Source organism: Megalops cyprinoides, chromosome 1 (assembly GCF_013368585.1).
Source record: "Megalops cyprinoides isolate fMegCyp1 chromosome 1, fMegCyp1.pri, whole genome shotgun sequence".
NCBI lineage: Eukaryota > Metazoa > Chordata > Actinopteri > Elopiformes > Megalopidae > Megalops > Megalops cyprinoides.
In genome coordinates this window covers 3,580,724-3,652,812 of record NC_050583.1, presented here as the reverse complement: position 1 = coordinate 3,652,812, position 72,089 = coordinate 3,580,724, and the positions used below count along the sequence as shown (strand labels likewise).

At 42.1% G+C, this 72,089-nt stretch overlaps 3 protein-coding genes and 1 pseudogene across 5 annotated transcripts in view; 3 read left to right on the top strand and 1 right to left on the bottom strand.

Moving 5' to 3' along the window:
• LOC118773154 (tripartite motif-containing protein 16-like) overlaps window positions 1-1,362 on the top strand; it is a 7,751-nt gene extending 6,389 nt beyond the window's left edge. For 2 of the 3 annotated variants that reach the window (XM_036521948.1, XM_036521957.1), the window contains exons 6-7: window positions 562-612; window positions 830-1,362. In XM_036521948.1, coding sequence (XP_036377841.1) covers window positions 562-612; window positions 830-1,362 — 584 coding nt within the window. The remainder of the gene's footprint in view (window positions 1-561; window positions 613-829) is intronic. The other variant, XM_036521965.1, reaches the window with a different exon arrangement.
• An 18,210-nt stretch (window positions 1,363-19,572) lies between these two features.
• Window positions 19,573-31,873, top strand: LOC118783542 (annotated as a pseudogene).
• Window positions 31,874-38,102: 6,229 nt separating this feature from the next.
• On the top strand, window positions 38,103-44,951 carry LOC118783418 (CMRF35-like molecule 8). The gene is made up of 8 exons (XM_036537290.1): window positions 38,103-38,139; window positions 38,376-38,678; window positions 39,760-39,837; window positions 41,716-41,814; window positions 42,578-42,649; window positions 42,898-43,026; window positions 43,400-43,446; window positions 44,646-44,951. Exons 1-8 carry the CDS (start codon window positions 38,103-38,105, stop codon window positions 44,949-44,951), a joined length of 1,071 nt encoding a protein of 356 aa, XP_036393183.1.
• Window positions 44,952-52,745: 7,794 nt separating this feature from the next.
• LOC118783329 (adhesion G protein-coupled receptor E2-like) lies at window positions 52,746-70,348 on the bottom strand. Its single transcript, XM_036537141.1, has 18 exons — window positions 70,212-70,348; window positions 68,799-68,818; window positions 66,512-66,655; window positions 64,935-65,078; window positions 62,330-62,473; window positions 61,887-62,033; window positions 61,441-61,475; window positions 60,746-60,814; window positions 59,859-60,014; window positions 58,640-58,751; window positions 58,077-58,258; window positions 57,214-57,375; window positions 56,625-56,831; window positions 55,463-55,695; window positions 55,024-55,090; window positions 54,835-54,926; window positions 53,557-53,719; window positions 52,746-52,829 (listed from the first exon to the last, which is right to left on the bottom strand). The coding sequence occupies exons 1-18, from the start codon at window positions 70,346-70,348 to the stop codon at window positions 52,746-52,748; spliced, it is 2,298 nt and encodes a 765-aa protein (XP_036393034.1).
• Window positions 70,349-72,089: the final 1,741 nt, after the last annotated feature.

Genomic DNA, 72,089 nt, shown 5'->3' with positions numbered 1-72,089 from the left:
TGATGTTTGCCACATTTATTGTAGTCTGTTCACAATGCAGTAATTTTAAATTAACAGTGTTGTTGAAAACAGACATTTCTTGTGCAGATCATATGCAAAGGAATACAATTTCATGTTTATATTAAAATAAAATTCACTTGAATTGTCTGTGCTCTTGATAATTTGAGGGCATAAATTAGTAAACTAGGTATGGATTGGTAAATTGAGGGTAGCAGTTACGAGAGGGAATTTTTAATTTTTTTGACCATATCCTGTAAGAGGCACTGCAGAATCCCACTTTCACAGAAATAATAACACTTTGAATTCATAAAATTTTTATGTTTTATTTATCAATGGTAGATGAGGTATATATATCTTTATTTCATGTTTATTTATTACTTTCCCTGTCTCTATTGTCAATGAATATGATTATTTTGACACCCATTGCAGTAGTCATTTATATACATTTGTGCTGTTAAATTAGCTTTCTGCTCCTCTGAGAAATGTTTTAACTAAGATCTGTTAGTCAGAAGTTCATATTTTTTCTTTAATTCATCTTTCTTGTGGTCTCTCTGTCTCCAGTGAAAGATGTCCACATTCTTGAGCCCTGGACCAGAGAGGACTTCCTACAATGTGAGTCTACAATTAAAACATGATTAAAAGCTGACTCAAACCAAAATTACAATGATGGAAAATTCAATACATGGGGAAGGAAAGGAAAACTGTCAAAATGGCATGAAATTAAATAAAACTTAAGTATGAGGATGAAGGAAAACAGTGAAAAATATCTAAAAGATATAGTGTTATGATTATTGTTACTGAGCTCTCTTCTCACCTTCTCCTCCATCAGATTCCTGTCAGCTCACACTGGACCCCAACACAGCGTATATAAACCTCCGTCTGTCTGACAGGAACAGAGTGGTGACATGGGGGAGAGAGACCCAGTCATATCCCGATCATCCAGAGAGATTTGACTTCTTGGAGCAAGTGCTGTGCAGAGAGGGTCTGTCTGGACGCTGTTACTGGGAGGCTGAGTGGAGTGGGAATGAGGTTTCTATAGCAGTCTCATATAAAGAGATCAGCAGGAAAGGATGGAATAATGACAGTGTTCTAGGATATAATGACAAGTCCTGGAGTTTATGCCGTTCTTCGTCTGGTTATTCTTTCTGTCACAATAATACACACACTGCAATCGCTCCCCCCCCTCCCTCCTCCAGAATAGGAGTGTACCTGGATCACAGGGCAGGAACTCTGTCCTTCTACAGCGTCTCTGACACAATGACCCTCCTCCACAGAGTCCAGACCACATTCACTCAGCCCCTCTATGCTGGGTTTGATGTTTATTATAATGGATCATCCGTAAAATTGTGTGATCTGAGATGAGAGAGAGAAGATCAAGTACAATAAAAATAATGAAAAAAAAACTACTTTGAGAGAGAAAATGAGTTAGAAGAATCAGAAGCTGTGTAAACTTATGATTATTTTTCTTGTATTGATATAAAAAAATGAATGGAATCAAAATAGTTTTTATTTATATAAATATTTTTTTTTCATGACCCTTATATATTTTTTTTTTACTTTAATGTGTTTCATACCTGTCACATCTTGTATTTGAAATAAATTCAACTAATCTTATCATGTTGTCTTTAGGGCAAACAGGTCGGTGACAGGGAAGCAGCAGGACAAACAGGTCCGACAAAAGCAAGGTCCAGAGAACAGGTGAGGGTCAGAACAACAGCAGTCAAACCGGTAGAGCAGAGTGCAGGCTGGGTGGAGTAACAAGAAAAATACCTCACAATGAGGCAACATAAACTGAGTCCCTAAGTAGCCAGGAACTGATTGAATCTCAAGTTACAGGTGAACTTGGAGAGCAGGTGAGGTTGAGCCGTGGCTGATCTGGCTGACTGGGAGCCGGTGTGAGACCGGAGAACAGAATCCAATCCTCAGGGTCCAAGGAAGAGTCTTATACTAATGACATATGCTGCAATAAAAATCTGGAGGATCAATGAATAATTACATGTTTCCGTCTCACTAAAATTAAGTGTAAATATAGCAGACATTTTTGCATAGACTTGGACGAATTCTGTCGTTAATCAGTACTGACCTCTCCAGGAGGTCTTACAGTCAATGTCGTCTTCAAAAAGAAAGACCAGATTTACAAATATTTTAGGAGAAATTATTGCTAATATTTATTGAAAATAACTGAAGGATTGCGCTGAGGATGTGAAGGAAACTCAGTTGTTACAAACACAGGTAATGTGTGTCAGGATGTGGACCCCCTCCTTTCCTTCAGGTTTATGCAGTTCAGTAAGATTTAAATGTGATGCTGCGGCTTAGCAGGTGATAAAGACTCCACCCCCTCCCGCCCTGGCTAATGACCTACGAGACTCACAGGGTGACCAGGAGCACCCCAGAAAGAACGTTCAGGGTCCTGAAGAGCAGGATCAGGTGGCTGGATGCTGTTGTCGCCTGGAGAGGGGTGCAGGGTGCTGCACATGGCAGGGTGTACCCCAAAGTGTGGAGTTTGAGGTGATGCTGCTGGCGATCCCGTTCCTCTCTCCCTCAGCCACTGGCTCCTGCTCCAGCTGCTGTAGCTGATGGTGCTCTGTCTCAGGGGTGTCTGGGAAAGCCAGTCTGTCCCCTTCGTACCTTCTACCCGGTTTAGCATATTCACATGGAGGGGATCATCGGTGTCCTCATGGACTGGGGTTTGTCATAAATATAAAGCCCCGACTCTAATGTGTTTTAACAGGTGTGACAGCACATGGTCAGAGCTGCAGAAGCTTTATCCCCTGCGTTGTATCATGAAACTCGCTTCGACATGCTGTCACCGAGGATTCACTTATATGACCGTTTTCTGCATGCTGTGTCGTTGCACACGCAGCTACACTGAAACTGACAGCGGTTGAGCTGGACGTGTGTCCCTCGGTCTGTACCCCGCCCCCTTCTCCACGGAGACAGAGCGCGTCTCTATCTCCTCCTCTGTAGCTGGGAGGCGCAGCGGAGGTCCTGGCTGGTCTCCTCAGGACACCTCCTGCTCCTTACCTGTTTGCCGTTCACAGCTGGTGAAGGTGCTGCAGGTCAGCCTCACTCCTGTACCTGTGCTACTCATACAGGTAATGTACTCCAGATGCTCTTCAGTGCCTGAACCACATACATGCTGTGGAAACTCAGTATGTTGGTAAACAGTACCTGCACCTCCTCAGCTGAACACTTTTTGTTTGCCATTTAATTGTTAGTTATTGTTTAATGGGTAATTAAGGTGTTTTTGTTTGCCATTTGGCAGACTCCATGATAACCCCACACCCATGTTTTTCTTTTGTTTTATTTTTGATGGTTAGTTTCCCTCTCTCTAAAAAGAAGTGTGTGTGTGTGTGTGTGTGTGTGTGTGTGTGTGTGTGTGTGTGTGGGGCTTCTTAATCTTAGGTGAAGTTACCCCTGGCTACTGATTCAGGGTCAGATTTTATTTTCACCTTATTATGGTTAAGTTTATGATTAGGGATGGGAAATACTTTCCTAGATCTGACCTTACAGGCTGCTGCGCTGACTTCACCCTAAATTGACCTTGGTGCTAAAGGCAGTAAGTGACAGATGATCTTTTTTAGATCAACGACAACTAAAATGATGAAAAAACTACTTTGAGAGAGAAAATTAGTTAGAAGAATCAGAAATGGTGTAAACTTATGTTTATTTTTCTTGTATTGGTATAAAAAATGAATGGAATCAAAGCTGCTTTTGTAGGGCAATTTACAGGACCACATCTCTTGCAAAACCCCCCAAAGGAATGCAAGTGTTTACCGCTGGGCTTTTGAGCTGAGCGGGTAGCGGCAATCCAACCCTTGTTGCTAATCTCTGGTCAGCAGGTCACGCTAAGGGCAGCTGCATTGGACTCTGGACTCTGTCTGCAGCAACCTACAGCACAGCCATACTCAGGACCCTGTTCATCTCTTGTCAAAAGGTTGGAATATGATCATTCTTAGGTGCAACATAATCATGTTTGGTGTCATTTGAAAGCTAATTTCACATGCATGTCAATGATGTATATAGCAGGGAGGTACGATGGGTTTATAATAAAGATTGTGATGTGTGGCACAAAAGCAACACTACGTGAGACCAGAGGCTACAGTCCCTCGGTTGCATATACAGTATAAGCATTCTATCTCAGCGATTAGCAGAGAGGCATCTGAGCAATCCGGCGACTAAATTAAAATACATTAACAATAACAAAATTGGAGTCAGATGTATTAAAACAGTTTAACAAACAATTTAATGAATTCTGTTCCCGAACCACCAAAGGTAAGACGGCACGCCATCCTTCGACACTCGGGCGCTTCCGTCGTTGGTGTGTTCGAGCTCTACGGGCAGCTCTACAAATGTGATATATAATACAAACTAAAAAATGAAAAGTAATATCACTTTTTATAATTCTCACGTTACACTTTGCAGTGTATGTTTCAATACTACATCTCAGTAGCTGGTTAATATAGGGAATATGAGCTATGGAAGTGTTAGTGTCAATTTAAACTCTAAACTCAGTAATTTATGCCATTATGCAGAATGGTTTACAAAGTAAGAGAAAGAAAGTAAAAGTCCCTCCAATAAAGCTGCAGGAAAGAAGGATCATACTGAACAGAGCTGCAGATGCCTCAGTCCATCACACAGGGCTGTGGTAACTAGCGCTAACGTAAACACCTGCACACTACAATAAACTCACTGCATCGGTTATAACTCTCTGCACAAACTGCACAAACTGATTAGCAAGAAAAGGATTTAGAGCCTTACCTTTCTCCACTTTCAGCTGTACTTCATGGTAATTGTCAGACCTCATAGTTATATCAACTCCACACCAGCGTATCCCAGCATCCTCTTGTGTCAGTTTGTCGATTTTAACAGTGAAGTATCTCCTTACAGTGTCGTCATACAGGGAAAATCTGCCATCTTGCACCCAAGTGTTCTGTTTCTCAGTACTGATTAGATCTTCACAGAGCAACCTGCTCCCACCTTTGCAGAAGTATTTCCTGTTGTCTTCATGACCCTGTGAATAATTACACCTGATGCTGACTGCTCCTCCCTCATATCCAGTCACTGTGATGGAGCTCACACAACACAGAGCTGTCAAGCAAATAAGGAGAATATTATATGACTCAGCTACACTTGTGGAACGCAAACGCGATTTGTAAAAAGAGCTACATCACAGCATTACTAAAACACACTGTGTACTTAAAATAAATGTAGCCGGTATAGCTTTAAGACCGCGGGGAAGATGGGAGAGGAAAAGTGGGGAGTGAGAGCTGACACAGGTGCTGTGTTCAGTGGGTGTGCGGCGAGAACTCAAGTTCCCGTTTGTGTGGAAGCGTTGCAGGCAAGGCGGCGTGAGACCCCATTCACTTGTGCGTGTGACCCTGCGAGCCTGCTCGGCACCGAGCGAGCAGTGGGAGGCAGCCGGTGTGAGGGGGTTTTTTATCGTTTGCAGCTTGACCAGCGCCGCTATTGAGGTGCTGCTTCCGCACGAGAGTGAGGGGGAGATTTTTGGGAGGACCGCCGCTTCAGGTAGTAACTTTGATGTTCCAAAAAGTAATGCTTGAAACACCGTGTACAGCATATTGTCTTTGTTTTAAGACCGTGTGTGCTTTTTCTCTCTTTTTCATTGCGCAGTCAGCCAATGTGTGTGAAAATAAATAGCTACGTGATGGGGACACCATGAAAGAAAGAAGTGGTCCACTCGCTCGCCACTGCTTTTCCCATTATAGAGGTGAACTGAAAGTGCCTTTTATCCGTGCATGGCTGGTGTTTGCACGTTGAAAATTTGAGGGTTGTAATTGACGGGTAATACTTTAAACATCGGTGGATTTTGGTGCTCCGGTTGAAGGGCGCGTTTGACTCCCTTGGGAATACTTGTACTTTTTACTAGCCGTGAGGCCACCGTCTTCCAAGGCTGTTTTAGCTTTTGTAAATTTTAACTATTATTGTGAATGTTTGGGGGTTACTGGGCCACTGTCGTTGTGTGTGCCTAATGCATGAGCTTTTATACAATACACCAGTTTTTATTAGTATTGATAACAAAATTTACTGTATGTACGCTGGGCTTAGCGTGGGCATTCAGGCCTGCTTGACACTTGTGTAATGGATGTGGGGCCTGGGTTTTATCTTTGTACTTATTGGAGTGCAGTGAAATTTGTGGTGGTGTTATTCTGCCACCTGATACCTGAGTCTAGTCTGTAGCGTGAAGCACTGTTTGGTCGTGATAAGCCCCTTATGCCCCCGTTTCGCCTAGTCGGATAATATGAAAGCCTAGCTTACTGTTGCCCATGGTATAGAAATGATTTCTTCTGTTTTTAAATTTGGATTGTGAAAATAAAAGATACATATTTTTTGATACACCAGCCTCCTGTTCCAGTTATTCTGGACGCTTGCCTTTTGGGGAACCCAGCTTTGGTGATTTGGAGGGTCCACCCCCAGATTTATCTTACTATTGGGTTGTAGTTTTTGCTACATAAATATAATATTAAAATACATACATATGTGGATATAACATCCTCCCATGTAAAAAAAGAATATTTGTTTGGTACTGGACACTGCATGGAGATTTTAAGTTACATAAACAAACTTCTACCAAAAACCTCATGCCTTCTAATGGATCTGTGCCTGGCTGTTTGTGTGGATATTTGCAGTTGTAAACATGTATGAAGAATTGTGTTTATTACATGAATCTCTCATATCAAGCATACTTTGATTTTTGAAGTCTCTGGCATTACCTTATGGCATTAAGCATAATGCTGCCAGCAAATCCCTCTGAATGCTTGGGCATTGTTGCTGTCACATTGCTTCAATGAATTATTCAGTAACACAGTGTTTAGTGAATACTTGTCAGGTTTTTTTTTTTTTTTTTTTTTTTACATTTGTTAAATGTAGTTGAGTGTAATGTTATTTGATAATACAGTGCCAAGCAAAATATTTTAATGGTGTGAAATGTGTTGAGGTCAAGAAAAACTTGGACTAACCCATTAGAGAGAAGGTGACAATAAGGAGGTTCCTCATGCTGAGCTCTGGCTCCCAGTTACTCCCAGTTATTCCTAGTGCCTCCAGTCCTTTCCCTTACAGAGTATCTCTCCTTCTCTTTCTCTCTCTCTGTCTCAGTTTGTTCTCTCCTCCTCTGTTCAGTTCAGTCTTTACATCAGTCTGCAGAGTGTCAGCAGCTGTGCGTGGAGAGACATGGCCCCGCCCTCTTCCTCTTCCTCCTCCCCCTCTCCCAGCTCCCTCCCTCCTCTCTGTCTCTGCTCTCCCTCACTCACATACACACTGCGCTCCCTGCTGGCCGTTACAGTGCACTGTCTCACAGAATGGGGAGCTGCACTGTGGATTAAACACACAGATGTTCTTCCTCCATGGTAACTGTCAGCACTGCAGAGACCCACTACATTACACTGTGACACCATTGTAGGGACAGCACAGTGCATGTGGGTTCAAACAAAGCTTTGAAGGGCAGCTGCAAAGGTAATTTGTTCAGTCTCCCTTTGAGTAAATATAATCTATAGGCAAATGTTCACAGGAAAGGTCTGAAACGTGTGTTCTTTTCCACTGGCGGTACCCTCTTGGAGGATAAACTGGAAGGTAGTGAAACCCAACCAAGGGCCTTTAAACTGAGGGAATCATATGGATTACAGAGACACAAGAGCCAAAGCACATCCATGAAAAGCCTAACTGTACATTTCTGGATCTTCATTTCCAGCTAAAAAAGGTCACTGAGAGCATGGCACCATTATCATAAAGAAAGACTTTCATCATTACAGAATAGAAAAAGGAGCACACTGTGTGTTTGCTGTGGAGTGCTTTCTCCTCAAACGCTGTTCTTCTGTTCTCCTCCATCTCCCTACACAGGCTGTTTCTGGGATCCTCCCTCATTGCTGAGAGTGCCCCTAATGGCCCTCCTGGAGGAATCTCCAGCTCCAGCAGAGGGTCACTAACACCATGAAGCAGGGCCTGTGGGAGGCCGGGACTGTGAGGATCTTCCAAAGAACAGCCATGGACCTGGGCGTGATCAGCAGGAGGCTGCAGAAGCTCTTGAGGGAGGCGTTCTGCTGCACCTCCAGAAGGACTAAGACATGGTGATGGAAGAGTAGGGAGTTTAGCTGCTGGAAAGAGAAGATCGCTCAGTGAAGGACCCGATGCTCTCACCAGGCCTCGTCCACCAGTTCACCAGTCCCTCGTTTCAGCGCTGCCCCTCCCCCTCTGTATTATACATCTACATCCTCCCAAAGTTCTCTAGGACCTCATCCAACCTTACGCACCCACTCGACAACCTCCTTCTGTTACAACCAGATGCCTCGCTCCTCCCACCATCAGAACGAAAGGCCCACGCTCCTCACAACATTGCTTTTCTGTCATCGCCCTCCAATGGTGGAATGAACTCCCCACTCCCCTGAGAACAACCCCTTCACTCCAACCCTTCAGACATGGTCTGAAGACACACCTCTTCAGACTTTACCTGGACTGACACACTTGCCCTTTTGACCTTGTACATCTAAGATTCTTGGCACGTACTTGTAGCTCTATCTCTTACCTTGTATTTGTAGCACGTTTTTACCTAGGTAGCATAGCGGTACTTTATTGTCCCAATGATTGCATTTGATATATGTATCCCTAGATCAGATTAGCTCTGCCCCGCTACACTGACCTTGAGCTCAGCTTCAGCACTATCTGCTTTATATGACCTGTACACATCTTGCCCTTGTGCCTGTTTGCCCACTATATGCACTTTTGTACGTTGCTTTGGATAAAAGCGTCTGCTAAATGAATAAATGTAAATGTAAATGTTACCTCAGTGACAGGGGTAAAAAGAGGAAGAGACTGGAATGATAGCAGAGTTTTGACCAGAGTTCAAGAGGAAAGGAGAATTAGAGATAAGTGCTTTTTTTCCATCGAACTCACGCCTCCTGTTGAGTGACACAGCAGTCCATTTCCTCTGTGGGAGTGGGATGTGAGTTTCGACACATATGACCTGCGGTGCCCTGGCCTCACTCTGCATGACACACGGGTCATATTCCTGCCCTGTGCAGATGGTCATATTCCTGCTGTCTCCCACAGAACAGGGACTACAGGAGATGCTTTAAAATCAGTGAATTCAGGAAAGCAGATTCCAATTTATCTTAGTAACACTGGCCAACATCAATCCCTAAATTATTCTGACCTGAGTTTAATAATTTAATAATCAGGGGGCTGAGTGGATGAACAGATGGAACCACATATTTTGAATTAAACGATAAAATAAAACATCATAAACACATCGCTTAGACATTGGTATGAACTCTGTGACAATGCCATTTGCCATTTGCACTATACATAAAATCACATCTGGGGTCTGTTTCCCAGAGCAATCAACTGTTCTGTGGGGGTTTCCAGTGTAAACCCTGATCTGATCTAGCCCTGCTCTTGAAATATACCAAAAGAACAATAAGCAAAATAAAGTTGAAGAAATTTCTTTTTCACAATGAGTACATTTCACAATTAAAGTATTCAAAACATGTATTTTTATGTGCATTACAAAATGATTAAGCCCTACAATCAAACAGCTTTTGCCCTTAAACTTTAGCTCCAAAAGACAAGTACAGTTTGCTGAGATCAACAAGCATGAAAATGAATTTAAAATATTCTATTTGTAATGAGAAAGTAACACTTGTGTTGAGTTGTAAGTTGGATTTCTGGCCAAATGTTGATTAAATCCAGGAGCAAATTAATTTTAGTTTACAATAAATATATAATGTGCAAGGCTATTACCAAAAGGAAATGCTAAAAGGAAATGTTGCAATACTTCAGTCCTGTGTTCCTGAAACACAATAAGTGTTACATGACAAGTGGGAGGCACACAAGCGTAGTTTTGCAAAGAACTCTCATTAGCCTTTCTCTGTCCTTCAGAGGCAGAAGAGTAAGGTGGAGCCCGCCACACCCAGCGTCACAGAGCGCTCATGTATTTATAACGCACTGAAACAATAACATACTGTATGAGCAAGTCTGTTCCTGTCACCCTGCAGCACTCTCCTACTGAAGAAGAGTGAGAGGTCCCTGTGTGACTGACACGCAGGACCTGTCCAACATGCAAGCCTTTTTCTCTACCTTTTTATGTGAGTACATTGCACTTTTTTAATTTCTATGAACATTAATAAGTTTCAAGTTTCAAGTTTTATTTGTCACATACACAGTTACAATGTAATGTGTAGTGAAATGCTTAAGTACCTGAGGTCATTGTACACCAGAAGGAATTTAAAAATAAGAATAAAATAGAGAATACAAGTATATAAGACATATAAAAGTAAAAAAAAAGTATATATCCACACATGTATGTGAAGCAGCAGTATTAATGCAGTGGGGTGCAATCCAAAGTGCTGTGGTGCAAATGTTAAAGTGAATGTGCACAGTGGATGTAAAGTGAGTGTGAAGTGAAAGTTTATTGCACAGAGTTTAGCAGTCTGATGGCCTGAGGGAAGAAGCTCTTCCTCATCCTCTCGGTGTTGGCCTTCAGCAGTTCGTCAGCGAGAGATTTGTCGGCGTTCATCAGGGAAGTGCATGGTGCTTTACAGCCCGTGATTTTATGTAGCCCTTTGGTACAGGAATGATGCAGGACTTACATTAAATATGTAAATTACATGTCAAAAAGAACACATTTTGGGTTTCAAACCTAACCACACTTTGCAGTTCACGGCTGTTTCATGCTATTGGTGTTTGCAGTGTGACTGTAGAGCTGATACCAGCCAACACTTTTACTAGCGTACAGCCACCACACGTGCCAGACACAGCGGAAACTTTGAGTATCATTCGCCTGGAACAGTGACACTTTAATATGTGAGAGGTAATGTGGCATAAATTGAAAACTGAAGATGGTATGGAGCATATTGATTTAATATTTTGAGTGGCAGAGCTGTTTTTGCAACTGACATATGAAGAATGCGTGATTTGTACATCTATGCAGCTTAGTATTTTAGTATAATGACAGCATTTCTGTTACTGAAACAAATAAGTCTTCACAACAAGAGAGTTTCTGCCTGTCATTTCTTAAAATGTCCTCTGGGTGACTTGTTTTGCTGTGTAGTGTCCACAATATGCAGAGGTCAACACTGAACTTCCTAAGAAGCTTGGAAATAAATGGGCTTCTCCCAAAATACATTTACATTTACATTTAGCAGATGCTTTTATCCAAAGCGACGTACAAAAGTGCATATAGTGGGCAAACAACAGGCACAAGGGCAAGATGTGTACAGGTCATACAGTGTAGATGGTGCTGAAGCTGAGCATAAGGTCAGTGTAGCGAGACCAAGCTAATCTGATCTTAAGGTTCCATATCTGATCTAAGGTTACATAAAGTTACATATACTAAATACATCTATACAAATACAAATACAAATACAAATACAAATGTAGGAGGTAGTGATACAAGTATGAGTCAAGAAACTGCGGTTTACAGGATCAAATGGCAAGGGCGTCAGTCCAGGTGGAGTCTGAAGAGGTGTGTCTTCAGCCCACATCTGAAGGGTTGGAGGGAAGGAGTTGTTCTCAGGGGAGTGGGGAGTTCATTCCACCACTGGGGGGGCGATGATGGAAAAACAACATTGAGAGAGAGAATGAGGTCCTGGAGGTAGATCGGGGCAGTCTTTTTTGCAGCAGAAAAGGTGAGGGTCAAGGTTTTGAAGCGGATCCTGGCTGCGACTGGGAGCCAGTGGAGGGATCTCAGTACAGGGGTGACGCGGGAGAACTTTGGGAGGTTGTAGATCAGCCTAGCAGCTGCGTTTTGGATGAGCTGCAGCGGCTGAATGGTGCAGGCTGGGAGGCCTGCAAGAAGGGCGTTGCAATAGTCCAAGCGGGAGAGCACGGTGGCAAGCAGCTGGGTGGAGTAGGTGGTCAAAAAAGGGCGAATCCTCCTGATACTGAAGAGGAGGAATCGGCAGGAGCATGCTGTCTGGGAGATGTAGTCGTTGAAGTCCAGCCTGTTGTCGAGGGTGACGCCCAGCCTCTTCACCCATGTAGAGGAAGTTACTGTGGTGCCGTCAACAGTAACCGCGAGCTCTTGAAGAGGAGAGAGCTTGGCCGGGATGAACAGTAAATCGGTATTGTCCAGGTTAAGCTTTAGGTGGCTGGAGGCCATCCATCTGGAAATGTCAGCCAGGCATGCAGAGATCTTTTCACTGACCTGGGGGGGTGGTGGGAGGAAAAGAGAAGATTAGTTGAGTGTCATTAGCATAGCAGTGGTAGGAGAAACCATGTGAGTTAATAACTGAACCAAACAAGTTGATGTAGATTGAGAAAAGGAGGGGTCCCAATACAGAGCCCTGGGGGATACCAGTAGTGAGGGGAGTGGGTATGGAGGTGGAGCCTGTCCAATAGACCTGGGAAGATCTACTGGTCAGATCTACTGGATCTGAACCAAGAAAGGGCAGTCCCAGAGATGAGCAGCTGGTGGTTGACTGTATCAAATGCAGTGGAAAGGTCGAGGAGGATTAGGACTGAGGACAGGTCAGAGGCTCTAGCCGTGTGGAGGGCCTCTGCCGGGAGTGCCGTTTCAGTCAAGTGTCTGGGTCTGAACCCGGACTGGTGGGGATCCAGGAGGTTGTGCTTGTGGAGAAAGGGAGACAGCTTTTTAAGTACAGCACATTCAAGGGATTTGGATACAAATGGCAGGAGGGATACTGGATGGTAATTGTTTATGTCAGATGGGTCAGAGGTAGGTATATATATCCCAAATATCCCAAGAGTTTATTGCAAATGTTTAAAATTTGAAAAAACTCAGCTTCCATTCTGAATTTTGGCAATGCTGGTGTTTTAGTGAGAATCTTAAAAACTACAAAAACTTAGCTTCTTTCTGACTGCTGGAGTTTGTCAGCTCCCACGACACAGAGAAGCATATGCACATGTGGGTGTGTGCTTTTGTGTTTGTATCTAGATGGGTGCATGCAGGTGAATATGCACATGTAAGAGAGACTTTTTTAGAAATATGGAAATTTTTACCTCTGTCCAGCTCATAATCTATATGCCTCTCCTCCCCCAGAACCTAAGCCAAGGTCAGAGTAAATATCACCCTGCGTTAGAGCATATGCAAACACATCCTGTCTGTTCTCAACTTTCATTTCACAACCCTCCCTCCCTGCAAGATTAAAGATAATTACCAGGGCAAACGCCAAAAGGAAGGAAGAGGACATCTGCAAATTCACTGTAAATTCAAAAGTAAATGAAACATTTGCGTAAGTATGGTCCACAGAAATAATGGTAGCACTTTAAAGTTGAAGCATACTGGTAAATACTGAATAAATTCTGATGAAACTACTGAGTGATTACAATACTTGGTAATGCTAATACAGTTGCTAATATATTTACTACATCTGGTAACAACTAGTACTTATCTACTGAGTAATTACATAGAAATACTGTTACTCGTAATTGTTGACTTTCTATATGAATTGGCAATAATTGATTTGTGATGGTGTGACCAAAAAATTACTTATAATTCAGCAAGTTTTATGAAACTAACGTTTACCTAAATGGTGACATTATTTTGGTCACCGGTTATGAATTATCATTTCCATAAGATTCCATATAATTATCCCAACAAACCGCGCGGATTTAACTGACCGAAGCACCTTCTAAATGCGCTCTCTTTTATACCCTTCTCTTACCCCCTCCTGTTGTGGAGTTCAGACAGTTCCTTCAGTTTCACACCCCGTCTCCCTGTACACCCTTATCTCCCACTCTGACTTCATATTTTGCTTTTTCTGTATACCATTGTTGCCAAGATCGCACCTGTCCAATTACAAAAAAAAATAACTATCCCGCCTTGGCCGTACACCACTATCTCCAAGGCAGCACAGATCAAATATATTTACATTTATTCATTTGGTCAGACACTTTTATCTAAAGCGACTTACAAATGAGGTACAATACAGCACACAAGTGAAAAACCATACAGAGTCAACAATATTAGAAGCGCTGCATGACAAAGTTCCAAAGGTTAGCCAGGCAAGGTACAAACTAGCAGGTAAAGCTAATGGGTGCGTTAAGCCATAGCAACCAAACCATTACAAACAAACCTTTACATTTAAACCATTACAACCAAACCATTACACCAAATCTTTACGTTAAACTAGTACAGCCAAACCATTACACCAAATCAATATGTTAGACTGTTACAGCCAAACCTATGCTTTTTTGTTTTTAAATATAGTTTAATAGGAGATTGGGGGACAACAGCTGTGTCCCAGCCTGGGTTCAGCCTCCCAGGTAGCCCCACTCCGTATTTAAAGCATGAGAATCCCACTAACTGTAGGGGAAAGCAAGGGGTTAATGCTCAGAAACTTGCTCCAACCAAACTACTGTCTCTCTCCTGCAGGGGGTGCTCTGGTGCTGTGGAAGGGGGCAGAGCAGATCGGTGAGTATGTCAGTTGTGGAACTGCACACTCTTCAACACACAGGCATAATGACTAAATGTGAACAATTTCATACTAGACATGCTGCCCGCACCTTTGTAACTAACAATTATATGAAATATTAAACTTGTTGAATTCTAGCCATTCTCTGTTATTGTTTCAATAACCCAGAAAAAAAAACCTATAACCATACAACCAACATCCACCCATAACAACAGTAAGGAGAGATTCAAAGGTGGTGGCGAGACTAAAAAGGAAGGAAAGTATGGGAAAATGAAAATGAGGAACAAACTGCAGACAGTAAGAGTGGAAGGCAGCCACTACTGGTGTACAACCACTGCTGCTGCAGTGACAATGATTAAGAAATTTTCTGCTAATATGTTTGCGCATGTGAGACACTGCAAACACATTCCTCAGTTTCTTTCCAAACACCTGCTTGGACGTGGTTGTCCCTCACTTTGAACACACAGCTAAGCAAGCTCACTCTATTTGTCTGTCTGTCTGTCTGGATTTGAGTGCATCAGCAGATTTGATGCTTCAGTGCTCCTGTGAGAGTTTAAAGGATGCTAAAGGAGCCTAATGTGCAGTTCCAATGGGGGAACAATGCATAGAAAACAATACATGAATTATATTACAGATTTATGAAACGAAATGTAACAACATTATACTCATGTGTTTCTTAGGTAGCAGGATACCCCAGTGCTGAATACATACACCAGCTTATGAATAAATACATTTTTGCCACAATAAATGTTTACTTTTAGATTAAGCTGTGTGTACTTGAAAGTGGACAATCAGATGAATGATATGATCCCCTCTCATAGCAGAGAAGATTCTACACCTGAAGCTGTGGAAGGTCTCAGTCCTTATCAGTCTCTTTGTCTCTGTCAGCACCAGGTGATTTCCAGGTCAGACTGGTCGATGGGAAAGATTCCTGCTCTGGGAGAGTGGAGGTCTTCCACGAAAAAAAATGGGGCACGGTGTGTGATGATGGCTGGGATATGAATGATGCCAGAGTGGTCTGTAGAGAGGTCGACTGTGGGAGTGCTAAGTCTGCTCCAGGTAATGCCCACTTTGGACCGGGGAAAGGGAAAGTCTGGATGAGTCATATTCAATGTTCAGGCCATGAGGACTCTCTCAAGGATTGCTCAAACGCCTCGTTTGGAGCTTTTTCCGTGTCCTCACTCTAGAGATGCTGGGGTTGTCTGCTCAGGTGAGAACCTCCCCTTATTCTGTCATTCATATAACGTAGTACATAGACCCATCAGACAGTGATTGATTATATACATAAGCAGTCCACTTATAAGAGTATTTTTGGCTTACTCTCATGTAATATGATTCTCAGTTGATCTCAGCTGCACATATGCATAGAGCTACAAGAAACATACAGCAATGCAGGGGCACCACTACTCAAAACTATGTAGCACATCAGCTCAAGCTCCAAAACTGTATTTAAGGGCCCAAAATGTAGAGGAGGAGCCTAACCAGAGGGGTTAGGTAGGATATATGGGGACACATGCTGTCGAGAAGCTGGCCAATGCCCCTCACAAAAAAAGCAATGGCTGGGGCAAAGCATACAAAAAACTGATCACTTATTTTAACCCTTTCATACATAAGTTTTAAAATATTTCCAACTGCACCCCAGTGTGACTTAGTTTCTGCTGTGTAGCGTGCATGTTACGTTACACGGTTTGCTATGTTTTCATTAGCGTTATTAAGCTTCTCATGGTTTTCACTGCCGCATTTGCCATACTTTGTAATCCAGTGGTAAGCCAGTGGTTGCCCCTCAATCTGAACACACAGCTGAGCAGGCCCCCTCTGTCTATCTGTCTGTCTGTCTGTTGGATTTGAGTGCATCAGCAGATTTGATGCTTCATGCTTCAGTGCTCCTGTGAGAATTTAAAGGATGCTAAAGGAGCCTAATGTGCAGTTCCAATGGGGGAACAATGCATAGAAAAAAATACAGATTTATGTAATGAAGTGGAATAATGTTATACTAATGTTTTAGTAGGTTACACCAATGCTGAATACATACATCAGCTTATGAATGAATGCATTTTTGCCACCATGACTATTTACTTTTAGATTAAGCTGTGTGCACTTGAAAGTGGACAATCAGCTGAATGATATGACCTCCCTGTCATAGCAGAGGAGAATCTAAACCTGAAGCTGTGGAAGGTCTCAGTCCTTATCAGTCTCTCGGTCAGACTGTTCAATGGGACTGATTCCTGCTCTGGGAGAGTGGAGGTCTTCCACGATAATAAATGGGGCACGGTGTGTGATGATGGCTGGGATATGAATGATGCCAGAGTGGTCTGTAGAGAGGTGGACTGTGGGAGTGCTGAAGAAGCTAAAGGCGATGGCTACTTTGGACCGGCGACCGGGGATATCTGGGACATTCAGTGTTCAGGCAGTGAGGGCTCTATTGAGGAGTGCTCACAGAATAGGACTGTAGATGATAGGTGTCCTCACTCTCAAGATGCTGGGGTTGTCTGCTCAGGTGAGAAATTTTTTTATTCTGTCATTCATAAAACGTAATTCATGAACAGCGATACATATATGCGATGAATAACAATATGATATTGTGCTGGGGGATGCTACAGTTACATTTAGCCCATAACTAGCCACAGGGAATTTTTACATTACATTTAAATTTTTGTCATTTAGCAGGCGCTCTTAAACATAAACATAAACATAAACATAAACATAAACATAAACATAAACATAAACATACAAGATGTGAGTACATTTGCATATAGCAGATGTTAGATATACATAAGTGACAGTTAAACATCTGATACTAAGTGACTTGTGACTAACAGAAAGTAAGAGCACACTCTTAGAAGAAGTTCTTCTTGGGTAAAAGGCTCTACCTAGATCCATAAAGTGTTCTTGACAATGACAAGCCAAAGAACCCAATATGGTTCAAGTTAGAACCCTTTTTACTAATAGTGCATACAGGTACCTCAGAAAGGGTCCCTCTGTCATCAGAGCATCCTCTGGTGGCCACAGAGGCCCTATGCAGCCACGTAATTCACCCATGCCAAGAGTCGGCACTGGGAAGAGCTGCACTGTCAGACCTGTGCATATTGTTTAATTAGTCTTCATGCAATATACTATCTTTTAGGATTTTTATTTCATGGATATGTAGATTTCAGACACAAAAATCGAATGGGTACTCCTCTTCCACAGCAATACAAAGTTATAACGCACTAAAAAAGAGTCTACATCAAAACAAGATTCTACCATACCGGAAATATTCTATGAAATATAAAATATAAATGTAAAGGTTTAATTAAATTGATCTAAATCTATTTATTGAACACATGATAGCTGAATGCTATGGAATATCTTGGTTGTTTTGATTGTATATTTTATATTAAGTTTTTTTAAAATAATGAATTATAACTAATGAAATTAAAATGCCATCTTTGGTCTCAACAGAAGGGATTTTTAAATTTTGGAAAGGTTTTAATAACATGGACTACAGACGCTATTTCAAGCTGAGTGCTAGCGGGAGAACAACAGGACACAGGTTGCACTCACTCAGAAGTGTTTTTGGCCTGTTCTCCGCACATCTGTTATGCTTTTGAGTTTCAAAATACCAATATTACTAACAACGGCTTGTTGTAATGTTATGTTTGCACTGTTGAAATAGGGTCCAAACAGTTTTGTAAATGATTTTTAAATCAAAAAAGATCTGATTCACTCTACATTTTGCATAGTTCAGAAGTACAGTACATAGTTCAGTAGTACAAATATGTTGCAGGAGTTAAGAATTTAAGTACTTTATTGCTGTGGGGTTTAAATAGGACTGTATCACACAGGGCAGGTGACACACGCGCGTACACACACACACACACACACACATTTTTTTTCTTGCAAATCTAGATTTATTTGGCTTTTGTATGTTGTATTTTGTACATCAACTTCCTTGAAAGGAGTAATATTTGTAGTTATATTCCAATCCTCTGTGTCCACCTTGAAGAATTAGAAATTGAACCTACATTTACGATTCCTCTACCACAGTGGTACCTAATGGCTTGCAGTAATTCTACTTTTAAAATGTCACAACTGATAAGATACAATAAGGTTCATGATGGAAGCAGGTTATTCGGTCCAATCCGGTTTGTCATTTTCCATGTACTCCTGAGTATGTAGCACTGTGTGAAGCCTAGATTTGCAATATAGAGTGCAATACACCCGTGCCAAGGTAAAGAAGCTCTCACAAACATACACACGTACACACACACACACACACACACACACACTTTTTGATGATATTACATTTAGCACACTCATTATTCAGTAACAGTGGACTCCCTTACATATTAGCTAGCTATGATATCTTAGACAGCTATTGTTGCTACCTGAAACTGGTCTGTGTTTGAATTGAATGTATTACTTGTGTTCCAGGTGGGACAGAGGGAGAAGGAGAATGTAAGGTGAGAGCTTTCATTCTGTGGGAGGGAGGTTGGGGTCCAGACAGCAGGGAGTAAGAGTGAGAAAAAGGACTTGTAACAGCCCCCAAGCAGAGACCAAACTCCTGCTTGCATTGTCTGCATCAGTGATATTTCACATTGTTCAAGCATGAGTCTAAGCGCAACACTGTGTGCCTGCAAGAAGTTTTGTCAGGGCTGTGCGCCCTCTCTAGCTGCAGAAATCCTCCCCCACATGATCAGCTCTGCTTGGTCGTCTCTTCCAGGGTAAATCAGAGGAGCAGTGCCAGCTGGACTCTCTGGATAATCTGCTCAACAACAGCAGCTCGCTGGTACTTCCATCCGAAGTGAATTCAGTATTTCCTGCCATATTTACTGTGCTGTGTAGTTCTGCACAGATAGTGGCAGCCATGTTGCAGTGGAAGGATGCTTCCTCTCTGTCTTTTTCTTTACCATTTTCTTCTTCCACACCCTCCCTCCCTCCCTCTTCCTTTGTGTGTCTGTGGAGATTGAGGGTCTCACTGGGTAGAAAAAGAAGTGGCAGAAGCCATGTTGGTTTATGTCACTGATGTGTCACCGTGCTTTTGGTATACATAGATTTTTTTCAATGCCATTCTCATGTTATCATTACAGTTTAACTGCCACGTTAAAGTTTTATAATTGCTGCATTATTACTGTGTATTACCGGCATTGTTGCGGTTATTAGTGTGCTATAACAGTGTTATTACCTCACTGTTCAGACACCAGCAATGTTGCTGAATGTGACTCTGCGTGCCGTGGATCTGCTGTCTCAGTGGAAGGGGGAGGTGGGAGAGAAGCAGATAGATGTTGCACTGAAGATCCCAGAGAAGCTGGCGTTAGCGCTGGTGAAGCCCACGCAAACCCAGAGCAGCAGCGACCTCTCTACCAAAAAAATAGGTTTGTACCTAATGATGTCCTTGAGCCTGTGGGTGTGGTCATCTGACCTGAGCCCAATTTTTGGTTGGCCTTTTGACCCTTTGCTCCAATGGTCCAGAGATCACTGTGTGTTCAGGGCTGAATCTCAACTATGATGTCCTTTTCCAGTAATCTGCTGCTGTAGGTCATATGTGGAAGAGCTATGTTGGTTCTGGTGTGTGTTTTCTTGTAAATACAGAATTGATGTGACAGATCAGGGCAGGGTTGAGTGAGGGCTCAGCTGTTTTTATGCTGTGAAGTTCACCTCAACTCAACATCCCTTACCACTCATGCAGGAGCATCAAAGCAAAAATCATACAATCCGCCAAGACACCCGCATGTAGCCAGTACAAGAAAAGCGGAGATAACTCATTACTTTACATTAGTGTAATTTTGCAGACATTGTTATCTATATATACTCAAATACATTTACAGTGACAGTGGCTAAACTGCAAGCCAGCACATTTAAAAAAGAAGATTCATACTGAAAGTCAAGGTAACTTGATAAAATTAAATAAGAAGGTTAATAAAATGAAACAGGCAGCTCAAATTTGATAGCAAACTGCCTGACTTGTTTGTATAGCAGGAACCATTAAACCAGTCCCACAGCCCTATCACAGGAGTGCCCCAGGGATCCATTCTTGGTCCCCTCCTGTTTTCCTTGCCCTTCTTGACTCAATAATATCCTCCCATGGATTCTCCTACCACTGCTATGCTGATGATGCACAACTATTTCTCTCCTTCTCACCCACTGATGTTCATATCAACACAAGCATGGATGCACGCCTCAGTGACATTTGGACATGGATGAACACTCAGCAGGTCAAACTCAATTTAGCCAAAACTGAGCTACTGTATATGCCTGCTGTATTCTCCCTGTTCAAGGATCTCACCACAACCCTTGATAGATTAGATGCTACGTTAGTGGCGGCTAATGGGGATCCGAATAAAGAATAAAGAATTACACAGTGAAGTCCCATCCCAGACCAAGAATCTTGGTGTAGCCATGGATAACACTCCCTGTTCATTTACAACCAGCAAATTCATAATCACGTTTTTATTGCCTTTCTGTCAGAGGTGCAAACATTCGCCATCGGGCCAGAAGCCAACCTGACAGAAACACCTCAGCTAAAAGCCAGAGACAACGTTTTGAAAATTGATCTACCCGGCATTGCCAAGAACAACAATGGTGAGTCGACAGTACACTCCCTAGCCAAGCTCTTCTTTACTCAGATTTTTCGATCCTTTTATTGCTATTCTTTTTATGATCTTTTTTATCTATTTTTTTCACATCACACTTTGCAGTGTGTGTAAATGATATGATATGTCGGTTTTTTAAGGAAGCCTTTCTTCTTTAACGTGTTGTCAAAAATCATTTCTTTATCTGGTAAACATACATGACCACATATAGCTGCACAAGACAGCATTATACCACCAAACGATTATGCATGAAGGTTATGCTCTTTAGAAGTTCTGAAGTTTCTGATTTCTGTTGGTTCTGTTGGTCTGTTCTGCAGGTTCTGGAGCGGTGGTCTTCATAGCCTACGTCAACATGGAGGACGTGCTGAAGGCTGAATTCTTCCACAAGGAGAGAAAGACCAACAAGACCATGATGTCCAGTGTCATCTCTGCCTCCCTCCCCAATACCAAAAACACAGCGCTGCCTGAACCGGTCAACTTTACCCTGAGACACCTCACAGTGAGTCCTTGCTCCATCCATACCCCTCACTGGCCCAGAATAACACACCATCTTTAGCCCTTCCTCATACTCACCTAACATTAATACACAGGAAACAAAACTTGGTCTTTATATTTTCATTCCCTTTACTGACCCCTCAAAACAAACTGACTTTATACCTTCACCTAATTACATCTCTCACTAACGCACAATAATAGCCACTTCCCCCTCTCCTACTGACCGCTAATAACACACTAGCTTTAGACCTTTTCTATGCACAGCTGTCACTGACATCCAATAACATGCTGTCATCCTTCCTCCTCCACACTCCTCACTGACTCCCAATAACTCACTGAATGTGTCCTTCTCCAAGCTTCCTACTCATTAACCCTAAAGTAACTTTAGTTCTTCATTCACACCTCTGTCTATAATAACTTACTTATTTAATCATTCCCCATCCATACCCCTCACTTACCCCCGCAGTTAAATACTACATTTACTCATCACCCATTATAGCTTCTCAATGACCCCTAATAACACTTAGTCCAATAACTTCAGTCCTTACTCATTCACACCTGAAGCTGTAGGACTGTGGGACCAGGGTTGAGTGCCTCTGCTGTAGCTTTTGATGTTGTCTCAGTCACTGTACTCTCTGGTTTCCATCAGTGGGACCCATTGATTGGGATGTTGATTTGGTGTGTGCGGTGCCTCCCTCCCTTTCTCAGCAGGTGGACCCTGAGGGCCAGCTCATCTGTGTGTACTGGAATCAGAGCAGGATGGATTGTGGATGGCTGTAAGCTCACAGAGACCAATTCCAATTACACCGTGTGCACCTGCAACCACCTGTCCACCTTCGCCCTCATCATGCAGACGGGCACACCACCTGAGGTGAGGAGGGGAGGGAGACGACCAAACCAATCAGAGAAAAGACAAATAGATGTACTTTGGTGGGCCTCAACCAAGGGTATAATAATAGAATAACTTCTGTAACAGCACTAACTCATGTGCTTCCCCAGCTCAATCAAACACAGGCAGCTGAGTCCTCGTTAGATGAAGATAATCACTCAATAAAATTATATTTGATATGCTTTTGTAATAAAGAAATTGACACATAGTGCTAAAGGGAATATATTTTGTGTAGATGTCTTAGATAGCACTCAGGTGGTGACTGGCCTCTAAGATGATGCTAGTCTATACTGATTTGAGACAGAAAGATGCCCTAATGAAACATCTTACAGGTACATAGATTTAGATATAATTTTGCTTTTGAGAGGAGCATTGTTAATGCAAATGTTAATAAATATAAAAAAATTGGAAATTTTCCTCTCAGGTTGCCTTGTGGCAGCCAAAGATAAATTTATCTTTATCCTCTGGATCAAATCTTTTTTGTTGGCTCATCTGTGCTCACCTGACAGGAAGAAACTCAGCTGCAACACATTCAAAGTAACAGCAGTTACTAACAGCTGAAGCAGAGGAAAGCCTACGACATAAATTCCATAAATCACTACATGTGTTCTTTTAAAGGAATGCTGCTGTTGAGCTTATAGGCAAACAAAATGCTCTGTAATAGAAAGGTAGCAGATTATGTCCCATATGAAAGGGAGGCTGGCAGGGTGAGTGGCGGCTTCACTTGAAACAACAAAAAGAAACCAAAAATGAAACATTCTACTGCATTGGCCTGAATCAGGACTTGCAGTTTTATTCAAGGTGCAGTAATACTTGGAAAAATATGGTAATTTTGAGGATGGAGTTTAGACTTCCACCAAGGGTGGAGCCATGCTGATAGGAAAAAAAGTCTTATTTTTGTTTTATTCTGATGTATAACTTCAGGTAGTAAGAATTGTGACCTCAACCCCTACTGCTTGCATGCCAGTGAGACTTTTTAAATGGAGAGAATTGAAAAATAAGTCTTTATTCTTTGCATCAACAGGTGCTGACACCTGAACTTCTGTTTTTAACCCCTAGGACCCGACAGCTACAAATCGTGGACATATGAGCTTCCCTCATTCTCCACTGAATAACTTGCATAGCAACTTACCGTTTGTTTTGTCATTATAAGTCGATATATCATCAGTAAATGAAAAATCGGCTTTCTAACAGAGAAGTCTGCCTGTGTTTTTTTCAGGAGGTCTCTGATTTACACCAGAAAGCACCATAGTTAATTTCTGTTCAACATCTCTATCATTTCAGCACATAGAAACATTTGTTTATGTACCAGAAACATTGGTCTTACATGGTGGTCAATCAGATGTCAGTAAAGAACAGGATTTTATACAATGAAAACAGGATCTCCATCTGTTGGTATCTGCAGTGTATTCAGATGTGCACCTCTGAGCTCAGCTAACCATGTAGATGACAAGAACAAATTTGATGATTACCGAAAGCTTTTCCTTTTATCTGTAATAGACCTGAAATGTGAATTGATTTATCATGACATCTATGTGGTTGCCATTGCTTAAAATCTATCTATTTATGTATTTTTGATTCATATTGATTTTTTATCATCATGTACTTATTAAGTTAAAAACAACACTTTTGTCTAATTCTCAAATACCTGACCATAGCTTTGCCTGGCACTCAACTGATACTTTTTCATAATGCAAAACAATGGAATGTCCCTCTGATAGAGATAACTGAGCTTGAATTTGCTTTTACATGTGTGATCAAGTAAACATTTTAAGTAAAGTAAAAATGATTTCATGTCATATAAAATAGAATAGAATAGAATGCCTTTATTGTCATTGCACATTGTTGTACAACGAAATTTGCTGTTCAGCTCCTGAGATGGTACATTAACATTCTACACATGTACACAGAAAAACACACACAAAAAAAAAAAAAAAAAATATATATATATATATATATATATATATATATAGTAAAAATGAATAAATAGAATTAAAAAGAAGCGGCATATCAAAAGCTTCTTTTGTATATTGTACCTATGATATTGCACCATGTAGAAATATTATTGCACTGTGCCAAAAATGTACCACTGTACCAATATTATTGCACTATAGAAACATTATTGCACATTAAATACAGATTTGTATGGGAATACTATTCCAGTTGTGTGGGGGGTGATGATGATGCCGGGGGGTGGTGATAGCTCTGGGGTAAAAGCTGTTTTTGAGCCTGGAAGTGCGGGACTTTAAGACCCTGTAGCACCTTCCAGATGGCAGCAGAGAGAAGAGGTGATAGCAGAGGTGAGTTGCATCCCTCAGAATGCTGCTGGCTCTGTGGAGGCAGCGTGATATGAAGGTGTCTTCCAGTGAGGGCAGGGGGAGTCCAATTATTTTCTGGGCTGTGTTTACGACTCTCTTGGAGAGCTCTCCTCTCTGCTGCTGTGCAGTTGGCATACCATGCTGTGATACAGTATGTCAATACACTCTCAATAGAGCAGTGGTAGAAGGACACGAGCAGCTCCGCGGACAAGTTGGTCTTCCTAAGTGTCCTAAAAAGTAGAGCCGCTGTTGAGCCTCCTTGACCAGAGCAGTGGAGTTGACTGTCCATGTGAGGTCCTCTGTGATGTGGGTTCCTAGAAACTTGAAGCTGGAAACCCTCTCCACTTCTTCTCCTTTGATGTTTAGAGGAGAGAGGTCCTCGTGGTGTCTCCCGAAGTCTATGATGAGTTCTTTAGTTTTCTTGATGTTCAGTGATAGGTTATTCTCTGTGCACCATCCTGCCAGTCTGCAGACTTCATCTCTGTAGGCTGTCTCATCCCCGTTTGAGATCAATCCCTCCACCGTCGTGTCGTCTGCAAATTTAATGATTGTGTCTGAGGGATATGTGGGGAAGCAGTCATATGTGAAGAGAGAATAGAGGGCATATAAAAGGGCATATAATGTCTTGGTGGCATTTGCACACCACCTGAGGTGAGGAGCGAGGGAGACGACTAAACCAGACTCATGTGGTTCCCCAGCTCAATCCAAATTTGTGTGTCTATTCAGCGTTTATGAGGTTAAACTGTTACTGAGGTTTATCCGTCGGTAAAATTCTATTTGATATGCACTTTTAATAAAGAAATAAGTGCTTAAGGGAGTATATTTTGTGGAAATATTTTATATGAATAATTATATAAAATATATAATATACTTTAGCACTCAGTTGTTGACTGACCTCTAGGATGAGATAGAGATGTCTTAATGAAACACCTTACAGGTACATACATTTAGCTTTTGAGAGGACCATTGTGAATACAAATGTTAATAAATAGAAAAAATTGGGAATTTTCCCCTTGGTGCCATTGTGGTAGCCAAAGATAAATTTATCTTAATCCTCTCAATCAAATCTTTTTTGCCCTAATGGAATTGTGCTCACCTGACAGGAAGAAACTCAGCTGCAACTCGTTCAGAGCATAAGCAGTTACCAACAGCTGAAGCAGAGGAAAGCTTAGGAAATAAATTCCATGAATCTCTACATGTGTTCTTTTAAAGAAATGCTGCTGTTGAGATTAGAGGTAAACAAAATGCTCTGTAATAGAAGGGTAGCAAACTATGTCCCTTATGAGAGAGCAGCTGGTAGGGTGAGTGTTGGCTTAATTTGAAACAACAAAAATAAATAAAAAATGAAATTTTTACTGCATTGGCCTGTATCAAGACTTGCAGTTTTATTCAAGGGGAAGTAATACTTGGAAAAAGATGGTGGTTTTTAGGTTGGAATTCAGAATTCCAAATGAAATCCAAAACAAAAAATCTTGTTTTTGTTTTATTCTGATATAGAACTTTAGGTAGTTAGACTCATGACCTCACCTCCTACTGATTGCACCCCAGTGACACCTTTTTAATGGAGATGATGGAAATGTAAGTGTTTGTGCCTTGCATCAGCTGGTACTAACAAAATATTTCCCTGAAAACCAGAATTCCTGTTTTTTAACCCCCAGAACCCAAAAGCCACCATTTTTACGTCACCAGAGGTCTAGTTGTTTACTTCTAAAAGTCACAGTTCACTTCTGTTCAATATCTCGTACATTTCAGCATGTAGAAGCTTTTCTATGTATTTGAAGGAGTTGTCTTACATGCTGTTCAATCAGATGTCAGTACAGAACTTGATTTTGTACAAGAAAGACTTAATCTCTGCCTATTGGTATCTGCAGTGCATTCATAGGTGTCTCTCTGAGCTCAGCTAAACATGTGAATGAAAAGACCAAATTTGATGATTATTGAAAACTTTTGTTTTCGTCAGCTGTAGAACAGCAATATGAACTGATTTATCATGACATCTGTTTAATGGCAGTGACCTAAAATTCATGTAGTTATGTCTTGTTGTTTTGACTTGATATTATTTCAGCATTTATGTAAATAGTTATTTATTGTTGCGGTCTGTAGTTGGTCTACATGCATGTCAATATTTATGTAAAAAGGTATTTATTGTTTGCAGAGTGTTTCAATAAAAAAAAACAGTTTCATCAAACTTTCAATATCTTTAACAAACAAAAAATATTTTATTTCAGATAAAAGGTTAAATAAAATTTAGTATGTAGTGGTTCCAGGTGGTATTTTCCGTTTATATCAGTTTCCGCTGAACGATATGATATATGGCATCTGACGATAGCTATTATAGATCATGAACAATCTGCCTAAAATGGAGGCTAAAACCTTAACAAACATTGAAAATAGGTCAGGGTTTATAGGGTTTTGAAGTGTTAGAATGATTTCTGTGATTGTTGGCTGTTTCCAGGATGACATCATCTTGAAGTGGATCAGCATGATTGCATTGTCAGTGGGGCTGCTGTTTCTGGCCCTGGCCATCCTGACCTTCATCCTCTGTCGCTGGAACCCTAAAGTCAGCAACACAGCACGCCTCAACCTCTCCATCTGCCTCTTCCTGGCCCACCTGCTCTTCCTGCTGATGCAGAGTTTCCTCTCTCACATTCAGAAGCACGAGGTTCTCTACTTACATCTCCCAACATTTACCTCATATCAGATTATACACATCACTGTGTATAATCTCAGTGTCAGCTATCTCCTCAGTTCTGTACTCTCAAGAACTAACCATATGAATCGGGCGGCAGTGTAGCATAGTGGTTAAGGAGCAGGACTTGTAACTGAAAGGTTGCTGGTTCAATCCCTGCTAGGACACTGCAGCTGTACCCTTGGGCAAGGTACTTAACCCACAGTTGCCTCAGTAAATATCCAGCTGTATAAATGGATAACATTGTAAAACAACTGTAACCTATGTAAGTCGCTAAATAAAAGCGTAATAAAAGCGTCTGCCAAATGAATAAATGTAAATAAATGTAAATATGAAAATGGAAGATCGACAGACAGTTTCTTTGGCTCCATTGGTCTGTCTGTGGCCTGTCCTAGCCTGACTGGACAGACGCATCTGGGCAGACAGGTTATGTAATCATCTCCATCATAAATTGGAGGTCATGTAAAGTGGGCGGGGTTTGCATTATATAACGCAGAGGAGGTGGTCCTCCACCTGCATTCCCACCCACCTGGTTATGGTTCATTCATACAGTAACTATGGAGATTATTCAGTACTTTGTACTGAAATATTGGTTTTGGATGACTTCATGACAGTCTGTCAACAAGTAGAATAATGGGCAATCCTATAGCACAGCAACCCATTTGATCCAAAGATGCTTACTGTATACTTGCAACTTACAATTGCTTTGGTAACGTGATGTTAAACAGAAAATGTTACAATATAACTAAAATATAACTACACAAGGTATCGAGTTTGACAAGTTCCCTTAGTATTCCGTGGACTGACGCTAACATTAGTGTTTTTATGTATCATGTTTTGCATCGATGCATTCCTTTACAAGAGCAAATGTAACACCTACTTGCTGGATGAATAATTCAGCACTTGTTAATTCCAGTGATACGTACAATTGAAATCGAATGTTGAACTTATGTTGGGCTTATGTACTGATATTGAAGGTGACTTTATTACAGACACTTTAACTGGACTCTAGTGTTTAAACTATTTAAATTATTTAAAGTATGGTATAATCCGTAATATATTACATCATTGTATCTTATATCTCACATCTTAGACAGCTTGCCTCATAGTTACTTGCAAGTGTTACTTGTTGTCCATCACAAATACTATGGTGAGTTCATTGATTACTAAAATGAATGTGAAGTGAAAAAAGGATTTGTATTGTTAAAATTAGCACTTGCAGTTATTTTAACATAACTTTTTACATAAATGTTACAGGCAACCCTAGACTGAATGTAAGGGGGTGTGTATAGCATTATACAAGGTTTGCATTTTTTCACTTTGCATCAATGATGGTGGTGGTAATGAGGATGATGATGATGATGGTAATAACGGTGATGGTATCAGTGATGATGATGATGGTAATGATGATGTGTCCCTCCTCAGCTGGTGTGTGCAGTGATCTCGGGCGTGCTGCACTTCCTCTTCCTGTCCAGCTTTGTGTGGATGTTCCTGGAGGCTCTGCAGCTCTTCCTGCTGGTGCGCAACCTGCAAGAAGTTAGGGTGATACAGCAGGAGGGAATCCACTGGGGCTTCCTGCTGCTGATTGGCTACGGCATTCCCTGCCTGGTGGTGGGTGTGTCTGCAGGAATGGTTCCCAAAGGATACGGCAGTGACCAGTAAGCACAGAGAGGGGCGTGGCCAAGTGCTTGGTGCGGGGCATTTACAGGGTGACCTACTATTGTTCTCTACCCAGCAGATTTTCTTGAGTAGAACTTCTGATATTTGCAGATCAGAGAGAAATTAACTGGTTCGCAAGCCATTGATTACAGTACTCCTGGGTAGTGGAAAGCTAGCAGCATTATGGGCAACATTTATGTAGACATTGTTCTGGATCAGCCTGGAACTGTTCTTCCCTGGTGTCATGGTGCTGGTTGATCGTAGGTGCTGGCTGAAGGCTGATGAGGGCTTCAGGTGGAGTTTTCTGGGGCCAGTGTGTTTTCTCCTTGCAGTAAGTACTTGACTTATCTGTTTGATGTCTGTTTCCAGTTGCAGTCTGACTCTGTTTAAACTTTTGATGAAAATATACCATTGTCTGACCTGTACAGGTGAATGTCATCCTCTTTACTACCATTATGGGATACCTGTGGTTCACTGTAGCTGGCCGGAACAAGGAAATCTCTCAACTAAAAGACACCAGGTAGGAGAGAACAGGTACAGAAATGAGAGGACAGGTGCAGGTAAAAGAGAACAGATATAGATAACGTTGCAGAACATGATAAATTACAGGTAAGAAAAGACAGGTACAGGTAAGAGAGAACAGGTATAGATGAAATGTACAATTATACTATATGATACAATACAGGTAGGAAGAGACAAGTACAGGAAAAAAGGATGTGCAGCTATGAGATTTGAATTTTTAGGTAGATCACAACAGGTACAGTTGCAAGTAAAAGAAGAGGAAGTCAAGAAACAAAAGAACAGCTAGGGGTGTTAGAGAATAGACACAGGTGTCAGACACCGCTGTTGCAGACCCATCTCTCTCTCTCTCTCTCTCTCTCTCTCTCTCTCTGAAGGATGATGGTGGTTAAAGTAATATTGCAGTTCATCATTCTTGGTTGCCCCTGGATATTTGGCTTCTTTGTGAATAACAACAAGGTGCTGGAGTATCTCTTCCTGCTTATAACCTCCCAGCAGGGCACATTCATCTTCCTGGTGCACTGCGTCTTCAGAAAAGAGGTGAACACCCACCTGTTCTACCCACCTGTGCCCCTGTTCCCCACTCACTGTGCTGGTAGCAATCTGCCTTACCTGCTTAGCTAACTCATTTTCTATTGCTTCTTCTCACCTCTATATCTGATGTCGCTTATCCGTTTTTCTGCCTCTGTAACACCTCTTGTGTTACCATTTTTACCTCTCTAACCAATAACCCACCCCACTTACCAATCTGTATCCTCCCCATTTGGTCTCACCTGTGTCTCTAATCTGTACATCCTATCTCCTCTGTCTCACCTGCATCTCACTCCCATCTCATTTATCTTCCCAGACTCACCTGTCTCGCCCGTACCTGTGCTCCATCTCACCTTTACCTCCTCCATTGTGTGTTGCAGGTTCAGGAACAGTACAGGCAGTGGTGGAAGAACATCTGTGGTTCCAAGGATGCCTCTGAGTCCTCCCACTCATTTACAACATTCACAACGTCCCAGACCGCCACAGTGAGTGAAAGCTGACAGAAACCAAGTGCCATTAACTGCTCTGCAGTAGAAAAGGGCCTTTATCCAAGCTCATGTAATGTACCCGTCATGCACTGAGAGAGGAATCAGATTTGGATGGGAGCCTTCCTCTGTGTTGCTGTAATGTTTCAGATTCTGTGCTATGAAGAATCCTCTGTTAGGGATTTCTCTCCTGCCTCCAGGATCTCCAGCACTTTCCATGAAAGAGCAAAGTTTCTTTCCCAATGAGGTTCATTAACAGAAAAGCAAATGCAGCTCTGTAAACCTGTCATTAGATCCAAAACCCACCAGAAAAGATGTACAGTCAACTCCCAGTTTTCCATGAGTGGATTAACCATGACAGCATCAACACAACATTTGTTTAGTGGGTTAGTGTTATTATTGCTTAATTGTCATTGGCTATCAGCAATCCCTCTGTAGCAGCCCTTGGATCTAGAGAGTCTCAACTGATGTGTTGGGGTTCTTTATTTAAGTTCATCACAGCAACAGTTTGTTCAAACGGCAACTTTAATCCATATCGTCGAATCACCATACAGCACCGTGAAAACTATATCAAAACATACAAACAACAAACTTCACAACCCTGTTCCACAGTCAAACTCATTATATGAAAATATCAACAGCGGCAAAGTTTAGCTACATTAGCTACAACAATAAAATCTTTCACACGTTTCCATGGTTATACATTTTAGGAAATGAATAAATGTCATACCTCGCTGCACTCACCAAGGAATGCAAACTAAAAATATGATAATCCTTTCTTCCGTTGTTAAACGTGTGTCAATTCCAATCAGTTTTACAAGTACAGAATCCACATAGAAATAATGTAGGCCCAAACAAATCAGCATCTACCATGCAGACCCGCCAGCCAACTTTTAAAGCTCATCTCACCTGATGCAAAACTATGGTGTCACCAGAAGGACAATTTTCAATGCTACAGGTGTACAGGATTTGCAGTCAATCAATGCTTGGGAAACTGTAAGCACCATCAGGAATAACAAGACTTATATCAACTCAAAGCCAATGAGGAACTTAGAGGAGCAAAAATCATTACTGTTTTCATCACCTGACACACCACACAAGCTTAGAGGTTAAATTTGAGAAAAAACATGAACATTTTCACATTGGACATTAAATTTGGCACCACATCAAGAATATACTGAAAGCCGTTATTATGTTGGTAATGGCATATTAAAGCCATAGATCTTTTCCAGGGAGCGGTATCAGGGGACTATACCATAGTTCCTAACCACGATCTGAGTTCATTTGTCCTGCTAATGATTGTCTCTTTCTTTTGTCTTGCAGAAGTAAGAGTCTGTGCTTTAAGGAGCCGGATTTGAGAAGCCATCTGACTCTGTGCCTTTTCTCATGAGCCTGTCCCAATATGAATTTTGGAATAAAAAATGCCCTTTACCTGAAAGCATTTACACTGAAAATATTTCTACTAATTGTACATTTAGAATGCACTTTGAAAGTTCATCTGCTCATTGTTTCTGTGTTGAATTAAGTAATTAGGTAAATTATTTAGTTTCTATTTCAGTATAAAGATACTGAGCATGAAAAAGCCATTTAATGATGCAGTGTCTTTTTTTCTTTTATTTTTATGCAGTGATAATAACTCGTTGATTCTGTGTATCTGTATGTACTCAGAGGGTTTAATATTACATGTGGTAGGGCAGCAGTGTAGCATAGTGATAAGAAAAGGTTGCTGGTTCGATTCTCTGCTCGGGCATTGCTGCTGTAGCCTTGGCGAAGATCTTTAACCCACAATCCATTCAGTTAATCTCATGTATAAATGGAAAAACTGTAACCTTTGTAAGTTGCTCAGGATAACAGCATCTGCAAAATGACAATAATGTAATTTAATGTCATATAGTGTCATTGTCTAATCAGCGATTATTGATGACGGACAGATCCTGACCAAGCACAGGCTCACTGACCACACCCTAGTGATTTCTCCTACACCGTAATAGCTTGCAAGCAATTGGAGACAAATACGATGAAGAAAAATTGTTCTGGGGGAGGGAAACACTGCACCTTTAGCAGCATAGTACGTATCAGAGTGCCACAGCCTATATGTGTGTGATTCTGTGTTTGTGTATGGATTTGTTTTTGGTTAATTGTCATTTTATTTGCATAATTATGTGAAAATTGCTTTGGCATGACTGTACATCTGTGTGGCAATGCAAATAAAGCTGGTTTGAATTGAATTGTTTGGAGTGGAAGCAGTCTGAGCTCTCTGTGCAGTCAGGGCCAGCTGATGGCAAAGCCCAGCCGTGAGCGTGTCTTGGATTGAGCATCTTCCCTGAGGGAGGGCAGTGTAGCATAGTGGTAAGGAGCAGGGCTTGTAACTGAAAGGTTGTGTTGAGCCCAAAATGTGCAAAAATGTTATCCATGAGGAAATACATATGTATTACAGTATTTACTTGCATATACAAATCTTACATCTGTGCATACACATTTGTAAAACTCTGTCTACCACATAGTGTATTCATCAACCCAATGCCAACTAACGCAATCGCCCAGATACATTTACATTTACTTTTACATTTATTCAGTTAGCAGACACTTTTATCCAAAGCAACGTACAAAACTGCCCACTTTAAGGTGCACCTATCTTGATTTAAAAGAAAATGTTTATTGTGAAAAAATGAATTCATTCAGAATATGTATTCAGTACTGGGGTAGCCTGCAACCTCAGATACATATTAGTATAACGTTATTACATTTCATTACATAAATCTGTAATGATGCAGATCATCTCACCATGATCACTCTTTTAATCTGTCCTGCTCTACTTTACTGCAGACGACTCCCAGCTACTGGTTAATTTCTCTCTTTCCTAGGTCATCTACAGCCTCCCCTTGCCCCTCGAGAATCTCTGAGGGGGCAACAGGTCTCTCTGTTCATTAAAATGACTAAATGACAGAACATGTACAGTCTTCTAATTTCTTGAGTCCTGGTTATACTAACCCCTGTTAGTTTTAGCTGATACCACAGAGCAAGTCCTGCATTCTGACACACAGAAACATCACAGCTGCAGATAGTGGAAACACACCCTGTGTCAGTTATCAAGAAGTGTGAGTCTGATGCAATATTTCCTCTTTCTCTCGAAATCTTATCGACGAACTGCACACCCTTCCACTTAAAAAAAAAAAAAAAAAACTGAGGTGTCTGGGGGGTCACTGTACACAACCCTGACACATTCTTGCATCATATGTCTTCTGTGGTTACTTTCAGCCATTACTTTCTGAAGCATATTCCAGCTACCTCCTTGTTAAGATTTTGGCCAAAGCCCAAAGCCACAGCTCTTGCTGATTACTGATATCCTCTCATTGCTTTCCTTCCTGCTTATACTTCTGCATTCTCACCTTTCGTTTTCCCTGCTCCCTGACATCACAGCGCCCTCCACTGGTTTCCTATTGGTGCAAAGTCTTTGATCTTTTTTACCTTGCTTTCCTGTGTTACCTGACCCTTGTGCTGAGGGAACGTGAGGGAAAATTTGCCATGGGGTTGGGTGGATGTAGCATCTGTGGTGGGGCAGGGCAATCACTCTTTAACATTAAACATTAATGCCATATTTATTCAATTCAATTCAATTCAATTCATTTTTATTTGTATAGCGCTTTTTACAACACAAGTTGTCACAAAGCAGCTTTACATTGTTCCCAGGCCTGAGACCCCCTGAGAGCAAGCCAACAAGGCAACAGTGGCAAGGAAAAACTCCCTATCAGGAAGAAACCTTGAGCAGAACCGGGCTCATGGGGGGGCCCATCTGCTTCTGGCCGGCACTGGGCAGATAGAGTTAGACACAAAATTATGCAATGTACATTTGTTATTGACAAACAATAGCAGTTAACAGTAGAGTGATTATAAGAATATCTTCTAGGATGTCCGGGTCTTGGAATGCAGTTGGCTTTGATGGGCAGGGCAGCGAGGTAGCAGGACTGGAAAACGAGATGAGACGCTTGGGCTACAGCTCCGGACAGGCGCCCGGAGCAGGGAATAGGAAGCAAACAGAAAACAGTGGTTAGTGGATGATAAGAATGGCAGGGATGTAGAACAGAGAGGCAGGAGAGGAGGGGCAGAGAAAAAGGTGTGCAACAAGGAAAAGGCCCCGGCAGGCTAACATTATGGCAGCATAACCTAGGGGACGGGAGGCAAGGAACCGGCATAGTCATGAGGGCGACCCTAAGACAGTCAACACCAGATCACGGCACAGGGTCCATGAAAGCAATGACCACTTAGTCCACCAGAGACTCTATGATCCACGCCAGCACAAGGCCATGTCCCTCAGCTGAAGGATTTACTATATAGATATGTTTTGAGCCTAGACTTAAAGGTGGAGAGAGAGTCTGTTCCCCGAATCTCAGAGGGTAAACTGTTCCACAGGAGAGGGGCTTGATAGGAAAAGGCTCTACCGCCTACAGTAGTTTTGCCCACTCTTGGAATGGTGAGAAGCCCGGCATTTTGGGAGCGAAGGGCTCTCTGCGGAAGATATGGATGAAGAAGGTCCTTAAGATAGGGGGGGGCAAGCCCATTTAAAGCCTTAAATGTGAGTAAGAGTATTTTAAAAATGATCCGGTATTTAATAGGTAGCCAATGGAGAGAAGCCAGAACTGGGGTGATGTGCTCAAAGCGTTTAGTTTTAGTTAAGATTCGAGCAGCTGCATTTTGCACCAGCTGAAGGGGTTTTAATGAGACGTTTGCACATCCTGACAAGAAGGCATTACAGTAGTCTAATCTGGATGTTACAAAGGCATGGATTAGTTTTTCAGCGTCGTTAATTGATACGATTTTCCTGATTTTAGCAATATTTCTCAGATGGAAGAAGGCAGTCCTAGAGGTGTTAGTTATGTGAGTTTCAAAGGAGAGCTCGGAATCAATAACAACACCAAGGTCTTTGATGGCTGCACTCGGGGCAAGGGAGACACCATCAAGGTCCAATGTAAAATGAATGAGTTTGCTCCTGATTGAATTTTGGCCTATGACCAATATTTCGGTTTTGTCCGGGTTGAGGAGGAGAAAGTTTCGGGCCATCCAATTCTTTACATCTGTTAGGCAGGCCTCCATGTTTGAAATATTCAGAGGGACATCGGGTTTGACTGATATGTATAACTGAGTGTCATCCGCGTAACAGTGGAAATTAATGTCATGTTTACGGATGATATCGCCAAGAGGCAACATGTATAACGAGAAGAGCAGAGGTCCAAGCACAGATCCTTGAGGTATACCATATTTTACTCTGGAACGAGCGGAGGATTCGTTGTTGATGGAGACAAACTGATATCGTTCTGATAGATAAGATCTAAACCAAGATAGGGCATGTCCACTTATGCCAACCAGGTTTTCGAGGCGGTCAAGGAGGATACAATGATCGATGGTATCAAAGGCTGCACTTAGGTCTAGTAGCACAAGAAGAGAGATACAGCCATTGTCACAGGAGAGTAGAAGGTCGTTGAGCACTTTCAGGAGAGCGGTTTCCGTACTGTGGTGAGGTCGAAATCCGGACTGGAAAACTTCCAAAATGTTGTTAGAGTGTAAAAACGCACAGAGTTGCTTTGATACCGCTTTTTCCAGAATTTTTGAGAGGAATGGAAGGTTCGAGATGGGCCTATAGTTTGACAGGTCATTGGGATCAAGATTAGGCTTTTTCAGAATAGGCTTGATAACTGCTACTTTAAAGGGCTGAGGTACGTGTCCAGACATAAGAGAGGCATTGATAAGATTTAATAGTGGTGTGCCAATTGCAGGCAATAGCTGTTTTAGGAAGCCAGTTGGTATGGGGTCAAGTTGGCTGGTAGAGTTATTAGATGAATTGAGAAGAGAAGAAAAGTCGCCAAATTCAATGGGTATAAAAGAGTCGAAGCGCGAGGCGGGCCTAATAGACATGTCTACATAATCTGGAACGGGACTGGCCAGGCAGGAACCAGAAGTTGATGAGAATTTTTGTATTGTGTCTCTTATCTTTAAGATTTTACTGTCAAAGAAGTTCATGAAGTCACTGCTACTATAAATTGCTGGTATGGTAGGGTTAACTGATGCAGGACTCTTGGTTAATCTGGCAATAGTGCTAAACAGGTACCTAGGATTGTCCTTGTTTCTCTCAATAAGAGTAGAGAAATATTTGGATCTGGTAGCTGTGAGGGCATGCTTGTAATTTAGGAGACTTTCCTTCCACGCCAGGAGAAAAACCTGTAGTTTGGTGGAGCGCCATTTTCTTTCGAGTTTTCGTGTGGCTTGTTTGAGAGCACGAGTATGGTCGTTATACCAAGGTGCTAGCTTCTTGTCTGTGATTTTCTTCCTTTTGAGGGGAGCAACGGCATCTAGAGTTTTACGCAAAGTAGAGTCGATTCTGTCCGCGAGTAGATTAATTTCAGTTGAGCTGGGGTTTGAACATAAACTAGAGGAGATTTCGTTGTGCAGGTAGTATGATGTAGGGAGCTTGTCGATAAAGGCATTTGCTGTAAGAGAGCAAAACGTGCGCCTGGAAGAAAATCTAGGCTCCGAGTATGTGAAGCACGTTAGTGGTAAATTGAAAGAGATGAGATAGTGGTCGGATAACACAGGATTGTGTGGCATGATTTCCACCTGGTTAATGTCTGCTCCATATGTGAGGACCAAATCAAGAGTATGGTTGCGGTAATGTGTGGGTTTGTCCACAGCTTGATAGAGTCCAATGGATTCGATGATGGACAAAAATGCTGTTCTGAATGGGTCATGTTCATTATCCATATGGACATTAAAGTCGCCTACTATTACAGCTTTTATTTATTTGTTTTAACTTTATTTCCTGTTATTTTCATTAACTTTTCATTCATAAAAATGTTGTTTTGAAACTTTTATCAGGTGCGATGATGGGTCAGATCTTATAATGACTTCTGTTTTTACCTCCAGGCTTACTAAGAATATGAGAAAATCAAGGATTCGAACCAACACCCATGCGCTGACCCAGTGTGCATTAAAAAAATAAAGTTCCAGAGACATTTAGATTTAGACAAATTTAGATAAATATTGCGGGACAAATATGAATAATTACTACATGACATTGAAACAGCAACGCCTTTGAAAAAAACACCAAAATATATAAAAAAAAGTGATTTCAAGCTTTCTGGAGACAGAAAGCATACAGAGAGACAAAAACAGACTCACAGAGAGACAGACACACAGAAAAAGGCCACTGCTTCACTGACATTCCCTCTGGGCAATACAGTGTCAGCACAGCACTGCACTCAGTGAAGCAGTGACCCAGGGAATCCAGCAGGGGGCGCAGTGTGTATGTGAGTGAGGGAGAGCAGAGATAGAGAGGAGGGAGGAAGCTGGGAGAGGGGGGAGGAGGAAGAGGAAGAGGGCGGGGCCATGTCTCTCCACACACAGCTGCTGACACTCTGAACTGCAGACTGATGTAAAAACTGAACTGAACAGAGGAGGAGAGAACAAACTGAGACAGAGAGAGAGAAAGATAAGGAGAGATACTCTTTAAGGGAAAGGACTGGAGGCACTAGGGATAACTGGGAGTAACTGGGAGCCAGAGCTCAGCATGAGGAACCTCCTTATTGTCACCTTCTGTCTAACAGGTGAGTTTGGACGCACACAGTTCATTGTTTTACTGAACACAAGACAAAAGGCTAAACGTATCTCAACCGTAGTGAAACTTTGAAGTTATTCAAAAAGTGTTATGAGTCACTGTCCCTGTGATGTGTAATCAGTGATATTTTATGTATCACGTGAAATGTTTTAAAATGTCTAGGGATGGTTAATATTGTTATCCTTGTTTGATTGACAGCTCTGTGTTGTGTGAGCTCCATCACAGTGACTGGATATGTCGGAGGAGCAGTCAGCATCAGGTGTAATTATTCACAGGGTCATAAAGACAACAGGAAATACTTCTGCAAAGGTGACAGCAGTTTGAATTGTAAAGATCTAATCAAAACTGGGGAAAAGAACAGTTCGGTGCCAGATGGGAGATTCTCTCTGAAAGACAACATTGGAGGGAGATTCTTCACTGTTAACATCAGCAAACTGACACAAGAGGATGATGGGAAATACTGGTGTGGGATTGATATTAAACTTTTCTTGGATACCTATGCTGAGGTACTGCTGAGAGTAGAGGAAGGTAAGACTCTAATTCCTGTTCTTCTGCTTGAATAACCCCACGTATTACACCCTACACTCCGTTCTACATACTGCATCATTTACACACAAGCAATGTGCTGCACATGCGTTTCAAGTGGGCTCAATTTAACCACTCACTGTGGTACATCACAATCTGACCTAACAATGGTTTAAGCAGGAAAGCCTGGAGCTACGTAATGCCAGGTCCACATTCTCTTCAGTAAAGTGAAATAGCACAGGACTCACAAACGATTCAGGAAACACTGAGCAGAGTTGCTTTGCTTTCAGTTTGCGTGAGGTACTGTAGTTTCAGCAAATGGTTAAGCAAAGGCTTTTTTTTCATAAAAATGAAACATTTCCATAACAGACCTGTTCTTTGTTTTTACTGATTTACAGAGAATGTCGTTTTTGGATATATTTTTTCTGTAACTTTCTGTATGCTGAAAGCATTTTGCAGAGGCATGTCGCCCTGCACTGTAGAGCTTAGACTGATATTGTGCATATAGACCTGAGGAGGATCATGTTGTTTGATTTTGTTCACTCTTATGATGCCAAGGTGGGATTCACTTAAAGCAAATTTGGACACGTGCAGTTTAATGATGTTTATGGAGTGGTTAATTTTTTCTGTACTCATCAGCAGGTGAACTGCTGAACTGAAAAAGGCACTGACACAGATGTAGATGTTGATATAGATGCGGTCATGTTTTCAGATGTCTGCACCAGCTAAGCTTAGTTTTACTTCCTGCTTCCTTGGCTGAGTGCATGGAATAAAATAATGTAATTGAACAGAACTGTTAGGAAATGTTTGTTCCACAGATCAGAGCTCTTGTCTCTGCTGAGTGCATTGAGTAGATATACAGTTAAACAGGAACAGTATCTTATTTTGACTGATATATGGTTGTATACTTGCCATTCTAGACTTGTCATTTAGACAGGTTGGCATTGGCAGAATGTTGAACAGATGTTGTACAGTTTTGCCTCGTTTTTTTCTATCGATCCTCAAGGAACTTTTGTCTGCTGTAACTGATGTAAATGATGTAAGTGAGTGAAGGACAGACTCCTTCTCTCTGTTTCACACACAGCTCCGCTGCCTACTCAGACCCCAGCAGCCACACCCACACCCCCACCTGGAGCCACCGAGGGCGGGGCTTACTCCACAGGTATCTGCACGACCCCCCCCTCCTCTCAGTTCTGCCTCAGCTCAGTGGTGCTTTACTGGCAGGCCAAACCAAAGCAGCCATGTATGCAAAATGTGTAACTACAAATAGCACTACCGATGATCCACGATGATATGAAATAAAGCTAGCATACAGCAACAGTAATGAAGACACTCCTGCTTCTCTTTGCGTGGCTGTTTTCTGTCCTTACACCCTCTCTTTCCATCTGTCTCTCTCTTCCTCTCTACGCTCCCCTCTCTGCCCACTCACCCCCATCTCACTGCAACTGAGTTCATTTTGCTTTCTTTGCTTGGTTTACAACATAAACAAGTTAACAAGAAAGGAGACTGAACACTACAGAAGGCAGATAATGCAGAATAATGGAAACACCAAACAATATAACGAGTGGCAGTGTAGCATAGTGGTAAGGACAAAGGCTGCTGTTGCACCCTTGGGAAACATATTTAACCTGGAGTTGCCTCTGTAAATACCCAGTGGTACAAATGTTTAAAAATGATCCATTTGGAAAGAGGCATTACCTCTGTAAGTCCCTCTGGATAAGAACATCTGCTAAATCATAATAATGTAATGTAATATATGAATATTTGTGAACTCATAAAGAGCCAGTCACCCTTCAGACCTGCTTCAGAATAATTTTTGGTGGGATATTACACCATTTGTAATATCAGCTTTGTGAAGCTCACAATACACAGTTTTTGTCGAGACTCGGTCACAGAGGTGTAGATTCATTTCAGTGGTAATTTTTGAGGCCGTTGTTTTGTCACTTTCAGCAGATATAAATAGATATACATTTAAATGCCTTGTTGGTGAGGTTCAACTTGCTCAGGAAAGTTCCTCTTTCCTGAAGCAGTTTTTCCTTGTTAGGTGTATGCTGTCAATTACATTTTACATTTACATATATTCATTTGGCAGATGCTATTATCCAAAGCGACTTACAAGTGAGGTAGTGTACAATACAAGCAAAAAACCATAAGGAGTTTCATTGTTGTTTCATTGTTGGCCAGACAAAGTACCGGTTGGTAGAGCTAACAAGTGCGATGTCATGACATTTGACATGTGGAAAAAAATTGCCATTTCTGTCACTAACACACTTGGGTGTTAGATCCCACATTTTACTTTAAAAAACTCACCTATTAAGGTGGTTATTTCAATGTCATTTACAGCAGAAACATAGTGTTAAATAGTACTGGGAGTAGTATGAAACAATGCTTTGGGTGCAAGTTGCATTTTCACTTACTTCAAAATGAGTCACTTTTCATGCAGTGTTTCCATTATTTTGTCTACCCCATAGCTAACCATATACTAAACACTACGTATCATGAATAAATGTGATCTGTATGGATGACAGTGTAGCATAGCGGTAAGGAGCAGGATTCGTAACCAAATGTTGCCGGTTCGATTCCCTTCTGGGGCACTGCTGCTGTACCCTTGGGTAAGGTATTTAAACCAGAATTGCCTCAGTAAATACTCAGCTGTATAAATGGATACCATTGTAAAAACGGTGAAGAGCATCTGCTAAATGGCAATAATGTAATGTAATGTAATGTGTGTCTCGCTCAGTAGCTTGGCACGTGTTTCACTCCTCCCCCCCAGTACTACACCGTCTCACTTCCTCTCTCTCCTCTCTCTCCTGTGCCACAGATGTGGTTTTCTCTGGTTATTTATCACTTCCTTCTGGCTAATTTCTTCACTGTGGGTCCACGCTCTAGAGCTTGTTCCGCTTTCGGATACAGGAACATATTGAGCACAGTTTGCTCTCACGGGGACTGTTCTGCAGCTGTCAGATCTGAATTACTTCCTCTTTTCAAGTTAAGACCTGAAATTCTCATCAGATTGATCATATTGATCTTCATCCCTCAGCTCCTCTTCCTCACTCTGACAGCACTGCAGCTCCTCTTCCTCACTCAGACAGCACTACAGCACCTCCTGAAGTCCAGACCAGTGCAGCTCTAATGACCGGTAACAGGTTCTCTGTATTTCTCCTGAACAATTTCATCTGTAAAATCACTCTCTCTGTCAGCACTGAAGTCACCTTGTGGTCTGTGGCCCTAGTGGTTTTATGTTTTTATTGTTTCAAGCTTAATTCAAGCCTCATTTCAAATAAGTCTTTTTGTAAGACAGTAGAATGTGCTTTCACAGTAGTAACAATATATGCATGCATACACACAGACACACACACACACACACACACACACACACACACACACACATACCTTCTCTCTGTCACCATTATAGCACGGTGACATCTTTCCCATTAATTTGTGAAGTATGCTGATACTTTGTGAGAGTGCAGCTCTAAAAATGTCTGCAGTAGGTTGGACTCGGCACCATGCAGGGGAAATGCAGTCATCTCAGAAATGGAAGGTTCACTATAGTGGCAAATGATGGTGAAAATGCTTCTTCCTTCTTCAGCTGAAGATATAAACACAATGAATTGAATAAGCCACCAACTGAACAATAATTGAACAACTGCACAAAAAAGTTGGTTTCCCCTTCCCAACTCCTGCTTGATCACATCTCTCCTCTGTCTTAAACCATAAACAACATCTCTTTCAGAGACAGCATTCCTGTAACCTGCACTCTGAACTCTAAATCATTGTTCAGTTTCAGGCCATCCACTGTTACTTATGTGTGTTGAATGTAAATTTCTTATCAGAGTCGTGGTACCTGCAGTTCCCCTGCACTCTGATGTCAGCTGATATATTTGGCTGTTTCATTTCAGTAGCAGTGGAGCTGAACATTACAGTGAGCACGGCCACCATGACAACGGACTCTGGCTTCCTGTCAGAAGCAGGTCTGTTGACTGAGGAAACAGCAGAGAAACTGATCGTTCTGCAGCTGGACTCTCATGACGCAATCCTGTTTGAGCTCTACCATTTTCTGTAACAGTTCTGCACATCTCAGTAAATATATCAGCTGATGTATGATGATGGGTAATCTAGACAGAGGCAGGAACAGCCCCCATCACTGACACTGCAATTGCTGTATGAAACATCTGTGTGTCGTCACTGACAGACACTTTACACTCTGGCCTTGTTTCAGCATCCAGTCTTGATAACAGCTTATCCACTGTGGGGTACATCACTGTGGGCCTGAGTGTCACTGTGTTGGTGTTTGGGCTGTTCCTGCTTATATTCCTCAGACAGAAAAAGAAATCCAAGAATGTAACAGGTGAGAGTCTCTCTCACAAACACACACACACACACACACACACACACACACGCACACACCACACACGCATACACACACACACAAAATTAGAATGAAACACAGGCAAATCTGAAATGAGAGTCTCTCGCACATTATGTGCCGTAGAACTTCCCCTCTGGAAGTGGAGTTACCTTTGTAGTACAAGAGCACAAGCACATTTCCAGCTACTGTGCTTCTTGTTTTTAAGTGATAGTCATAGGATCCCTACAGGCTACAGACAAGGTACCGTCTGATGTCTCATGGTCTAATGTGGATATGGATGAAGCATCTGTCTGATCATTATCTGTAAATGTTTCAATGCTGTGGCTGACGTAAAGTGTTTTATTCTCCTCAGCAGCCATCTCCTCCTCCAAAAGGATGCACACAGGAAACACTGGAGGGGTGAGTGTGTGTGTGTGTGTGGGGGGGGGGGGGGGGGGGGTAAAAGCAGGGCGTTCCTCATATTCTCTGTAGTAAATATAAAAAGGGAACAGCAGGACCCAGATGGGTTTAGGGTTAGGGCCTGTTTTACCTTTCAGAGTTCTCTGCGTGCTGCTTTAAGGTTTACGATCATAATACAATAATTTTCAGTGTTCGTCCTGCACTGGGGTTCGACAGTGGAGAGGTATTGCTGATGTTACGGCCAGACTCCTGCCAAAGGTGACTACAGGCAGTCACAGGGCAGTTAGCAGGATAAATACTCCGCACATAAAAGTACAACAACCCGGCTCCTCACTCTTTAGTGTTTGATCCAGCCGGGCAGACGACGCAGCGGCGAGTGCTTCGTAGTTTTAACTGGCTGAATAGTATTTATACGGGTCCGAGGAAGGGTAGATGAAGAGATAGCAGTGCACAGGAATTTCAGAGAGAGTGGTTTGAGAAGAAGGTAATGTGGAGTAACGAAAAGCTGAGTTCTGGAGGTCGGAATGAAATAAAAAGAATGAAATAAAACGGTGGGGACCGGCCAGTCTGCAATATACTGTTGGACCGGCTCCACTGTCCTACCCAAAACAACAAAACAAAACTAGAAAATAAACATGACAAAATTGCACCACCGTCTTATGGACTTTATACACACAGTTGCACATAAACTCTGTGATAAAGTGAGAAAACAACTATATTCGCACAATATGCCACGCTGGTACTCACTCAAATTCCCCGACGACTGTGCTTGCCGCCATAGACGTTTAAATTACCTAAGGTGCACACCTTCGTGCACCCGTGACCCTGATGTCACATGACCCATAACCCCTACTTCCGTGCACCCTCTACCTGATGTCATGTGGCATACCCGTAACACTTGAACTTTGTCTTTTCTGAAATACATCAATTTTGCTGAAGTGCAGAAGTTTAGACCGGAGACATATCTATAGTTACAGTTAGACTTATACTGTATTTATTTATTTATTTATTTTGTATCTGCCAAGAAGTGCAACTCGTTTATCCTGATCTGTTTTGCACTGTGGTGATCAAAACCCGGAGGAGCATTTTAAATGTGGAATGAGAAATTGCACATGTTAAATAATAAAGTACAGTATATATTTACTATGATCTCCATTGCATCTACCTCATTTTCTCATGTCCTCTGTCAAATTCACCAGGCTCAGGCTGAGTATGAGGAAATTAAGGATTCAAACCAGCAACCACATGCAGACACTGCAATCAACACCATCTACTGCACAGCCAGCTCACCCAAAGACTCTTCTGACTCCCTAAACTACGCCACCATCAACTTCTCCAAAAGCCCAGACTCTGAGGATCAGTCAGCCATCACCCTCACTAAAGACTCCACTGAATACTCCACTGTGAGCTTCCACAGAGACCCTCCTAACTCTGATATCTACTCAACTGTCAGCTTACCCAAAGACCGACCAACAACTGACTCACCCTGTGCTACTGTCAATTAACAAAAGGCCCTGGAGAATCATCAGCTTACTCCACTCATACATGACCTAAACTTAATTAATTATAATTAAGTGAAAGAAAAACTCTTTACAATTCTGTTCCAGTAATGACAGGTGTTGGATACTTGATTTTTCTGCTTAAGACATTTTAAAAATGTTGTGTTTTAATCTAAATAGGATTGCATCTAGCAATGTCAAATTGTTGACACAAAAGATGTTTCCCAGAGTGTTGTGTGCACAGTATATTTACATTTACATTTATTTGTTTAGCAGACGCTTTTATCCAAAGCGATGTACAAAAGTGCGTACAGTAAGTATAGTGACAGTACGGGGATAGGATGTGTACAGTACCATAATGACACAGTAGTTCTCTGCTGAGAGCAAGGTCTGTTTGAGGACACAGTATTATCTGATTTTTACAATTACAGCATACAGGGCAACTAATACGATACACCTTCAAAGTTCAAACAGCGCAATGAGTGTCAGAGTAAAGGCGGCAACAAGAACCATTTCAAAAAGCACACAGCAATTTACAACAGCACTGATTGGGGGGGGGCAGCACTTGTGTGCTGGGTCAGTCCAGGTAGAGTCTGAAGAGGTGCGTCTTCAGACCCCGTCTGAAGAATGGGGTGATGGAGCTGTCCGTAGCAGGACAGGGAGTTCGTTCCACCACTGGGGAGCGATGTAGATGAAACACCGTTGCCTTGCAGAATGAGTACCTCCTGCCTTGACCATGCAAGGAGCGAGGCGTCCAGTTGCTGCTGAGCGTAGGGGTAGGGCTAGTGTGTAGGGCTGGATGAGGACTTGGAGATAGGTAGGGGCTGTCCTGTTGATTGCAGAGAAGGCGAGGGTCAAGGTCTTGAATTTGATCCTGGCAGCAACAGGAAGCCAGTGGAGGGATTTAAGCAGGGGAGTAACATGGGAGAATTTGGGGAGGTTGAAGATTAGTCGGGCAGCTGCGTTCTGGATGAGCTGCAGAGGCTGGGTGGTGCAGGCTGGGAGGCCTGCGAGGACAACGTTGCAGTAGTCCAGGCGAGGGAGCACTGTGGCCTGGATAAGGAGCTGCGTCGCGTATGTTGTCGCGTAAATATGAATGGACTCATCCTACTCGTACTGTGCTGGTTCAGAGACAGTAATGATCTACAATGTTTTATTCAGGTTTGACTTAATGGGCCACTTGTCTTGTTCAGGTCATTTTGAATACGATATGTGCAGTACACAGGGACTGTCTGTATGTGTAGCTGGATGCAGAATGAGAGTGTGGAAAGTGAGTGAGGACAGGGTTAGTGGATGTACAAAACTACATTACCCATAATGCACCTGCAAGGGTTCTATTATCCGTTATCCAAGTTCAGCTGACATACCTGTAAAAGAAATGCAATGACATCATCATTTCGTATCATGCATATGCATATTTGGGCTGCATTAGGCCTACCCATTGTTTTTAAAGGCAAATGAAGGATGTGTTTCAGGACTCAGCAACATAGAAAGTTCTAATTTTATGATTGTACATTAAAAATCCATCTATTGTTTACTGTTTATTATTGCAATGTAGCATAGTGGTAAGGAGTAGGACTTGTAACTGGAAGGTTGCTGGTTTGATTCCCTGCTGGGGCACTGCTGCTGAACGCTTGGGCAAGGTACTTAACGCAAAGTTGCCTCAGTAAATAACCAGCTGTATAAATGGATAACATGTAAAAATTATCCATTCAAACAGAGGACATTACCTATGTAAGTCACTTTGGATAAGAGCATTTGTTGAAGACCTTACCTAACCCTAACCCTAAGTCCCTGGTGTGGCAAGCAATAAAAATGGATGAACATCAACATGTTGTCTATCTGGGATGTCAGTGAAAATATGTTGATGGTGTTCTGCATATATCAGCACAGAACTGGACTCTGGAGACTTTGTCATGCCAGATTACATGTAAACTGTGTGTGTACTGATTTTATACACAAACAACAGGAAACATTGTTTTATTAACACACAGAGTTTGATATATTGGACCATACTTTGTTATATATATATATATATATATATATATATATATATATATATATCAACGTTAACACGTTAACGCTCATTCGCAATTAATCGCGAAACTTTAACGTGTTAATGTTTTAAGGCAAATTAATCATATTATCAAGTTTGACCGCAACTTCCTTTCTTAATTCCAGCACAGATAATTACCTGGCTGAATTACTGAAAGGCGTGGCAAACGCAGATGTGCTGAACGGCAAATTTCATTTTAACCCTTTCACATGTAACTTATTTGTTATGGTATGTAGCGCACGTGCTATGGTTCGTTATATTTTCATTTGCCTTATTAAGTTTCTTATAGATTTCAGTTAGCATTTGCTACATTTTTAGAGTTAAATCGCTGTTTCCTCAAAGCTAAAATTAGCTAGAATTTCTCCAATCTAGTCCGTGACAGATGCGTTCTCACCTACTGGAAATACTCCGGTTTGGTTTAGGCGAGGGGCGGCAGAAGTCGCAGTGGCTGTATTCGAAACCGCCTACTGCATACTGTGTACTGCGTGTTACACGAGTAGGCTATGTACCCAGTATGCGACCATTAATAATTACATTTGTAATATGTTACATTGTCGCTTGAAAGCGACAATGTAACATACTACACCTAAAGTATTTTCAGTTTTTTTCTTTTCAATGTCTTACCTTTCGGTGGTACGGGTACATAATGTGGCACGGAGGAGGAGAAGGCAAACATAGCTATTATACTTTTGGGTAGCCTATAAAAATATCACATTTGGATAGCCATCCAAATGGTGCTACTGGTACACATAATTTATTATTAATTATACATTTATTATAACAATAAGGTAAGTTTTTGTTGTTCGCTATGTAATGTTAGGTCACCAGTTCACCTATCTCACTATACCTACCACTATTACTTAGCTACAGCTTAGCTAGCTACTAACCAGATAATAAACTACTAACCAACGTTATTAATCATCGTAAGAGACAGGTTTTGGCAGTGTAACTATAGCTAACTATCTCTTTAATGATCATTGGACTCAAAATAGCATGTATTTGGACATCCGCAATGTCAACGAAACAGTGGAAAGCTATGTACAGGCACACAGAAAAGAGTAGGAAGCAGATGTTTGTATTCTTCCGGTTACACAGCCAGTCGCATGGCGGTGGAGAACCCACTCGCTCGCGGTGGATTCTCTGGAACGTTGCCTGCTCTATTCACACATGGGCTCACTCCGACATGAGGCGGACTTTTTGCTAGGGAGCTGGCAGAGCGAAGTCCGTCACATGTCCGGTACGACTTATTCAGACATTTGCGTTCACACATGCAGCTCCTCCGGCTAAGGGCCGGATACATTCCGGGTTTCAGCGCATGTGTGAAAGGGGCTTTAGTGATGATAACCGGGGAGGGCCACAGGTTTAAAACAAATACTTGTATCTAGAAAATCTTAAGAGCTGAGTACAGTTTGATATTTGAACCAGTTCAGCTCCCATTCTTAATTCTGAGAATGTCTGGGCTTTAGAAAGAGTTGGAGAAACTGTGTAAATGTGGCTTTTTTTAGTAATAGTAGAATTGGGTAGATGTAGATCTCACAGTCCCATCTACAGTATGCGCATGCGTGCATGTGTGTGCATTTGCCCTGGAGGTTTCTGGCTCTGCTCCAGGTCATAATACACACGCTGTTCTCCCTAACCCTCCCTCTCCTCATGTGCTGAAAAGACAAGGCCAAACAACCCACATAGACACCTGTACATATGCATAATGAATAAAATGTTTACAAACACGAGCCCTCTCAGATAGCTACGCTGCAAAATGATTTGCTTACAGACGCATGTCTGATGTAGATGAACAGTGCGAATGCAAATAGGCAGGAGGGTCTGAGAAACCGCTGCAGCGACGCTCATATGTTACTGACGGGATCTGTTCTCTAAACAGACCTGCCAGGACACATTTACACCGTCTGCAGACTAAAATAGGTGATGATTTATGTGATGGAGTTCTTTGTTACTTCAATTTGGGATTAAAAAGAATAAAATTGATTGCATTTTTTATTTTTTAAAATCAGAATATCATATTTTGACTGTGCTTCATATATTTTTGGTGGAAAATTAGTTTAATAAAGTATAAAAGACTATGGCCTGCACTTGAAGATTTGTGTGTGTATGTAAATGCACAAGTCTGTGTATTTTTGGCCACATCACTGAATTTTCTGGAGCTTCAGTTTGCTCATCCCAGGCCCAATAGTCAATGTTATACCTACCCAATCACAAAGCAGGGAGTTGTTGGACGCCAGGTTAATTTTCAGTGTTAGCTGGCTAACAATGTATTATTGCTAAGGAAAAAAGCCAATGCTGTTCGTATTATTATTGTCCTTTTCCAAGCTTCTCCCCCTTTCTCTTTCTCCATATGTGTGTGTATATATATGAGAGAGGGAGAAAAGCTTGGAAAAAGGACAATAATAATAATATAAACAGCTTGGCTTTTTTCTTTAACAATAATATATTCGGAAGACAACAATTCAATTCAAACAAGCTTTATTTGCATAGCCACACAGATGGGGAGTAATGCCAAAGCAATTTTCACATAAATATGGATACAACATGATAACCAAAAAAAAAAACACACACTCACATACAGAAACACATTTACATTTATACAGTTACTGCACAGATGATTCCCAAGTATATGTTTCTAATTGTTTGCCAGGTATTACAGTGTAGGAGAAAGTGCTGTTTCTTCCTCACCTGTCTCACGGTGACCACACAGCTATGGTGCCGTCACTGAGCCTGTACTCGGTCAGGATCTGTCCCTGCTTCGTATCTCTGACAGATACTCTGCTAGTGTGTCATCCCTGTTTAGGGCTGAATAGCAATTCATTTTATTTAAACAACATTCAGTCTCCTGTGGTGCATTGTGGGTCGTCTGGTGAGGACAGCAGTGATTAGCTGCATACAAGCGTATTGGGGGGTTGCTTTGAAATCACCCTTTTCTGGAGAAGGGAATAATCTCATCATTGTTTTGAATCCACATTGAATACACATTAACATACACTATATGGAAAAAAGTATTTGGCCACACCTGTTAATTATTGAATTCAGGTGTTTCAGTCAGACCCGTCGCCACAGGTGCATAAAATCAAGCACCTAGCAATGCAGTCTCCATTTGCAAACATTTGTGATACAAAATGGGTTGTTCTGAAGAGCTCAGTGACTTCAAGCGTGGTACTGTGATAGGATGCCACCTTTGCAATAAGACGGTTCGTGAAATTTCATCCCTGCTGGATATTCCACGGTCAACTGTAAGTGATATTATAAGAAAGTGGAAGCGTTTAGGAACAACAGCAACTCAGCCACGAAGCAGAGGAATATGTAAAGTCACAGAGCGGGGTCAACGACTGCTAATGTAAAAGTCGCCGATGCTCCGCTGATTCCATAGCTGAAGAGTTCTGAGCTTCCACTGGCATTAATGTAAGCACAAAAACTGTGCGGTGGGAGCTTCATGGAAGGGGTTTCCATGGCCAAGCAGCTGCATGCAAGCCTCACATCACCAAGTCCAATGCCAAGCGTCGGATGGAGTGGTGTAAAGCACACTGACACTGGACTGTGGAGCAGTGGAAACGTGTTCTGTGGAGTGACACGCTTCTCTGTTTGGCAGTCAGATGGGCGAGTCTGGGTTTGGCGGATGCCAGGAGAACTTTACCTGCCTGACTGCATTGTGCCAACTGTGAAGTGTGGTGGAGGAGGGATAATGGTATGGGGCTGTTTTTCAGGGTTTGGGCTATGCCCTTTATCTCCAGTGAAGGGCAATCTTAATGCTTCAGCATACCAAGACATTTTGGACAATGCTATGCTTCCAACTTTGTGGCAACAGTTTGGGGAAGGCCCTTTTCTATTCCAACATGACTGTGCCCCAGTGCACAAAGCAAGGACTATAAAGACATGGTTTGATGAGTTGGGTGTGGAAGAACTTGACTGGCCCGCACAGAGCCCTGACCTCAACCCTATTGAGCACCTTTGGGATGAACTGAAACAGAGATTGCGAGCCAGGCCTTCTTGTCCAACATCAGTGCCTGACGTCATAAATGCTCTACAGAATGAATGGGCACAAATTCCCACAGAAAGACTCCAAAATCTTGTGGAAAGTCTTCCAAGAAGAGTGGAAGCTGTTATAGCTGCAAAAGGGGGACCAACTCCATATTAAAGTGTATGCATATGAATACAATGTCATTACAGTCCCTGTTGGTGTAATGGTCAGGCGTCTGAATACTTTTGTCCATATAGTGTAGCTGTATAATTAACTCTCGCAATTCTCAGCATCAGTTCCTTATGAGAGGAGATTTCTACAGACGGTTGCACCAACCCTACACTTATCAGAAGCAGAGTGACCTTTAATTTTGTAAATGTTATCAATTTATATAGCCAGATAGTTACTGAGGAATTTCTGGGTTAATTACCATTTCCAAGGGTGCAGCAGCAGTGCCCTAGCAGAGAAGTGAACCTTTCATGAGCCCTTCTCCTTACCACTATGCTACACTGGCACACTACCACACGTAATATCCAAACCCTCCAAGTAGATACAGATACACAGCATCAGAGTTATTATTATTGTCAGTTATTGCATAACGAGAAAGGAAAAAAAAAGCAATGCATAATTATAGGGCTTTTTTTGTTTTGTATGTTTATACTGGAATATGTCTAAATAACAATTTCACCTCATTACTTTATTTAACACAGAAACAACAAGCAGATAAACTTTAATAACTTTAAACTTTAATAAACTTATAAACTTTCAAGTGCATTCTCACTGTACATTACATTATTATATATCATATCATATCATATCATTATATATCATATTGTCAGCATAAATGTCTTCAGGAAAAGGTCATTTTTTATTCCAAAATTCATATTGGGACAGGCTCATGAGAAAAGGTACAGATGTCAGATGGCTTCTCAGATCCGGCTCCTGAAAACATGGACTCTTACTTCTGCAAGACAAAAGAAAGAAACTATCATTAGCAGGACAAATGAACTCGGAGTGCTGTTAGGATCTGTGGTATAGTCCCCTGACACCGCTCTTTGGAAGAGCTCTCTGGCTTTAATTACCAAAACATAATAAAGTGTTAGCGCCGGTGATCGGGACACAAACGCGGACCGCAGGATGTTCCGGTTCCAGGCGATTATTTGAAAGGGACAGGCAGTTCGTAAATCCAGGGACAGGCAGGGTTCGAAACACAGAGAAGCAATCCGGGGGCAAATCCAAAGTCGGGAGTCAGGGAGAACAGGGTCAGGAATCAGGCAGGTGAGTGGCAGAGATCAGATCCAAATGGCAGGCAGGAATCGTGGTCAGGAAACAGGCAGGATCGGCAATGTAGCAGTAAATCACAAAAAACAAAGCGCGGGGACGAGACAGGTGAAACACACTGAAACGAACTAGCAACAAGACAGAGACATGCAGGGAAGATATAGGGCTGGGGTAACGAGGAGATGGGAAGCAGGTGAGTAGGCAGGCAGGTGCAGGCAATGAGGGAATCAGGTGGGCGGGGACCAGGCGGGGAGCAGGGCGGGGCAGGAACACAAGGAAAACAAAAGCACAAGGACAGGGAAAACAAAAACACCGCGGCTTAAGGGGGCAGAGCCCTGACAATAAAGGCTTTCAGTATATGGTATTGGGATGTCAATCAATACAATCTTAAAATGAGCCCAAAGCATGTGCAGGTGGCTGTGCTGAACACCTTAGTTGTATTTCTATGGCTATATCATTCTGACATCTCCTCACTCACCATGAGTCCTCTGCGGAGTCACGACCTGGAGGAGTGGGTGGACTCAGAGGCTTCACTGGAGCAGCAAAGAGTCTTCCACCACCTCCTGTACTGCTCCTGAACCTGCAGCACACAGGAGGAGGAAAAGGTGAGATGGAGGTGAGATACAGGTGAGACAGCGGAGGAAGGAGACAGGTGAGATAGGGCACAGATCTCTCCCTACAATAGACCAGCAGGGTCTATCCCACCTAAACAAAAAAGACTGCAAAATAACAAACTACTACAGCACAACAGGAAAAGGACGCTGCTTGCTATCTTACCATATAAAAAAGACAATAGAGTATACCTACAAAAAGCAATCAACTGGATGGATGTTATCTGGAGTCACCAAATTCTCTCATGTTTCTCCCGCCCTGATCTCCCTCCACTAGCTAACGGTAACCGCTCACATCCATTCCAAAACCCTAGTGTCAGCCTCCCGAGCATGGTTGAGATTGGCCCCCTTTTCATCTTCAATCGATCATCTGACCCTACAAGTCGACTAGGCCACTGCAGTCAGCTTCTTTAGGATGCTTGGCTCTCCCCCATCTCATAACCTTGCACACCGGTCACATCCTCTGTCTGCCTTGGCCCCTGTGTGGTGGAACAAGCTTCCTGTTGCAGTCAGAACTGCGGAAATGCAACACCATATTCTGTTGGAGGCTGGAGACCCACCTCTTCAAGCCTACAACTCGGCTCCCAAGTGATCTTTCCTTCCCCATATGTGTAACTGTACACATAGTAGTTTACTTCAGGGTATGTGCATTGTATGTGGAATGGTTCATTCCTTCTGTTGTGGCTGGGTGTTTACCTGTTTGTTGAGGACGCAGTGCACCAGGAAGATGAATGTGCCCTGCTGGGAGGTTATAAGCAGGAAGAGATACTCCAGCACCTTGCTGTTGTTCACAAAGAAGCCGAGTATCCAGGGGCAACCGAGAATGATGAACTGGAGCAGCGCTTTGAACACCATGACTCTTCACAGGGAGATAGAGAGCGAGAGAGAAGGTGGGGGAGGTTCTACTATGGAGACTGTCAATATCTCAGCTGTTCCTGTGACTTTCTGCCCAAAAAAGTCCAATTCCCCCTTATATACCCCTTTTAAAGCTTCTAGCATGGGCATTCATTTATTGGACACAGGACTTTAAATGTCTCATGTCAATAAATGGCAGAATTGTGAATACAAATGAGAAGCCATGGTGGGGATGGGTGCAATACTGGTAGGCCTGTCTTTAACTGAAAATAAAGCATTTTGGAGCGGCCTCAGATTATTTACGAAACATGCTTTCACGTTGCCGTGTTTTCTCTTCAATAAGAGTGCTGTGCTTGTAGGCCTCTCATTTAGTTTGAAGTGGCATCACACCTCATTTACTAGCAAAACTCACTCAGTACCAGCAGGCTACCAACTGGTCAAAGAAAGATTTTCACAGTTGTGTGTTTCTTATCTATAACTTCTGATCATTCTCTACTGAGAGCGTGAGATCCACATGTTTTTCTTACTTACATGTTTTCCATAATTTTATGCCCTACAGAAAAGGTGGGGTAATATATTGTAAATATTTTACTTTACTTAGATTCAGGTCTGACAAAATTTCATGCTTTTGAGTAAAGTGTATGTGTGCAGCTCTTTCACAGCGTTTCATCTTAAGTGGTGTTAAACAAAGAGAAGTGATCACTTTGCACGGTAGCTTTTTAAAAAACTCTACCATAACATTGAATTAAGCATCACTACACTGGTATATTGCTACATGAAAATGCATGTGTAAGATTCACCAATTTTAATATCAGAAAGTCAAATGAAAAACTGTCAAAACTTTAAATGGTGACACCCAGCTGCTGTTAGACACTGTCACGAAAATGCAGGTTTATAGTTTTATAGTTTTATGGTAATTTTCTGTCCTTGACTAGCATGTCTTTTCCAAACCTGCTCTCACCTACCTAAAATATAAAATCTCTTACCTCCTCTCCTCTTTTTGCTGTACCTGTCTTTCCCTACCTGGAATGTATCATATTTTAAAATTGTATCTTTCAATTGTACCTTTCCTCTTTAACCAGTACCTGCCTTCCCATTTCTGTAACTGTTGTCTCCTACCTGGTGTCTTTCAGTTGAGAGACTTCCTTGTTTACACCAGCCAAGATAAACCTCATGTGTCCAATGATGGTAATAAAGAGGATGACATTCACCTGTACAGGTCAGACAATGGTATATTTTCATCAGAAGTTTAAACAGAGTCAGAAAGTAAGTGGAAACAGAAATCAAACAGATTAGTTAAGTACGTACTGCAAGAATATAACACACTGGCCCCAGAAAACTCCACCTGAAGCCCTCATCAGTCTTCAGCCAGCATCTACGATCAACCAGACTCAAAATTACAGGAGGAAGACAAAGGAAACACAATCACACAAATCAATCAAATCCAGCCCAAAATGGAGTCAAGTCCAGCACCAAGATACCAGGGAAGAACAGCTCCAGGCTGATCCAGAACAACGTCTACATAAATCTCATAGCTGCCTATAATGCTGTTAGATTTCCATGACCCAGGAGTACTTTAATCAATGGCTTGTGAAGCAGTCAATCTCTCCTCTCTGCTCTGCAATTAATAATACTACTGCAGCAAGAACATCTGCTGGGTACAGTCTTCTCATATTACAGAACAATAGTAGGTCACCCTGTAAATGCCCTGCCCCATCCCCTGAGCCCCTCCCCTCTCTGTGCTTACTGGTCACTGCCGTATCCATCAGGAACCAGTCCTGCAGACACACCCACCACCAGACAGGGGGCGCCGTAGCCAATCAGCAGCAGGAAGCCGCAGTGGATTCCCTCCCTCTGTATAATCCTGACCTCTCTCAGGTTGCGCACCAACAGGAAGAGCTGCAGAGCCTCCAGGAACATCCACACAAAGCTGGACAGGAAGAGGAAGTGCAGCACGCCCGAGATCACTGCACACACCAGCTGAGGAGGGACAAATCATCATTACCACCATCATTACTGATACCATCACTGTTATTACCATCATCATCATTATCATCATCATCATCATCATCACCATTATTACCATCATCATCACTGATACCATCACCATTATTACCACCATCATCACTGATGCCATCACCGTTATTACCATCATCATCATCATCATCATCATTACCACCATCATCACTGATACCATCACCATTATTACTATCATCATCACTGATGTCATCACCGTTATTACCATCATCATCATCATCATTATCATCATCAATATTACATCCTCTTTACATCATCAATGTCATTCTCATCAAAACATCTTCCAAATCGGTGTCATCATTATTAAAATGATCATCGTTATCATCATCATCACCACAGTCTACATCTTCAGTGTAATGTATTGTTCCCATAGCTCCCATTCTGAATCTACCCTGGCCAGCACCTTTCCTTCAAGCAGGTATTAGATTCATAATTATTGCTCATGTGGCACTTTATCAGAGCCATTTTTTTTCAATTCAAACATACAATGTCATCAGCCTTAGTTGGGCATCCATGATGACACTATTAGACTATTTGTCTTAATTTCATTGATCCCATCTTGGCCAGCTGGAGTTATTTAATAATCTGTCCAGTACTTCAGCATTCTTCATTTCAGTCTAATATTTGAGCATCACTTTTTAATATTAGTCTGTTTGTTGCCTTTTCTTTGGTGAGGGTGTACAGTGGATAATCACTGTATCAGTGTATAAATGTCTTGACTGATACCAAGCCATTTTTAATTTTATCAGGCATCACTAGAAAAATAACTTCACAGAACAGAAACAAAACTGAGGAGATAGCCAACACTGAGATTATACACAGTGATGAGGTCTCTGATATGAGGTAAATGTTGAGAGCTGTGGGTGGAGAACCTTGTGCTTCTGGATGTGAGAGAGGAAACTCTGCACCAGCAGGAAGAGCAGGTGGGCCACGAAGAGGCAGATGGAGAGGTTCAGGCGTGCTGTGTTGCTGACTTTAGGGTTCCAGCGACAGAGGATGAAGGTCAGGATGGCCAGGGCCAGAAACAGGAGCCCCACTGACACTGCGATAGTGTTGATCAGCTCCAGGAATTTGTCTTCCTTGAAAAATCCATTAATCCACAGCTGAATGAAACCATTTTTTCAACCAAGCAATCAAATCTTCAGATACACAGAACTTTACACCTCTCTGAGTGATTTTTGACATGGAGCATCTGGCACAAGAACTCGGGAATGTGTACTGGTTTTGAGGATGCACAAGTATCAGTAATGAAATCAGGTGGGCTCTTGAATCAGGACCACCTAATATAATAAGGAAGATCTAATAAGGACTCAGCTGCCTGTGTTTGATTGAGCTGGGGAAGCACATGAGTTAGTGCTGTTACAGAAGTTATTCTATTATTATACCCTTGGTTGAGGCCCACCAAAGTACATCTATTTGTCTTTTCCCTGATTGGTTTGGTTGTTTCCCTCCCCTCCTCACCTCAGGTGGTGTGTCCGTTTGCATGATGAGGGCAAATGTAGACAGGTGGTTGCAGGTGCACACGGTGTGAGTGGTGTTGGTCTCTGTGAGCTCACAGCCATCCACGATCCACCCGTTATGATTCCAGTACACACAGGTGAGCTGGCCCTCAGGGTCCACCTGCTGAGAAAGGGAGGGAGGCACAGCACACACCAAATCAACATCCCAATCAATGGGTCCCACTGATGAAAACTGTAGACTACAGTGACTGAGACAACATCAAAAGCTGCAGCAGAGGCACTCAACCCTGGTCCCACAGTCCTACAGGTTCACGTGTGAATGAGTAAGGACTGAAGTTATTGGACTAAGTGTCATTAGGAGTCATTCAGAAGCCTGAATGGGGAATGAGGAAATGTAGTATTTAGCTTGGGCGGGGGGTTGGGAGGGGTACGGATGGGGAATGATTAAATAATTAAGTTATTACAGACAAAGGTGTGAATGAAGAGGGACTAAAATTCCTTTAGTTAATGTTAATGAGTAGGAAGCTTTCAGTGAGTTATTGGGAGTCAGTGAGGAGTGTGGAGGAGGATGGATGACAGCATGTTATTGGATGTCAGTGAGAGCTGTGCATGGAAAAGGTCTAAAGCTAGTGTGTTATTAGCGGTCAGTAGGAGAGGAGGGGTGGCTGTTATTGTGGGTTAGTGAGAGATATAATTAGGTGAAGGAATAAAGTTAGTTTGTTTTGAGGGCTCAGTAAAGGGAATGAAAATATAAAGACCAAGTTTTGTGTTTCCTGGGTATTAGTGTTAGGTGAGTATGAGGAAGGGCTAAAGCTGGTGTGTTATTCTGGGTCAGTGAGGGGTATGGATGGAGCAAGGACTCACTGTGACGTGTCTCAGGGTAAAGTTGACCGGTTTGGGCAACGTTGTGTTTTTGGTTTTGGGGAGGGAGGCAGCAAACACAGCAGACATCATGGTCTTGATGGTGTCGTTCTCCGTGTGGAAGAGAGTGGCCTTCAGAACCTTCTCCATGTTGGAGTAGGTCATGAAGGCCACCGCTGCAGATCCTGAGGAACACACCCACAGAACCAACACAACTCAGAACCTTGGTCACAACACAGAACCTTCAGAACATTGGCTGAAGAATGCAGAACTTTGGCTTCTATTCAGAATGCCTAAGAAACACATTCTACCGACATCATCAGATGGAGTTACAGTGTTATGTCTCACTCAGAGATGTGTAGCCATGGGTGTTAAGCAGCCAACAAATTGATTTTTGACTATGTTACATAAACATTGAGTGATTGAGGAAATGGCTCCTTTAAAAGCTGCTGTAAACTACAGAATATCAGTGTCTTGCTCTGTACTATGCTATTAAAAGCTCATATAATACTGGAATTGAAGGGGATGAACTGTATGTTTGGCTGAGGTGTGTACTATGCACTCACCATGGTTGTTCTTAGCGATGCCAGGCAGATCAATTTTCAGAATGTTGTCTCTGGCTTTTAGCTGAGGTATGTCGGTCAGGTTGGCTTCTGGCCCGATGGCATATGTTTGCACCTCTTACAGAAGGACAATGGAAACAGGATTGTGAAAGCATTGGCTGTAAACTGTTATGATTTGCTCATTCGTGGCTCAGCCATTTTCTTTCCTGTAGAAAGGTTAATCTGTTGAGTACTCTATTGAATGGCGAAAGTATTAACAGTCATCATGGTGCTTTTGAACTTCATAAAACTCGTCAGCTACTACATCTTTATGAGCGTGTGTGTGTGTGTGTCTGGTTGTGTTAAAAGCCAATGAAAAGCCAATGGATCTCCTCCCTGAAAATGCTTAATAAGTCCAAAGCAAAAATTAAATTTAACCCAAATTAACACACTCATGACTGATATCTGAACTCAACCCACAAATTCCTCAGTTGTATAAATGGATAACATTTTAAAAAAACTGTAACTGATGAAGTGGCTCTGGATAAGATGCCAATAATGTAATGATGTAATATTACAACCTCTGTACTGACTCTAAGGCAGTGTATGTGGTTTAGGAATTAAACCATGTGGCTCACCTGGTAAAAGCTCTAGATGCTCAAACACAAGGCTGAACCCTTTGGCTCAGGTTCAAACTCTGCTATGTCATTATCATATGCATATGATAATTACAGAAGTAAGCCAGCTTCAGAATGGGGTTGCATACACAAACTTACAGGAACAGTGGAAGTTAGAAATGAAGTACAATAAATACATGTTTGAATCAAAATGAATTAAAAAAATGAAATTGTTTCGCTCAAATAAAATATATCATCTTATCAATTATGCTGCTTTTCAGTTGAACACAATGAGACTTTTATTTATTTGAACAGCCTCTGCTGTTGCTTGTTTTGGCTGCATGTGGGTGTATCTGTACATAGCGTACCAACTGTGTGTTTACCACTGCAAACACACCAAGATCAACACAGATCCATCACAAATAGCTTACAGCATCAGATTACAGGAAAATTATGTCATGGTTTGACCTGCGGTCGCCTAAAGTCTAAATAAATAGAACTGAAAGCTGATTGAGATCCAGCTCTGAATGCACAGTGATCTCTGGGAAAGGGTTTGAATCTGCTGGCCAATGGGAGCAAAGAGTCAAAAAGTCATCATAAACTGGGCCCAGGTCAGATGACCTCACCCACAGGCTTGAGGATGCTGGCGGGTACAAACCTATTTTTTCAGTAGCAACGCTGGTGCTGCTCTGGTTTTGTGTTGGCTTCACCAGCGCTGACACCAGCTTCTCTGTGATCTCCAGAACCACATTACTCTGTCTCTCTTCCACCTCCCCGCTCTCCTAAGGCAGTGAATCCACTGCACCCAAAGCTGAACTAAGCAGCGTTTGCACTGTCTGAGACACAACCCAATGACACATTTATAACATAGTAATAACAATATCACATAGTTATAACACAACTACGGCATGGCCATTACATAGTAATAACATGACAATGATGTAGCAGAAATAAAACAACATAAATATGATTCCAAAAGCACAGCAGAAGAGTAGCAGCATTACAGTGACACATCAATGACATACACCAACATGGTTTTTCACTTTAACCTTGAAAATCAAAATTTCTTCCGCAGGTGACAGAAAGCAAGATTTCTGCTAACAGAAAGTCACCAGGGTTGTCACATCTACATTACACATCACATCAGCACATCACCCAGTGACACCCTCGATCTCTACAGACAAAATGAACAAAATGGACTGACACTCTGTCTCCAAGATCTGTGATTTAAAAAGATGCATTTATTGGGGAAAAATGTTGAAATATATGTTGTTTTAGCTTCCCCTCATGACCCCGTGATCCCCCACAGTTTTCATCAGCAGAGCTCACTGTCATTGGACAGACTGTCCCAACATGTAGCCTCTGTGATCCCTCCAACAGGGCCATCCCTTTCTGCCCTGCCCACTATAACTTCAAGTTCACTGAAAAAATGAGCACGTTCAATGAACGCCCTCTTTTAACGTGTTCATGTGCAACACAGCGGAGTGAAAACGGCAGCAGATACTGAACTCACTGTGGGTGGAAGCACCAGTGAGCTGCTGTTGTCTAGCAGATTATCCAGAAAGTCCAGCTGGCATTTACCCTGGAACAGACAAGCAATCAGAGCTGATCATTTACGGAAAGATTTCTCAAGCTCGTTTCTAGTCGTCGTCGCAGTCAAAACTTGTAAAACACAGCCAAAATGAAAATTTAGTAAAATGTCCTATGTGTGCTGAGGGGCAGCAGTGTAGCATAGTGGTTATGGAGCAGGACTCGACCAAAAGGTTGCCGGTTCGATTCCCTGCTGGGACACTGCTGCTATACCTTTGGGCAAGGTACTTAATCTGCAGTTACCTCAGTAAATATTCAGATGTATAAATGGATAATGTAACTGATGTAAGTCGCTCTGCATAAGAGCGTCTGCTAAATGCAAATAATGTAATATAATGGTCATGGGTGTGTCTTGCGCAAAAGAGTGTTCATGTATGTTACAAATGAATCCAGGTATGGGAAGGTACCTGGGTCAAGGTAAAATGCTGTTTAAAAAATAGTGTCTACAACAATATGTTACGGCATGTTATGTTATAGCATAGCAACTGGATTAAAAACAAGGAGGGGCGGGGTTGTTATCCTGCCTGCCACTGTCGCCCCCCTCCTGCCTCAACCCCTACCTCCCACTCACAAAAAAAATTAACCCTAATCATTCACTCAAAGAGCAAAAGCTCTCACCTCACATTCTCCTGTATTTAAGCCCTCTGTCACACCTGGAACACAAATGACACACTCATTTCAAACACAGGTCTGTCTGTCCAGAGACAGCGAATGCAGATAATGAGGAATCTGATCAAACCTGGAAATGGAACTCAGGACTGCACTTCCATCAAGACCCACAAGAGGGAGCCTTCCTGCCCATGGTTATTGTCATGTACCATTACGTTATTGCCGTTGCTATACTGTGGGCATTGTGAAAGGCAGATTTCACACATATTGGTTCTAATCCTTTCAGAGAGCAAAGCAACAACTGTGACAACATTATATGAGTAGTGAAGATGCCCAAATCAAAAATAACGATTATACATTAGCCCCACACTAATGTAAACCAGAGTCTCCCTGAAGGACTCCTCTCCTCACTCACCTGTACAGGGGGTGACTCCCAGCTTCCCCTCTCCACTCACCTGTACAGGTGGTGACTCCCAGCTTCCATTCCAGCCCCGGGCTGGGAATGAATTCCTCCTTACACTCGCAGGTGAAGCTGCCAGCGGTGTTGCTGCAGGTTGCGTTTGAGCTGCAGATTGTAGGGTTCTCCCTGCATTCATCCACATCTACACAAAGCAGAGAGGAGAAGCACTACATTTCAAAGACGACACTAATGTTTCAGTAGCTGTTCAGCTATGAATGCACTGTTGTAATATCTCTGGATGAGCATGAATCCCAATCTGTAAAATTTGATGAAGAAAATTTTTGAACTGGGCGTTGTATAAATCTATGGTAGTGCACCCCAGACATCCCTAATCAAAAACTATGTGTGACTATGTGTGTGTGTGTGTGTGTGTGTGTGTGTGTGTGTGTGTTTGTATGTGTGTGTCTGTGTACGTGATTGTGTAAATTTTTCTTTTACCTTGGCAGGGTTGTGTGGAGCTGGTGAGAGTGACCCCTGGGGGGGCTCTGTATCCATGGTGACAGGAGCAGGTGTATGACCCCACAGTGTTGCTGCAGTTTGCGTTGGGGCCACACACAGAGATGTCTTTGCACTCATCTATATCTGTGGAGAAGAACACAGCTGACACCAGCCCTGTGTGACACAGTCCTATTTACCCCCCTTCCGTTCACCCTTATGTGCACACCTGTAGTAGCAGTTTCACCCTTAAGTGCACACTACTGGCAAAATGACATTCCTATGATGTTTTCGTGCAAAGCTCACGTACAGGTACATTTGAACCAAGCTGGCTTTTTATACCCATTTTTTCATTGTCATACTCAAACCAGTCTGGCTCTTTACATCCCATTCTCACTGTAGGGCAGGTCATGATACCTCTTTTCCAAAGTAAGGATGGAACCACGTAAGTACCTCTTGCTCAAACTTACAGTATCAGTGCCCCAGCAAGGAATCAACTGGGACCCTTTCAGTTACAAGCCTGCTCTACTCTTAAGTAAGTACCATGAGCCCAGTAAACATTTTGCCTTGGCCCAACGTTGGCCCATTTTCATTTTTCAATGCTGGGCAACCGTTGTTTTTGCTCATTGGTTTGACATTGGCCCAACCATGATGGCCCTATGTCACACTCTTGTTCCTGCGATGGTGGCACAACCGTTTATCTGCACAGTTGCCCAACATCGGCAGCCAACTATAATCCATAAGGTATTCTGCACATCTGTATTTGGTTCTAGAATGATGTGCTAACACCAGTGGTCCAAAGTTGCCAGCCAACCATTACAGATTACCCTATAGGCTACCATTTGGTTTCAATGTCATTTATTTTTCTACAGCAAAGAGGCATTTGTTAGTAGACACGGTACTAGGATAGATAGAATGTTTTGGTCTTCTGAAGTTGGCAGAAACAATTATATGCTCTTTATATCCAACATATCATATTTGCAGAAAAATGCTGAGCTACACAGAAGAAAATTCCATTCAGAATTTAAGGCTGTTTATCTGTATTACTTTTAATGTAGGAGATATCAAAGAGAGGAACGAGTAACCTATATTACTAAGTTAACATGAACAAATGACAAAAAATATAATTAAAAAACTGATTTATTAAAAACATTTTAATAAAACATTGACAGCATTTTAAAATGGAATAAATAGCTAAAACAAACCTAGAAAGAAATGTATTTGGAACAATTTAACAGGCTAAAACATTACAAAATACATACACAAAAACACAAATGACAGAAGATATTTTACTTTTTTCAAAATCATTTAGAATACCGCAGCCAATTTTTCGCTGACGGACAGATGTCGGCGTCTGTGGCATCTTTGACGTTTGCCCGCACAGCTCCTTAAAGACAAAAACAAAATAATGACTCAATAATGTGTTGTGTCAGTTAACCCCGCAACCCCGCTTAAGGGTTTCTAAACACTATTACAGTGTAGTTGCTGTGCTTTCGCGACATGCCGAACTGTAGCCAAAACGGTACTTATTCACTTAACTAAGCTATGTTTTGCCATTTAACCACATGAAACTAACCTAGGTTTACCTTAAACAAACTTTGATAGTGAGCGGCGGCTGTTTGGTGAAGCAGTAGGCAGCTAGCGCAGAGTATCTTTTATTGATAGCGCTATGGTGTGGGCTATCTAGATACTACAGCCACTGTCATAAAAATTAATGAGGCCAGATGGAATATTTTCTTTGAATACCTGTGACACCCTTATAACGGTAACCACTTCACCATTTGTATGACATAAAAAACATAGCTTTAGCTAACCAAGCAGTGTGGGATTAGCTAAAAGAGCTAAATATACTACATAGCTACCTACGCTAGATAATTTACCTCAGAACCAGGTAACATTATGTAAATCCATCTCACTAAAATTGGCTAAAACTACACACAGCTGACACCAGCCTTGTATGACACAGTCCAAAAGGCTGGAACAAGGCTAGCTCATTTTACACCTTTTTCTCCACTGTAATACTGGAACCAACATACAACAACAAATAAATACATAAATACCATATGTTAAAGTAACCATTCCAATTCAAACTGTAGGCTACATAATTAGACATGATATGCTTATTTATTTAACGAAATATAAGACAATTATTATAAGGTACTTACCCAGGTGCGGCTTTACTTCTATCTTCAGAGTGCGAACAAAGAACAAAGAATAAATACCAAAATACCATTGGGATTTATGTGGCAGGTGCCCAAATCCAGCACCTCATTTGGCAGCAGTGTGGTGTAGTAATAAGGAGCAGGGCTTGTAACCGAAAGGTTGCTGGTTTGATTCCCTGCTGGGACACTGCTGCTGTACCCTTGGGCAAGGTACTTAACCCACAGTCGCCTCAGTAAATATCCAGCTGTATAAATGGATAACATTGTAAAGAACTGTAACCTATGTAAGTCGCTTTGGATAAAAGCGTCTGCCAAATGAATAAATGTAAATGTAAATGTAAATAACACCAGTGTCTTCATGATGACCACAGTTATGTAAGTGTGAGTGTGTGTGTGTGTGTGTGTGTGTGTGTGTGTGTGAGCATGTGTGTAAATTTGTCCTTTACCTTGGCAGGAGTATGTGGAGCTGGCGAGAGTGACCCCTGGGGGGGCTCTGTATCCATGGTGACAGGAGCAGGTGTATCCTCCCACAGTGTTGCTGCAGGTTGCGTTGGGGCCGCACACAGAGGTGTCTGTGCACTCATCTATATCTGTGGAAAAGAACACAGCTGTCACCAGCCTTGTATGTACAGTCCAAAAGGCTGGAACAAGGCTAGCACATTTTACACCTTTTTCTCCACTGTAATACTGGAACCAGACTGGCTCTTTATCCCCCTTTCCCACTGTAGGTCTGGTCATGATACCTCTTTTCCATAGTAAGGATGAAATCAGTTAAGTACCTCTTGCCCAAACTTACAATATCAGTGCCCCAGCAGGGAATCAACTCAGAACATTTCAGTTACAAGCCCTGCTCCTTACCACTATTCCACACTGCTACCCTGTGATGACATGATTATATGTACGATGGTATGTGGATCCTCATACTTACAGAGCCCTTAGACCTGGAGATTAGATCAGTAATGTCTTCAAGCCATTTCAAAAAGATGCCAGAAATAAGGAGACTGAATGTGTGCCTGATCAGGAATGTAGACACGACAAGGGGGGACTGCCTACTCTTTCGTACCATGGAACCTTTAACGACTGAAGAGAGACAGCCCCTTGGTTTAACATCTCATCAAACAGACAACATCTCCAGCAGCACAGTGTCCCCATCACTGCACTGGGATATTGCTCCAGTGTAAGATCCAGAGGTTAGACTGTCAGGATCGGAGATCGGGACACAAACGTGGACCACAGGGTATACGGATCCAAGCGTTTAATTGGAATCGGTAGGCAGCTCGTGGTACAGGGACAGGCAGGGTTCGAAAACACAGGGAAGCAGTCCGGGGGCAGATCCAGAATCGGTAGTCGGGGCGGGCAGAGTCAGGAACCAGGCAGGCGGGTGGCGTCAAACAGATCCGAAGCGGCAGGCAGAAAACAAAGTCAGGAATCAGGCAGGAATGGCGACAGCAAACAAATCACGGGGACTAATGCGGGGACGACAAAATCACTGAAACGAACTAGCAAGGAGACAGAGACACGCAGGGAAGATATAGGGCTGGGGTGACGAGGCAATGGGATGCAGGTGAGCAGGCAGGCAGGTGCAGGTAATGAGGAGATCAGGTGGGCGTAGACCAGGCAGGGAGCGGGGCGGGGCTGGAACACAAGGAAAACAAAAACACCGCGGCTGTTCCACCAGCACCACTTCCAGCAGCAAGCTGGTTTTCCCTGGACTAACTAAGCCCAACCCTGCTTAGCTCTTGCCAACAGACAGGAGACAGCTGGATGATGATGTGGCTACTGGTATGTCTGTTCTAGAGAAAATGACTCAGCAGATGAACCCAGCACTGGTAAAGCCTTATTCCACTGGCTATCTGTGAGAGACCAGTAGAAGTTGCTTCTTGAACACAAGAGATAGTAACATTCAGTGACTCCTTAACTGTGCAGATAACACCAGCATCTTCATGATGACCGCAGTTGTGTGTGTATGTGTGTGTTTCTGTGTGTGTATGTGTGTGCGTGTGTGTGTGTATTTATCTTTTACCTTGGCAGGGGTATGTGGAGTTGGTGAGAGTGACCCCTGGGGGGGCTCTGTATCCATGGTGACAGGAGCAGGTGTATCCTCCCACAGTGTTGCTGCAGGTTGCATTGGGGCCGCACACAGAGGTGTCTGTGCACTCATCTATATCTGTGGAGAAGAACACAGCTGTCACCTGCCCTGTGTGACACAGTCCTATTTACCCACCCCGCCCAAACAATGATCCCCTCCCCCCCTTCCCGTACCTGTTCACCATGTGCACACCTGTAGTAGCAGTCTCCTCTGAAGTGTTTGTGCAAAGATGGAAATAATCATGTACGCTTACATACAGGTACATTTGCTGTAATTTTTCCACTTGACCTGTTACTTCTTCAATATGGCAAACAAACTGCATTACATTGCAGACATACATTGAATGCAATGCTAGACTCCAATTCACAAAACTCCCTGCTCTCACAAAATCCCGCAGTGTCAAACAATTTTATAATGCATACTATCTGCGTAAGGGTTGTTCGTTCATTTCCCTGCTGGGGCACTGCTGCCGTACCCTCCTTGGAAAAGACACCTAAGCAAGAATTGTCTCATTTGAAATCCAGTTTTATAAAAGCTAAAAACAGTAACCTGTGTAAGTCCCTCTTGATAAGAGCGTCTGATAAATAATGTACTGAAATGTGACAGAGACATTATTAGACTCAAAACTGAATTTCATATTTATAGTTGGATATTTATAACTGAATAAAAGTAAAAGAAATGCAGAAATTGCTGAATGTCTAGTGGCAGGGATTAAATGACAATCTATTGTCCTAAACTCTTTATGTTTACCTTGGCCAAGTTATATTTTTTCCTTACCCTCATATCAAGTTTATTGTAGCATTAATTGTGTCATGCTACCCATTGGATTAAGTGCCACACTCTAAAATAGCACAATATAAGGCTAAAATAGGACTGGCTCATTATACCCTTATTCCACTCAAAGGCTGGAACCAGCCTAGCTCATTTTAGACCTTCATATCCACTGTAATACTGGACCCAGGCTGGCTCTTTATCCCTCTCTCCCACTGTAATACTGGACCCAGGCTGGCTCTTTATCCCCCTCTCCCAGTGTAGAGCTGGAACCAGGCTGGCTCTTTGTACCCTATTTTCATGTAGGGCCAGTCTCCCTTTTTTTCATAGTAAGGACGGAACCACTTAAGTACCTCTTGCCCAAACTTACAGTATAAGTGCCCCAGCAGGGAATCAACTGGGAACCTTTCAGTTACAAGCCCTGCTACTTACCACTGTTCCACACTGTTGCCCTGTGGTGAAATGAATATATGTATAATGGTATTTGAATCCTCATACTTACAGAGCCCTTAGAGCTGGAGATTAGATCAATAATGTCTTCAAGCCATTTCAAAAAATGCCAGAAGCAAAGAGACTGAATGTGTGCCATACCAAGACTGCTCATGAACATAGACATGACGGGGGGAACTGCCTACTTTTTCGTACCATGGGACTGAAGAGAGTCAGCCCCTTGGTTTAACATCTCATGCAAGAGATAGCCCATGACTTACATATAGAGCAGTAATAGTGGAAAAATCTCTTCAGCGACAACTACATTGATATTTTGCTTATATACATGCAAATTTCAATGCAAATATGATCACTTACAAAAGTGGTAACAAGGCTGCAAACAAAAAACTGAATAAACCTTCTGCTAAAATCAGAATAATTTGTCTTATTTCAAGCGTAGAGTTTCATTTGTCTGTCAAAATGCAGCATATTTCCATCTACAGTGATCTAAATTTCATTAGGTTTTGAACTGAAAGTTAACTGTTTTGAACAGAGTATCTAAATGTCTGCAAAATTTGCTGTAGTTGTACAGAATTTTGCTGGTGGTGAACATTGACTGAGAGAGGTATTCATGAATTTCGGAAGAAGTGGTGATTGAATGCATTTTGTATCAACGCAATGCATAAGTATACACAGTTTAGTTCACATAGTCTACTGATATGGTGAATGTGTTAAGTGTTTTGAAAAAGTGGACATGGTATTGAGACACATGTGAAAATTATTGTAAAAAACTGTAATAAGACTCAGCTGCAGTGTAAGACTAAACAGGGAAGCATTGTTGATCTGTAGAAAGAGTCTTACTTTTTCTTGACATGTCAACTGCATTGAATTCACATCAAAAATTCTGGAATTTAAATGGTTAAAAGTATTAAATACTCACAGGAAAGGGTGGTGAAAAGGTTGATTTTCATTACTGATGGTTGGACAGTTCCTGCGTGTCAGTCACAGAGGAACCTCTCACTCTTCTTCAGTAGGAGAGTGCTGCAGGGTGACAGGAACAGACTTGCTCATACAGTATGTTATTGTTTCAGTGCGTTATAAATACATGAGCGCTCTGTGACGCTGTATGTGGAGGGCTCCACCTTTCTCTTCTGTCTGTGAGGAAGAGAAAGAGTACAGTTTAAATCTGTTGTCGTGTGTCGGTATTAAAACACATATGCTGGAAATTGTCGCTACAAGAGCCCACTACATTTCACAGACAGACAGAGACAAAGAGAGAGAAAGAGACAGAGAGAGAGAATTGAACTGGACTTTGACAAACAACTTTAACTGAAGTTACATTAATATTATTTTTTTCATTACAAACAGAACGTTTCTGATTGCTGAACTCATCAAACTTATTGTGTAATTTTTATTGTGAACTTTACTGGCCTTTGTACTAATTTGGAAAAATAAAATTATAATTTTTTTAATACATTTTTTATAACACCATAAACACCATATGTAGAGTGTGGCAACAAAAACTACAGATTACTAATTCTTTTAAAGATGAAAAATTTCAGAATCTAAGAAAGAACAATTTTGAATAATTTTACAGTTTGCAGTTTCATTGTGAAAGTTAATTAATTTTATTTTTAAAAGCAAAAATAGCGGACACATAGCATGGAAATACTGCTACACAGGAAAACCTAAGCCATTAAAAATGAATGGAATCAGAAGATGAATATTGGTGAACATTTTCACAGCCTTTGGTTTAATTGTGACGGGTATTAATTATTGCTAACATCATGAAGACAACAGAGTGGGCATTTTCATAACATACACACTTCAGTAACTCTTAGGATGTTAAATGTATTCATCTATCAAATCAAATGTGTTTTGAAGGTGACCAGTTGCGAATACTTTCACAGCCCTAAGCTTTTCTAACCCTTAGTGACACCAACTTGATTCGTGGAAAACAACCACACTGCATATTTGGGAAAATTTCCATGTATTATACTTTGCATATCTGTTTCGTATTGTGCTATTTGTGTGAGATGGCATTGTATGCGACAATGAAAACAACCACATTCAAAGGCATATGTGGTCACAGAGAGAGCCATAACTCTTGAATATTATAGGTGTAGAAGTAAAAAAATTGAAAGAGAAACATAAAAGAGAAATGTCCAAAGTAAAATGAGTTGCTGACATGAAACATTATGTTCTCCTATCAGTGTGTACAGAATGGTTAAACACAGGCTACCTTTACATTCCCTGCTGTTTCACTACATTTGCAAAAGGGCCATGACCTGTGCAGCTGGTATAATACAGAGGGGGAGGGGCAGCGCTGAAACGAGGGACTGGTGAACTGGTGGATGAGGCCTGGTGAGAGCATTGGGTCCTTCACTGAGCGATCTTCTTTTTCCAGCAGCTAAACCCCCTACTCTTCCATCACCATGTCTTAGTCCTTCTGGAGGTGCAGCAGAACGCCTCCCTCAAGAGCTTCTGCAGCCTCCTGCTGATCACGGCCAGGTCCATGGCTGTTCTTTGGAAGATCCTCACGGTCCCGGCCTCCCACAGGACCTGCTTCATGGTGTAAGTGACCCTCTGCTGGAGCTGGAGCTGGAGAATCCTCCAGGAGGGCCATTAGGGACACTCTCAGCAATGAGGGAGGATCCCAGAAACAGCCTGTGTAGGGAGATGGAGGAGAACAGAAGAACAGCGTTTGAGGAGAAAGCACTCCACAGCAAACACACAGTGTGCTCCTTTTTCTATTCTGTAATGATGAAAGTCTTCATGATAATGACGCCATGTTCTCAGTGACCTTTTTTAGCCGGAAATGACGATCCAGAAATGTACAGTTAGGCTTTTCATGGATGTGCTTTGGCTCTTGTGTCTCTGTAATCCATATGATTCCCTCAGTTTAAAGGCCCTTGGGTGGGTTTCACTACCTTCCAGTTTATCCTCCAAGAGGGTACCGCCAGTGGAAAAGAACACACATTTCACACCTTTCCTGTGAACATTTGCCTATAGATTATATTTACTCAAAGGGAGACTGAACAAATCACCTTTGCAGCTGCCCTTCAAAGCTTTGTTTGAACCCACATGCATTGTACCGTCCCTACAGTGGCGTTACAGTGTAATGTAGGGGGTCTCTGCAGTGCTGACAGTTACCATGGAGGAAGAACATCTCTGTGTTTAATCCACAGTGCAGGTCCTCAATCTGTGAGACAGTGCACTGTAACGGCCAGCAGGGGGCGCTGTGTGTATGAGAGTGAGGGAGAGCAGAGACAGAGAGGAGGGAGGGAGCTGGGAGAGGGGGAGGAGGAAGAGGAAGAGGAAGAGGGCGGGGCCATGTCTCTCCACACACAGCTGCTGACACCCTGATCTGCAGACTGATGTGAAGACTGAACTGAACAGAGGAGGAGAGAACAAACTGAGACAGAGAGAGAGAAAGAGAAGGAGAGATACTCTGTAAGAGAAAGGACTGGAGGCACTAGGAATAACTGGGAGTAACTGGGAGCCAGAGCTCAGCATGAGGAACCTCCTTATTGTCACCTTCTGTCTAACAGGTGAGTTCTGTCTGACCTCAACACTACTACACTCATCATATTTCACTTAAGATTGTGGAGAACTCAACTCATTTCACTCAACACTGTATTACTGAGCATAGTTACTGTACTGATTCATTCAACACTGCTTTTTGGAGCACTCGATGCAATTCAATCAGTGTATTCTTTAACCATTTTATATTTATATTTATATATTTTATATTTATCTCTCTCACTCATCTTTGTGTTTATGGTATTTATGTTAAGAGTTTTTCTTTAATAATTACAGTATAGGTTCTCGTCTTTTTTCTAACAGCCGTGAGGCGTGCACAATCAGGAAAGATGATCACTGTGACAGAGTATGAAGGAGGAAATGTTGCAATAAACTGCTCATATTTAACGGGATACGAAAAGAGTTTAAAATATCTCTGCAACGGGGAATGTGAGTGGCCGAATAAAAACATCCAAATCAAAACTGAAGAAGGCCAGATTAGGGCACGAAAAGGGAGATTTTCTCTGTATGATGACAGAACAGCGAGAGTCTTCGCTGTGACCATCACTGGACTGACTCTGGAGGATGCTGGGACATACTGGTGTGGAATCAGAGGTGTGCTAATTGATGTCTTCACCAAAGTTGACCTTATCGTTAAGAGAGGTAGGTGTTGGCAATGCTGGATGCCATCAATGCTACATGTTTTAATATAAGCATTAAAATAGCACTGTCTCAGACTGGAGAAGTTGTATGAAAGAGAAATTGTGCCTAATACCACACAATAAACACA

Bases quoted from the DNA above. Each gene is read 5' to 3' on its own strand.
- LOC118783418 (XM_036537290.1), top strand. From the start codon at position 38,103: ATGAGGAACCTCCTTATTGTCACCTTCTGTCTAACAG. The intron at 39,838-41,715 runs GTATCTGCACGA...TTCATCCCTCAG, and splicing joins GGGCGGGGCTTACTCCACAG to CTCCTCTTCCTCACTCTGAC. The intron at 43,027-43,399 runs GTGAGAGTCTCT...TATTCTCCTCAG, and splicing joins GAAATCCAAGAATGTAACAG to CAGCCATCTCCTCCTCCAAA.
- LOC118783329 (XM_036537141.1), bottom strand. From the start codon at position 70,348: ATGAAGCAGGTCCTGTGGGAGGCCGGGACCGTGAGGATCTTCCAAAGA. The intron at 68,819-70,211 runs GTGATGGAAGAG...GTCACCCTGCAG, and splicing joins TCCAGAAGGACTAAGACATG to CACTCTCCTACTGAAGAAGA. The intron at 52,830-53,556 runs GTAAACACCCAG...TGTGTGCTGCAG, and splicing joins ACTGCGTCCTCAACAAACAG to GTTCAGGAGCAGTACAGGAG.